At 46.5% G+C, this 64,196-nt stretch overlaps 3 protein-coding genes across 5 annotated transcripts; 1 reads left to right on the forward strand and 2 right to left on the reverse strand.

Annotated features, from left to right (window-relative positions):
- Positions 1–2,507: 2,507 nt before the first annotated feature.
- LOC120049534 (beta-enolase) lies at positions 2,508–15,520 on the reverse strand. Of its 2 annotated transcripts, none has more exons than XM_038995781.1 (8): positions 15,414–15,520; positions 6,884–6,973; positions 6,706–6,801; positions 4,976–5,104; positions 4,222–4,355; positions 3,125–3,347; positions 2,730–2,927; positions 2,508–2,656 (listed from the first exon to the last, which is right to left on the reverse strand). In XM_038995781.1, exons 2-8 carry the CDS (start codon positions 6,966–6,968, stop codon positions 2,523–2,525), a joined length of 999 nt encoding a protein of 332 aa, XP_038851709.1. In that variant the 5' UTR covers positions 6,969–6,973; positions 15,414–15,520; the 3' UTR covers positions 2,508–2,522. The 2 variants fall into 2 exon arrangements, with proteins under 2 accessions (XP_038851709.1, XP_038851710.1); XM_038995782.1 differs by having other exon boundaries at positions 6,884–6,969; positions 15,414–15,470.
- Positions 15,521–25,866: 10,346 nt separating this feature from the next.
- On the reverse strand, positions 25,867–33,198 carry pfn1 (profilin 1). 2 transcript variants are annotated; one of them, XM_038995784.1, is made up of 4 exons: positions 33,110–33,198; positions 32,719–32,894; positions 27,776–27,971; positions 25,867–26,187 (listed from the first exon to the last, which is right to left on the reverse strand). In XM_038995784.1, the coding sequence occupies exons 2-4, from the start codon at positions 32,854–32,856 to the stop codon at positions 26,090–26,092; spliced, it is 432 nt and encodes a 143-aa protein (XP_038851712.1). In that variant the 5' UTR covers positions 32,857–32,894; positions 33,110–33,198; the 3' UTR covers positions 25,867–26,089. The 2 variants fall into 2 exon arrangements, with proteins under 2 accessions (XP_038851712.1, XP_038851711.1); XM_038995783.1 differs by having other exon boundaries at positions 27,701–27,971.
- Positions 33,199–40,114: 6,916 nt separating this feature from the next.
- On the forward strand, positions 40,115–42,917 carry LOC120049438 (extensin-2-like). Its single transcript, XM_038995705.1, has 2 exons — positions 40,115–40,650; positions 40,805–42,917. The coding sequence occupies exons 1-2, from the start codon at positions 40,115–40,117 to the stop codon at positions 42,915–42,917; spliced, it is 2,649 nt and encodes an 882-aa protein (XP_038851633.1).
- The last annotated feature ends 21,279 nt before the right edge of the window (positions 42,918–64,196 follow it).

Here is a 64,196-nt window from a genome sequence, read left to right on the forward strand (position 1 = left end):
TAGCAGTGGTAATGTTTCGCTGCATGGTGCTGAAAATAAAACTCTGTCGTTGGGACAGCTTTATGTCGGCCCTAACAGTTTGTGGGCACCGTTTGTCACCGTTACAGTGCAATTAATGCATAGTTTAGTGTTGTGTAGTGGCTTTGCTGGCATGCATCAAAAAAAAAAAATGGTTTGCTCACCAAGATTTTCATGCGAAAATTGCCACTTCGGCCAGCTATCTAAACTTGTAGTAAGCATGGTCGAATTACCGACCGGGGTGAGGCCCATTGATCAGTTAATATATTAGAAACTGCAAACATTTGCCTAAACCCTTTGCCAAAGTGTGTAGAACTGCAGGAACTGTGATGTAAAACAGAACATGTTTCTCTCCGCCCCATTGCAACATGTGTAGAACTGTTTTGTATTGGCTGTCACCATGGGTTACGCTAAAATGTTAGACCCCTACAGATATAGGGACACACAGAGTTAGACCCCTATAGATATAGGGACACACAGAGTTAGACCCCTATAGATATAGGGACACACAGAGTTAGACCCCTATAGATATAGGGACACACAGTGTTAGACCCCTATAGATATAGGAACACAGAGTTAGACCCCTATAGATATAGGAACACACAGAGTTAAACCCCTATAGATACAGAGTTAGACCCCTATAGATATAGGGACACACAGCGTTAAACCCCTATAGATACAGAGTTAGACCCCTATAGATATAGGAACACACAGAGTTAAACCCCTATAGATACAGAGTTAGACCCCTATAGATATAGGAACACACAGAGTTAAACCCCTATAGATACAGAGTTAGACCCCTATAGATATAGGGACACACAGAGTTAGACCCCTATAGATATAGGAACACACAGAGTTAGACCCCTATAGATACAGAGTTAGACCCCTATAGATATAGGGACACACAGAGTTAGACCCCTATAGATACAGAGTTAGACCCCTATAGATATAGGAACACACAGAGTTAGACCCCTATAGATATAGGAACACAGAGTTAGACCCCTATAGATATAGGAACACACAGAGTTAGACCCCTATAGATATAGGAACACACAGAGTTAGACCCCTATAGATATAGGAACACAGAGTTAGACCCCTATAGATATAGGAACACACGGAGTTAAACCCCTATAGATACAGAGTTAGACCCCTATAGATATAGGGACACACAGAGTTAAACCCCTATAGATACAGAGTTAGACCCCTATAGATATAGGAACACAGAGTTAGACCCCTATAGATATAGGAACACATGGAGTTAAACCCCTATAGATACAGAGTTAGACCCCTATAGATATAGGAACACACGGAGTTAAACCCCTATAGATACAGAGTTAGACCCCTATAGATATAGGGACACACAGAGTTAAACCCCTATAGATACAGAGTTAGACCCCTATAGATATAGGAACACACAGAGTTAGACCCCTATAGATATAGGAACACACAGAGTTAAACCCCTATAGATACAGAGTTAGACCCCTATAGATATAGGAACACACAGAGTTAGACCCCTATAGATACAGAGTTAGACCCCTATAGATATAGGAACACACAGAGTTAGACCCCTATAGATATAGGAACACACAGAGTTAAACCCCTATAGATACAGAGTTAGACCCCTATAGATATAGGAACACACAGAGTTAGACCCCTATAGATACAGAGTTAGACCCCTATAGATATAGGAACACACAGAGTTAGACCCCTATAGATATAGGAACACACAGAGTTAAACCCCTATAGATACAGAGTTAGACCCCTATAGATATAGGAACACACAGAGTTAGACCCCTATAGATATAGGAACACACAGAGTTAGACCCCTATAGATATAGGAACACACAGAGTTAAACCCCTATAGATATAGGAACACACAGAGTTAGACCCCTATAGATATAGGAACACACAGAGTTAGACCCCTATAGATACAGAGTTAGACCCCTATAGATATAGGAACACACAGAGTTAGACCCCTATAGATACAGAGTTAGACCCCTATAGATATAGGAACACACAGAGTTAAACCCCTATAGATACAGAGTTAGACCCCTATAGATATAGGAACACACAGAGTTAGACCCCTATAGATATAGGAACACACAGAGTTAGACCCCTATAGATACAGAGTTAGACCCCTATAGATATAGGAACACACAGAGTTAAACCCCTATAGATACAGAGTTAGACCCCTATAGATATAGGAACACACAGAGTTAGACCCCTATAGATATAGGAACACACAGAGTTAGACCCCTATAGATACAGGAACACACAGAGTTAGACCCCTATAGATACAGAGTTAGACCCCTATAGATACAGGAACACACAGAGTTAGACCCCTATAGATACAGAGTTAGACCCCTATAGATATAGGAACACACAGAGTTAAACCCCTATAGATACAGAGTTAGACCCCTATAGATATAGGAACACACAGAGTTAGACCCCTATAGATATAGGAACACAGAGTTAGACCCCTATAGATACAGGAACACACAGAGTTAGACCCCTATAGATATAGGAAGAGCTGAAGATAAACAAACAATGACTGGACCCACCTGGATGTCGACGGCGGCGGTGAACTTTGACCATGCAGCCCAATCATCCTGATCGAAGGGATCCTCAATTGACTGGACTGGAGAGGAGCGAAGGAGTTAGCGAGGAAGGGTGTATATACAGTGTGTGTGTGCCTGTGTTTCTCTACATACCGGGATATCCCTTGATGAAGCTCTTGTACAGATCTCCCAGCTGATCCCCGGTGATGTACCTGGCAGGGTCGTCAGGTGACTTGAAGTCCAGGTCGTACTTTCCTGCCTTGTAGAACTCCGAGGCAGCCACGTCCATGCCGATGATGATCTTGTCTGGGTAACCGGCCTTCTCAATGGCTGACTTCAGGAGCTCCAGAGCTGGAGGGAGAAGAAAGGGTTAAAGTATCACACACCTCCGCCAGGGGGCCCTTTATAATAGTCCCTGTGGTGCAGCTCCACAAGGGTGCCCTATAGTAATAGTCCCTGTGGTGCAGGTCCACAAGAGAAAGGATGCCACCACGTATAGTAATAGTCCCTGTGGTGCAGGTCCACAAGGGTGCCCTATAAGCTCTTACCCTCGTTGTTCTCCAGGATGTTGGGTGCGAAGCCGCCCTCATCACCTACGTTGGTGGCATCCTTTCCGTACTTGGCCTTGATCACGTTCTTCAGGTTGTGGTAAACCTCAGCTCCGATCCTCATGGCCTCGTGGAAGTTAGCCGCTCCGATGGGCAGGATCATGAATTCCTGCATGGCCAGCTTGTTACCAGCATGGCTACCACCGTTGATCACGTTGAAGGCCTGGAGAGAGGGCAGGCAAGCAGACATATTTTCTTTAGGAAATGTCATTTCTAGTTTGATATGCTACCCATTTTATTTATTTTTCATTTCCAAAGCTGACAATATACTGTACATCAAGTATAAAGGTAGTAAATATGAAGGCATATGTACTCACGGGGCAGGGGAAAGAGTCAAAAGGTTTAAGGTTTACTCACGGGGCAGGGGAAAGAGTCAAAAGGTTAAAGGTTTACTCACGGGGCAGGGGAAAGAGTCAAAAGGTTTAAGGTTTACTCACGGGGCAGGGGAAAGAGTCAAAAGGTTAAAGGTTTACTCACGGGGCAGGGGAAAGAGTCAAAAGGTTAAAGGTTTACTCACGGGGCAGGGGAAAGAGTCAAAAGGTTAAAGGTTTACTCACGGGGCAGGGGAAAGAGTCAAAAGGTTTAAGGTTTACTCACGGGGCAGGGGAAAGAGTCAAAAGGTTAAAGGTTTACTCACGGGGCAGGGGAAAGAGTCAAAAGGTTTAAGGTTTACTCACGGGGCAGGGGAAAGAGTCAAAAGGTTTAAGGTTTACTCACGGGGCAGGGGAAAGAGTTAAAAGGTTAAAGGTGTACTCACGGGGCAGGGGAAAGAGTCAAAAGGTTTAAGGTTTACTCACGGGGCAGGGGAAAGAGTCAAAAGGTTTAAGGTTTACTCACGGGGCAGGGGAAAGAGTCAAAAGGTTAAAGGTTTACTCACGGGGCAGGGGAAAGAGTCAAAAGGTTTAAGGTTTACTCACGGGGCAGGGGAAAGAGTCAAAAGGTTTAAGGTTTACTCACGGGGCAGGGGAAAGAGTCAAAAGGTTTAAGGTTTACTCACGGGGCAGGGGAAAGAGTCAAAAGGTTAAAGGTTTACTCACGGGGCAGGGCAGGATGACGTCCTTGTGTCCGGCCAGGTCAGCGATGTGACGGTACAGGGGCACTCCCTTCTCTGCTGCTCCTGCCTTGCAGACCGCCAGAGACACACCCAGGATGGCATTGGCTCCAAACTTAGCTACAGGAGGGGGAGAGGCATGAGGCAGGGGGTGTGAGGGAGGCAAGAGGGAGGGGGAGGCAGGAAAGAGAGGGGGGCAGGAAGAGGCAGGAGGGTGAGGGGGCAGGTGGGAGGGGAGCAGGAAGAGGCAGGAAGGAGAGGGGGGGTAGGAAAGAGAGGGGAGCAGGAAGAGGCAGGAGGATGGGGGGGCAGGTGGGAGGGGGGCAGGAAGAGGCAGAAGGGTGAGGGGGCAGGAAGAGGCAGGAGGATGAGGGGGCAGGTGGGAGGGGGGCAGGAAGAGGCAGGAAGGACAGGGGGGGCAGGAAAGAGAGGGGGGCAGGAAGAGAAAGGAGGGTGAGGGGGCAGGTGGAAGGGGAGGAGACTGTGTGAATATGCATACTGCTAAGAGTTTACTTTGACAGTGTAAAGCCTCATTTAATTTGAACAACAGGATGCATTATCAAAAGCCCGCTCCCGTCTGCACGGACTCTACGCGTCAGCAGGACACTTTTCCTAGGAGATGGGTGGACGCAGACAAGGAATCCTGTGCTGATGGGACGTTCGATAGAAGCAGAAGGTTTAAATTGGGCTTAAGTACTCGAAATTTGAATGTCAATTAAGACAAAGGAGAAGAGACATACACTTGTTCTCAGTTCCGTCCAACTCCAGCATGAATTTGTCAATCTTCTCCTGGTCAACAACACTGAACTTCTTCTCAATCAGTTTGGCAGCGATGTCCTTGTTTACATGATCCACAGCCTTAATGGTACCTTTAAAGATATTAAAGAGATAGAACACACTGTTAGAGCACAGAGAAACCGATCAGTCCACTGCCTTAACGGTACCTTAAAAGATTTTAAAGATGATTAGATATTAAATAGATAGAACACATTGTTAGATCACAGAGAAACCGATCAGTCCACTCCAGGGATGATCAAACCTGACTCTATAGTCCAGTACCTCTAGTCCAGTACCTCCAGTCCAGTACCTCTAGTCCAGTACTTCTACTCTATAGTCCAGTACCTCTACTCTATAGTCCAGTACCTCTAGTCTATAGTCCAGTACCTCTACTCTATAGTCCAGTACCTCTACTCTATAGTCCAGTACCTCTACTCTATAGTCCAGTACCTCTACTCTATAGTCCAGTACCTCTAGTCCAGTACCTCTACTCTACAGTCCAGTACCTCTACCCTCTAGTCCAGTACCTCTACCCTCTAGTCCAGTACCTCTACCCTCTAGTCCAGTACCTCTACTCTATAGTCCAGTACCTCTACTCTATAGTCCAGTACCTCTAGTCTATAGTCCAGTACCTCTAGTCTACAGTCCAGTACCTCTAGTCTACAGTCCAGTACCTCTAGTCTACAGTCCAGTACCTAAAAACCAGCCCCGTCGCGGGCCACAATGTCTTGCTCCCAGACAAACTAAACAACTTCTTTGCTCGCTTTGAGGACAATACAGGTACCTCTAGTCCAGTACCTCTACCCTCTAGTCTAGTACCTCTACCCTCTAGTCTAGTACCTCTACCCTCTAGTCTAGTACCTCTACCCTCTAGTCCAGTACCTCTACCCTATAGTCCAGTACCTCTACCCTCTAGTCTAGTACCTCTACCCTCTAGTCCAGTACCTCTACCCTCTAGTCTAGTACCTCTACCCTCTAGTCCAGTACCTCTACCCTCTAGTCCAGTACCTCTAGTCCAGTACCTCTAGTCTAGTACCTCTACCCTCTAGTCTAGTACCTCTACCCTCTAGTCCAGTACCTCTACCCTCTAGTCCAGTACCTCTACCCTCTAGTCTAGTACCTCTACCCTCTAGTCTACTACCTCTACCCTCTAATCCAGTACCTCTACCCTCTAGTCCAGTACCTCTACCCTCTAGTCCAGTACCTCTACCCTCTAGTCCAGTACCTCTACCCTCTAGTCTAGTACCGCACCAGGTGACTGCAATTAACTAGCAGGTAGAAATTAAAATCAGAAGTGGAACTGGACTTATGGTCTAGATTTGAGTATCTCTCATCCAGATCAACAGATCCCAGAGACTTAGATCAGACCAGGTCAACAGATCCCAGAGACTTAGATCAGACCAGGTCAACAGATCCCAGAGAGGTAGCTCAGACCAGGTCAACAGATCCCAGAGACTTAGATCAGACCAGATCAACAGATCCCAGAGACTTAGATCAGACCAGGTCAACAGATCCCAGAGAGGTAGATCAGACCAGGTCAACAGATCCCAGAGACTTAGATCAGACCAGGTCAACAGATCCCAGCGAGGTAGATCAGACCAGATCAACAGATCCCAGAGAGGCAGATCAGATCAACAGATCCCAGAGAGCTAGATCAGACCAGTTCAACAGATCCCAGAGAGACATAACTCACCTTTTCCCAGATAGCGTGACTTGTCTCCATCTCTCAGCTCCAGAGCCTCATGGACACCAGTAGAGGCACCGCTGGGCACGGCTGCCCTGAAACGGCCTGAACACACAGAGAGGTTAAACTGCTGGGTCGGTGAACAACATTGTGGTACAGTATGTTTTTATGTAAACATTGTGTGCACCTTTGGCGGTGTAGAGGTCCACCTCCACGGTGGGGTTTCCTCTGGAGTCGAGGATCTCTCGGGCATGGATCTTAGTGATAGACATCCTGACTAGAGAGGAGCGATAGAAAGAGATGAGGGGGAGAGAGTGAGAGAAAGATAGGAGGGGACAGGGGGAAGGGAGAGAGATAGGAGGGGACAGAGGGAATGAGAGAGAGATAGGAGGGGACAGGGGGAAGGGAGAGAGATAGGAGGGGACAGAGGGAATGAGAGAGAGATAGGAGGGGACAGGGGGAAGGGAGAGAGATAGGAGGGGACAGGGGGAAGGGAGAGAGATAGGAGGGGACAGGGGAAAGGGAGAGAGATAGGAGGGGACAGGGGAAAGGGAGAGAGATAGGAGGGGACAGGGGGAAGGGAGAGAGATAGGAGGGGACAGGGGGAAGGGAGAGAGATAGGAGGGGACAGAGGGAAGGAGAGAGAGATAGGAGGGGACAGGGGGAAGGAGAGATAGAGAGAGATAGGAGGGGACAGGGGGAAGGAGAGATAGAGAGAGATAGGAGGGGACAGAGGGAAGGAGAGATAGAGAGAGATAGGAGGGGACAGAGGGAAGGAGAGATAGAGAGAGATAGTAGGGGACAGGGGGAAGGAGAGATAGGAGGGGACAGGGAGAAGGAGAGATATAGGAGGGAACAGGGGGGAGGAGAGAGAGAGAGAGAGATAGGAAGGGACAGGGGGAAGGAGAGAGAAAGAGAGATAGGAGGGGACAGGGGGAAGGAGAGAGAAGAGAGATAGGAGGGGACAGGGGGAAGGAGAGAGAAGAGAGATAGGAGGGAACGGGAAAAAATGAATAATCAACTATTATATTGACCTTCAGATTTACTCTGTTGCTGTCAGCCAATCAAAATTCAGGTCAGTCTCCACTCTCCTAGCAATCTGTACTGTAGTCGGTATGTACACCTCTGTGTGTGACCACTGTGTGTGTGTGACCTGACTTAGCCACTGTGTAGGTAGCTTAGCCACTGTGTAGGTAGCTTAGCTACTGTGTGGGTAGCTTAGCCACTGTGTAGGTAGCTTAGCCACTGTGTGGGTAGCTTAGCCACTGTGTAGGTAGCTTAGCCACTGTGTGGGTAGCTTAGCCACTGTGTAGGTAGCTTAGCCACTGTGTAGGTATCTTAGCCACTGTGTAGGTAGCTTAGCCACTGTGTGGGTAGCTTAGCCACTGTGTGTGTGTGACCTGACTTAGCCACTGTGTGGGTAGCTTAGCCACTGTGTGTGTGTGACCTGACTTAGCCACTGTGTGGGTAGCTTAGCCACTGTGTGGGTAGCTTAGCTACTGTGTGGGTAGCTTAGCCACTGTGTAGGTAGCTTAGCCACTGTGTAGGTAGCTTAGCCACTGTGTAGGTAGCTTAGCCACTGTGTGGGTAGCTTAGCCACTGTGTAGGTAGCTTAGCCACTGTGTGGGTAGCTTAGCCACTGTGTGGGTTGCTTAGCCACTGTGTGGGTAGCTTAGCTACTGTGTGGGTAGCTTAGCCACTGTGTGGGTAGCTGAGCTACTGTGTAGGTAGCTTAGCCACTGTGTGGGTAGCTTAGCCACTGTGTAGGTAGCTTAGCCACTGTGTAGGTAGCTTAGCCACTGTGTAGGTAGCTTAGCCACTGTGTGTGTGTGACCTGACTTAGCCACTGTGTAGGTAGCTTAGCTACTGTGTAGGTAGCTTAGCCACTGTGTAGGTAGCTTAGCCACTGTGTGGGTAGCTTAGCCACTGTGTGTGTGTGACCTGACTTAGCCACTGTGTAGGTAGCTTAGCCACTGTGTAGGTAGCTTAGCCACTGTGTAGGTAGCTTAGCCACTGTGTGGGTAGCTTAGCCACTGTGTAGGTAGCTTAGCCACTGTGTAGGTAGCTTAGCCACTGTGTAGGTAGCTTAGCCACTGTGTAGGTAGCTTAGCCACTGTGTGTGTGGGACCTGACTTAGCAACTGTGTAGGTAGCTTAGCCACTGTGTAGGTATCTTAGCCACTGTGTAGGTAGCTTAGCCACTGTGTGGGTAGCTTAGCCACTATGTGGGTAGCTTAGCCACTGTGTAGGTAGCTTAGCCACTGTGTAGGTAGCTTAGCTACTGTGTGGGTAGCTTAGCCACTGTGTAGGTAGCTTAGCCACTGTGTGGGTAGCTTAGCCACTGTGTAGGTAGCTTAGCCACTGTGTAGGTAGCTTAGCCACTGTGTGGGTAGCTTAGCCACTGTGTAGGTAGCTTAGCCACTGTGTATGTAGCTTAGCCACTGTGTGGGTAGCTTAGCCACTGTGTAGGTAGCTTAGCCACTGTGTGGGTAGCTTAGCCACTGTGTGGGTTGCTTAGCCACTGTGTGGGTAGCTTAGCCACTGTGTGGGTAGCTTAGGGTAGCTTAGCCACTGTGTGGGTAGCTGAGCCACTGTGTGGGTAGCTTAGCCACTGTGTGGGTAGCTTAGCCACTGTGTGGGTAGCTTAGCCACTGTGTAGGTAGCTTAGCCACTGTGTAGGTAGCTTAGCCACTGTGTGTGTGTGACCTGACTTAGCCACTGTGTAGGTAGCTTAGCCACTGTGTGGGTAGCTTAGCCACTGTGTGGGTAGCTTAGCTACTGTGTGGGTAGCTTAGCCACTGTGTGGATTGCTTAGCTACTGTGTGGGTAGCTTAGCCACTGTGTGGGTAGCTTAGCTACTGTGTGGGTAGCTTAGCCACTGTGTGGGTTGCTTAGCTACTGTGTGGGTAGCTTAGCTACTGTGTGGGTAGCTTAGCCACTGTGTGGGTTGCTTAGCCACTGTGTGAGTAGCTTAGCCACTGTGTGGGTTGCTTAGCCACTGTGTGGGTTGCTTAGCTACTGTGTGGGTAGCTTAGCTACTGTGTGGGTAGCTTAGCCACTGTGTAGGTAGCTTAACCACTGTGTGGGTAGCTTAGCTACTGTGTGGGTAGCTTAGCCACTGTGTGGATTGCTTAGCTACTGTGTGGGTAGCTTAGCCACTGTGTGGGTAGCTTAGCTACTGTGTGGGTAGCTTAGCCACTGTGTGGGTTGCTTAGCTACTGTGTGGGTAGCTTAGCTACTGTGTGGGTAGCTTAGCCACTGTGTGGGTTGCTTAGCCACTGTGTGAGTAGCTTAGCCACTGTGTGGGTTGCTTAGCCACTGTGTGGGTTGCTTAGCTACTGTGTGGGTAGCTTAGCTACTGTGTGGGTAGCTTAGCCACTGTGTGGGTTGCTTAGCCACTGTGTGGGTTGCTTAGCCACTGTGTGAGTAGCTTAGCCACTGTGTGGGTTGCTTAGCCACTGTGTGGGTTGCTTAGCCACTGTGTGAGTAGCTTAGCCACTGTGTGGGTTGCTTAGCCACTGTGTGGGTTGCTTAGCCACTGTGTGAGTAGCTTAGCCACTGTGTGGGTTGCTTAGCCACTGTGTGGGTTGCTTAGCCACTGTGTGAGTAGCTTAGCCACTGTGTAGGTAGCTTAGCCACTGTGTGGGTAGCTTCATGTCTGCATCACAGTGGAATCTGTCCCACTCTCCACACTGTGCTTCCTCCTACAAGCATCACACACAGCTAGCCTATCAGAGAGCAGTGAGGTCACAGGAGTATGGTTACCTGGTTACGTAGGTTAGTGTAGTATAGTTACCTGGTTACGTGCAGTGTGTGTGTGTGTGTGTGTGTGTGTGTGTGTGTGTGTGTGTGTGTGTGTGTGTGTGTGTGTGTGTGTGTGTGTGTGTGTGTGTATACGTGCTGAGCTAGATGTGTTGTTAGCAGTGTGTGTGTGTGTGTGTGTGTGTGTGTGTGTGTGTGTGTGTGTGTGTGTGTGTGTGTGTGTGTGTGTATACGTGCTGAGCTAGATGTGTTGTTAGCAGTGTGTGTGTGTGTGTGTGTGTGTGTGTGTGTGTGTGTGTGTGTGTGTACGTGCTGAGCTATGTGTGTTGTTAGCAGTGTGTGTGTGTGTGTGTGTGTGTGTGTGTGTGTGTGTGTGTGTGTGTGTGTGTGTGTGTGTATACGTGCTGAGCTATGTGTGTTGTTAGCAGTGTGTGTGTGTGTGTGTGTGTGTGTGTGTGTGTGTGTGTGTGTGTGTGTGTGTGTGTGTGTGTGTGTGTGTGTGTGTATACGTGCTGAGCTATGTGTGTTGTTAGCAGTGTGTGTGTGTGTGTGTGTGTGTGTGTGTGTGTGTGTGTGTGTGTGTGTGTGTGTGTGTGTGTGTGTGTGTGTGTATACGTGCTGAGCTATGTGTGTTGTTAGCAGTGTGTGTGAAGAGGTCTAGAGCCTGTTGAATCTCTAACCTTTTAATTTGACCTTTCTGTAGATTCACTAGAGGCTTCAGTGTGACCTTTCACTCGATGTTATTGTTGGCCATGGCATTACTGTATTACAGTACGCAATACAGTGTGTCTATTAATACACACACACCGGCCCTCCCCCACACACTCAACATTCAGAACATTTGAGATTACATTTCCTATCTGGTTCTTGAGTTATCTTTTATGTCTGTCTAACTCTCTCCCTGAGACTCAGACTCTGCCTCTCTCCCTGAGACTCAGACTCTGCCTCTCTCCCTGAGACTCAGACTCTGCCTCTCTCCCTGAGACCCGCCTCTCTCCCTGAGACTCAGACTCTGCCTCTCTCCCTGAGACTCCGCCTCTCTCCCTGAGACTCAGACTCTGCCTCTCTCCCTGAGACTCTGCCTCTCTCCCTGAGACTCAGACTCTGCCTCCTTCCCTGAGACTCTGCCTCTCTCCCTGAGACTCTGCCTCTCTCCCTGAGACTCTGCCTCTCTCCCTGAGACTCTGCCTCTCTCCCTGAGACTCTGCCTCTCTCCCTGAGACTCTGCCTCCCTCCCCGAGACTCTGCCTCCCTCCCCGAGACTCTGCCTCTCTCCCCGAGACTGCCTCTCTCCCTGAGACTCTGCCTCTCTCCCTGAGACTCTGCCTCCCTCCCTGAGACTCTGCCTCTCTCCCTGAGACTCTGCCTCCCTCCCTGAGACTCTGCCTCTCTCCCTGAGACTCTGCCTCTCTCCCTGAGACTCTGCCTCTCTCCCTGAGACTCTGCCTCCCTCCCTGAGACTCTGCCTCCCTCCCTGAGACTCTGCCTCCCTCCCCGAGACTCTGCCTCCCTCCCTGAGACTCTGCCTCTCTCCCTGAGACTCTGCCTCCCTCCCTGAGACTCTGCCTCCCTCCCTGAGACTCTGCCTCTCTCCCTGAGACTCTGCCTCTCTCCCTGAGACTCTGCCTCTCTCCCTGAGACTCTGCCACATCAACATTAAAACCCACATCCCAAATCTCTTCTAAATGTACCTGATCTTCATTCATTCTACACACAAACCTGCTGCACGACACACCATTCACCCTGTTGCTTTGAGAGGACTGGATTGCTAGTAGAGACTGTACTACACTCTAAAAACAAAAGTGCAACCTGGAACCAAAATAGGTTCTTTGGCTGTTCCCATAGGAGAAACTAGGGCTGTGTTCTTTGGCTGTTCCCATAGGAGAAACTAGGGCTGTGTTCTTTGGCTGTTCCCATAGGAGAAACTAGGGCTGTGTTCTTTGGCTGTTCCCATAGGAGAAACTAGGGCTGTGTTCTTTGGCTGTTTTCATAGGAGAAACTAGGGCACCCTCATAGATATCATCCGAACCAACTTGCCCTCCAAATAGACCTCTGCTGTTTTCAACCAAGATCTTAGCGATCACTGCCTCATTGCCTGCATCCGTAATGGGTCAGTGGTCAAACGACCTCCACTCATCACTGTCAAACGCTCCCTGAAACAATTCAGCGAGCAGGCCTTTCTAATCGACCTGGCCCGGGATCCTGGAAGGATATTGACCTCATCCCGTCAGTAGAGGATGCCTGGTTATTCTTTAAAAGTGCCTTCCTCACCTTAAATAAACATGCTCCATTCATTAAAAAAAAACCAGGAAAAGATATAGCTCTTGGTTCTCTCCAGACCTGACTGCCCTCGACCAAGACAAAAACATCCTGTGGCGTTCTGCATTAGCATCGAATAGCCCCCGCGATATGCAACTTTTCAGGGAAGTTAGGAACCAACATACACAGGCAGTTAGGAAAGCTAAGGCTAGTTTTTTCAAGCAGAAATTTGCATCCTGTAGCACAAACTCAAATAAGTTCTGGGACACTGTAAAGTCCATGGAGAATAAGAGCATCTCCTCCCAGCTGCCCACTGTACTGAGGCTTGGAAACACTGTCAACACCGATAAATCCACTATAATTGAGAATTTCAATAAGCATTTTTCTACTGGCCATGCTTTCCACCTGGCTACCCCTACCCCGATCAACAGCCCTGCACCCCCCACAGCAACTCACCCAAGCCTCCCCCATTTCTCCTTCACCCAAATCCAGATAGCTGATGTCCTGAAAGAGCGGCAAAATCTGGACCCCTACAAATCAGCCGGGCTAGACAATCTGGACCCTCTCTTTCTAAAATTATCTGCCGAAATTGTTGCATCCCCTATTACCAGCCTGTTCAACCTCTCTTTTGTATCGTCTGAGATCCCTAAAGACTGGAAAGCTGCCGCGGTCATCCCCCTCTTCAAAGGGGGAGACACTCTAGACCCAAACTGTTACAGACCTATATCTATCCTACCCTGTTTTTCTAAGGTCTTTGAAAGCCAAGTCAACAAACAGATTACCGACCATCAGGCGTCATGATTATTATTTTTATTTTTTTGCTACTGCTACTAAAAAAAATCTTGGTCGACCAGCAGCCTATTGACCAGTAGACTAAATGGGGTCAGCCCTCTGAGAAACTAAATGGGGTCAGCCCTAGGAGAAACTAAATGGGGTCAGCCCTCGGAGAACCTAAATGGGGTCAGCCCTAGGAGAAACTAAATGGGGTCAGCCCTAGGAGAAACTAAATGGGGTCAGCCCTCGGAGAAACTAAATGGGGTCAGCCCTCGGAGAAACTAAATGGGGTCAGCCCTAGGAGAAACTAAATGGGGTCAGCCCTAGGAGAAACTAAATGGGGTCAGCCCTAGGAGAAACTAAATGGGGTCAGCTCTAGGAGAAACTAAATGGGGTCAGCCCTCGGAGAAACTAAATGGGGTCAGCCCTCGGAGAAACTAAATGGGGTCAGCCCTAGGAGAAACTAAATGGGGTCAGCCCCAGGAGAAACTAAATGGGGTCAGCCCTAGGAGAAACTAAATGGGGTCAGCCCTCGGAGAACCTAAATGGGGTCAGCCCTAGGAGAAACTAAATGGGGTCAGCCCTAGGAGAAACTAAATGGGGTCAGCCCTAGGAGAAACTAAACCCCTTTTGGTTCTACATGGAACACTAAAGAGTTCTACCTGGAACCAAAAAGGGTTCTCCTATGGGGACAGCTGCGGAACACTTTGGAGTACTTTTTTCTAAGAGTGTAGAGATGCAAGAGAGGCTGAAACAACAACATGCATGTCCTGCACACAAAGACAGCACACTGGTCTCTCTCACTCTCCCTGTTAGATGACAGCACACTGGTCTCTCTCACTCTCCCTGTTAGATGACAGCACACTGGTCTCTCTCACTCTCCCTGTTAGATGACAGCACACTGGTCTCTCTCACTCTCCCTGTTAGATGACAGCACACTGGTCTCTCTCACTCTCCCTGTTAGATGACAGCAGGCAACAGTCGCTAAAGGCTCAGCTGCCCAATAACTCCACCCAACACCAACTGTGACCTGCGAGGAATCAAAGCGAGTGCGTGCTTGGTAACTGCCTGGATACAGAATGTTTGAATAGATTAGATGGTCAGGAGGAAGTATAACGTCACACAGAAATATCAAAAGAGCATCACAGTGACGCAACTGAACCGGCTCGGTGCCCGACAGTGATTGTGAGACGGACTTTGGCCGGCACTTTATCGGGAGATTGTGTAACAGTGTCCTGCTCCTCCTCCGATGCTATAGGCTACATCCTGCAAACTATCTCTCTTTGTTAGATGTAGTGTAGGCCTGGACTACGATCAAATGCGCTGCAAATGTGGAAGTGAATTAAAGTCATCCCGCTACAATATTTAATTGCATGCTGGTCATAAATGTATATGCCTAAATCAATATTCAGGCTTTACTATACAGGCTGTAGTATAGGTCAGATCCATCTGCAGAGAGTAGCAGTCAAGTTAATAATTTGAGTTTATTCTAGGCCTGCTTACAACACATGAACTATTAGAGTCCTCAGCTGAAGGTCATCACGTCGTCATTCGTCTACAAACACACAGGAGGAGGTTTGTGTACAAAAACTGAAAAGATGAAAAACGAATTCAATCGCAGACGCATGAGAACTAGGCTACACTGTATGTTTCTAACAGTTGCAATGTCTAAGAACATATCCGATGGCTTCAATCCCAAACGCTAAAATGAAAATGAATGTATTCATTGTAGACCTGTTTATAAAGTTTATCAGGTTTATCAGTCATAGAACATAAGCAAACAAAGTTACAAGGCTAGAGTTGAGAATGCCAAAGCAAAAGAAACATTAAATTGACAACTACACAAGTTGGTCTTTCCTGTAAATGTTTCTGAAGTTTCTATGTGTATGCAGAGCGAATCGAATAACCCAGAAAGCATGGTACCTGAGGGGGGTTGATGCGGCTGGCTGGCTGTCCGACTGTCCTTCTGGAAAGTGACACCCCTGTCCCCCCGCCGGTGCTATATAGACCGCCACTAGCGGCCTGCCGCCCCCATATAAGGACAAGGGCTTAGGGACGGAAGGGAAATTATCAGACACATTCGGAAATGCAGAAACTGAAAAGACGGTAAGATCTGTGTCTGATTTAATGTGTCGAATACATACGTTTCCCTCCAAATTATTCATCAATATATAATATGTTTCTTAGTTTCCCTCCAAATTATTTATCAATATATAAGATGTTTCTTAGTTTCCCTCCAAATTATTCATCAATATATAAGATGTTTCTTAGTTTCCCTCCAAATTATTCATCAATATATAAGATGTTTCTTAGTTTCCCTCCAAATTATTCATCAATATATAATATGTTTCTTAGTTTCCCTCCAAATTATTCATCAATATATAATATGTTTCTTAGTTTCCCTCCAAATTATTCATCAATATATAAGATGTTTCTTAGTTTCCCTCCAAATTATTCATCAATATATAAGATGTTTCTTAGTTTCCCTCCAAATTATTCATCAATATATAAGATGTTTCTTAGTTTCCCTCCAAATTATTCATCAATATATAATATGTTTCTTACTTTCTCTCCAAATTATGAATCAATATATAATATGTTTTCTAGTTTCTCTCTCCAAATGATTCAACAGTATGTAAGAGGATTTGAAGAGCATCACATAATAATTCAGATTACTTTGGAGTTTTTTTCTTCAAATTAAAACATGTAGGCCTACTGTTGACTTACAGGGGGGTTCCTATGAACACATGAATATGACTGAGACATGGTTACAGCTCTACTTTAGGACTGGATACAGCTCTACTTTAGGACTGGATACAGCTATACTTTAGGACTGGATACAGCTCTACTTTAGGACTGGATACAGCTCTACTTTAGGACTGAGACATGGATACAGCTCTACTTTAGGACTGGATACAGCTCTACTTTAGGACTGGATACAGCTCTACTTTAGGACTGAGATATGGTTACAGCTCTACTTTAGGACTGGATACAGCTCTACATTAGGACTGGATACAGCTCTACTTTAGGACTGGATACAGCTCTACTTTAGGACTGGATACAGCTCTACTTTAGGACTGGATACAGCTCTACTTTAGGACTGGATACAGCTCTACATTAGGACTGGTTACAGCTCTACTTTAGGACTGAGACATGGATACAGCTCTACTTTAGGACTGGATACAGCTCTACTTTAGGACTGGATACAGCTCTACTTTAGGACTGGATACAGCTCTACTTTAGGACTGGATACAGCTCTACTTTAGGACTGGATACAGCTCTAATTTAGGACTGGATACAGCTCTAATTTAGGACTGGATACAGCTCTACTTTAGGACTGGATACAGCTCTACTTTAGGACTGAGATATGGTTACAGCTCTACTTTAGGACTGGATACAGCTCTACTTTAGGACTGGATACAGCTCTACTTTAGGACTGGATACAGCTCTACTTTAGGACTGGATACAGCTCTACTTTAGGACTGGATACAGCTCTACTTTAGGACTGGATACAGCTCTAATTTAGGACTGGATACAGCTCTACTTTAGGACTGAGATATGGTTACAGCTCTACTTTAGGACTGGATACAGCTCTACATTAGGACTGGATACAGCTCTACTTTAGGACTGGATACAGCTCTACTTTAGGACTGGATACAGCTCTACATTAGGACTGGTTACAGCTCTACTTTAGGACTGAGACATGGATACAGCTCTACTTTAGGACTGGATACAGCTCTACTTTAGGACTGGATACAGCTCTACATTAGGACTGGATACAGCTCTACTTTAGGACTGGATACAGCTCTACTTTAGGACTGGATACAGCTCTACTTTAGGACTGGATACAGCTCTACTTTAGGACTGGATACAGCTCTACTTTAGGACTGGATACAGCTCTACTTTAGGACTGAGACATGGATACAGCTCTACTTTAGGACTGGATACAGCTCTACTTTAGGACTGGATACAGCTCTACTTTAGGACTGGATACAGCTCTACTTTAGGACTGGATACAGCTCTACTTTAGGACTGGATACAGCTCTACTTTAGGACTGGATACAGCTCTAATTTAGGACTGGATACAGCTCTACTTTAGGACTGAGATATGGTTACAGCTCTACTTTAGGACTGGATACAGCTCTACATTAGGACTGGATACAGCTCTACTTTAGGACTGGATACAGCTCTACTTTAGGACTGGATACAGCTCTACATTAGGACTGGTTACAGCTCTACTTTAGGACTGAGACATGGATACAGCTCTACTTTAGGACTGGATACAGCTCTACTTTAGGACTGGATACAGCTCTACATTAGGACTGGATACAGCTCTACTTTAGGACTGGATACAGCTCTACTTTAGGACTGAGACATGGATACAGCTCTACTTTAGGACTGGATACAGCTCTACTTTAGGACTGGATACAGCTCTACTTTAGGACTGGATACAGCTCTACTTTAGGACTGAGACATGGATACAGCTCTACTTTAGGACTGAGACATGGTTACAGCTCTACTTTAGGACTGGATACAGCTCTACATTAGGACTGGATATAGCTCTACTTTAGGACTGAGATATGGTTACAGCTCTACTTTAGGACTGGATACAGCTCTACATTAGGACTGGATACAGCTCTACTTTAGGACTGGATACAGCTCTACTTTAGGACTGGATACAGCTCTACTTTAGGACTGAGACATGGATACAGCTCTACTTTAGGACTGGATACAGCTCTACTTTAGGACTGGATACAGCTCTACTTTAGGACTGGATACAGCTCTACTTTAGGACTGGATACAGCTCTACTTTAGGACTGGATACAGCTCTACTTTAGGACTGGATACAGCTCTAATTTAGGACTGGATACAGCTCTACTTTAGGACTGAGATATGGTTACAGCTCTACTTTAGGACTGGATACAGCTCTACATTAGGACTGGATACAGCTCTACTTTAGGACTGGATACAGCTCTACTTTAGGACTGGATACAGCTCTACATTAGGACTGGTTACAGCTCTACTTTAGGACTGAGACATGGATACAGCTCTACTTTAGGACTGGATACAGCTCTACTTTAGGACTGGATACAGCTCTACATTAGGACTGGATACAGCTCTACTTTAGGACTGGATACAGCTCTACTTTAGGACTGGATACAGCTCTACTTTAGGACTGGATACAGCTCTACTTTAGGACTGAGACATGGATACAGCTCTACTTTAGGACTGAGACATGGTTACAGCTCTACTTTAGGACTGGATACAGCTCTACATTAGGACTGGATATAGCTCTACTTTAGGACTGGATACAGCTCTACTTTAGGACTGGATACAGCTCTACTTTAGGACTGAGACATGGATACAGCTCTACTTTAGGACTGGATACAGCTCTACTTTAGGACTGGATACAGCTCTACTTTAGGACTGGATACAGCTCTACTTTAGGACTGAGACATGGATACAACTCTACTTTAGGACTGGATACAGCTCTACTTTAGGACTGGATACAGCTCTACTTTAGGACTGGATACAGCTCTACTTTAGGACTGGATACAGCTCTACTTTAGGACTGGATACAGCTCTAATTTAGGACTGGATACAGCTCTACTTTAGGACTGGATACAGCTCTACTTTAGGACTGGATAGACCTTTTTAAGATTACGAGCGTTTTCAAGTGCAAAGTTGATAACTATGGTTTTGGTGATCAGCACAGAGATTTAGCAATGTTCCTCTGAAGGTTCTAACAGGGAACTTAGACTTCAGATGCTTCTGGAAAACCGGTTAGTGTAATCAATCCAATCACTGATATTGATCAATGAGTTGAGTTGGGGAGGTGATGTGGTGCTTGGTTTGAACTAAACCCTGCACAAGGCCTTACTGCAGCTCTTCAGGAGCAGGGAGACTTACTATTAGGGTACAGGAGCCCACACTAGTCAGGTAGTGATAGTGTAGTGCAGTGCTTCCTAAACTGTGGGTCGAGGCACGGGTCCCAGAAAGCCGTGGGATTACATTTGTTTGTGTATTGAAAAAAATGTGGAGATGGAAAAAATGGATGGAAAAACGTTTTGTTTAAACTTAAATGATAAAACCCAAATAGAAGTATGTAGAAAAGCTAATGGACCTATATATTTTTTAATAATAGCCTATAATCTTGGAGAATTTACAATAAACTAAATTAAAGCTAGACAATCAGGCCCCCATTGATGTTTTTATAATGTTACAGCATTAGAACACTGCATTAGAACACTGCGTTAGAACACTGCGTTATAACGCGACGTCAGAACGCGACATTAGAACACGGCACTATAACACTGTATTAGAACACGCCATTAGAACACGGCATTAGAACACGGCATTAGAACACGGCATTAGAACACTGTATTAGAACACAGCACTAGAACACTGCATTAGAACACTGCATTAGAACACGGCATTAGAACACTGCATTAGAACACGGCATTAGAACACTGTATTAGAACACTATTAGAACACTGCATTAGAACACTGTATTAGAACACGGCATTAGAACACTGTATTAGAACACTGTATTAGAACACGGCGTTAGAACACAGCATTAGAACACGGCATTAGAACACTGCACTAGAACACGCCATTAGAACACTGCATTAGAACACTGCATTAGAACACTGTATTAGAACACTATTAGAACACTGCACTAGAACATTGTATTAGAACACGGCATTAGAACCCTGTATTAGAACACGGCATTAGAACACTGTATTAGAACACGGCATTAGAACACTTTATTAGAACACGGCATTAGAACACTGTATTAGAACACGGCATTAGAATACTGTATTAGAAGACTGCGTTAGAACACGGCATTAGAACACTGCATTAGAACACTGCATTAGAACACTATTAGAACACTGCATTAGAACACTGTATTAGAACACTATTAGAACACTGCACTAGAACATTGTATTAGAACACGGCATTAGAACACTGTATTAGAACACTGTATTAGAACACTGCATTAGAACACTGCATTAGAACACTGCATTAGAACACTGCATTAGAACACTGTATTAGAACACTGCATTAGAACACTGCATTAGAACACTGCATTAGCCATGGCAATGTGTAGAATTGCAGAAGATTAGCTTCTGACCGCTGCCAAGATGATATTTTTTGACTTATTCTTTGGTCTGTGTCTGTTTTTTCACCGCTCAACCCTTATGGTGGGTCGCAACTCAAAAGACACCTCAGTTGGTGGGTCACGAAGCAAAAATGTTTGGCTCTCAGGCCACCTTTAAGAGGCACATGGTCAACAGTGCAGTAGGCCTACACTGAATCCATGCCTTAAAGCAATGTAGTTATAGACTGAATCACTTTTCCAATAACCATTCATTCATTCTCTCCTCATGTCAGACGCTCCCTAGCTCTCCAGCTAAGGTGTAAAGGTCAAGGTTCAGCTAAAGGTGAAATGTGAGCCGCTCTGGGTTCACAGTAAAAGGCCAGCGACCCGACAAACACACAATCATGTACCCTTTTCACTGTACGTGGTGCGCGAAAGGCCAGTGCACCAACACACACACACACTCTCTCTCTCTCTTACCCTTTGCCAGTCCCCTCAGCAGCACCCCTACCCTTTACTACTGGGTACAAAAATATATTTAACCCTCCTACTCTCCTTGTGACCAGATAGTTAGATACTTTACAGAGAGATACGTAGTTAGACAGAGAGAGTTTTAATGGGTACAGACAGATACTTCAGAGATACGTAGTTAGTTACAGACAGAGAGAGTTTTAATGGGTACAGACAGATACTTCAGAGATACGTAGTTAGTTACAGACAGAGAGGGTGTAAATGGGTACATAGAGATACGTAGTTAGTTACAAACAGAGAGTGTTAATGGGTACAGACAGATACTTCATAGAGATACGTAGTTAGACAGAGAGTGTGTTAATGGGTACATAGAGATACTTCATAGAGATACATAGTTAGACAGAGAGTGTGTTAATGGGTACATAGAGATACTTCATAGAGATACATAGTTAGACAGAGAGTGTGTTAATGGGTACATAGAGATACTTCATAGAGATACATAGTTAGACAGAGTGTTAATGGGTACAGACAGATACTTCAGAGATACGTAGTTAGTTACAGACAGAGAGGGTGTAAATGGGTACATAGAGATACGTAGTTAGTTACAGACAGAGAGGGTGTAAATGGGTACATAGAGATACTTCATAGAGATACATAGTTAGACAGAGTGTTAATGGGTACATAGAGATACTTCATAGAGATACGTAGTTAGTTACAGACAGAGAGAGTGTTAATGGGTACATAGAGATACTTCATAGCGATACGTAGTTAGTTACAGACAGAGGGTGTAAATGGGTACATAGAGATACGTAGCTAGTTACAGACAGAGAGTGTTAATGGGTACATAGAGATACTTCATAGCGATACGTAGTTAGTTACAGACAGAGGGTGTTAATGGGTACATAGAGATACTTCATAGCGATACGTAGTTAGTTACAAACAGAGAGTGTTAATGGGTACAGACAGATACTTCATAGAGATACGTAGTTAGTTACAAACAGAGAGTGTTAATGGGTACAGACAGATACTTCATAGAGATACGTAGTTAGACAGAGAGTGTGTTAATGGGTACAGACAGATACTTCATAGAGATACGTAGTTAGTTACAGACAGAGAGAGTGTTAATGGGTACATAGAGATACTTCATAGAGATACATAGTTAGACAGAGAGAGTGTTAATGGGTACATAGAGATACTTCATAGAGATACGTAGTTAGTTACAGACAGAGAGAGTGTTAATGGGGACAATAAATTGCAATGTCCGTACTGTGAGGCGCCTAAGACAGCGCTACAGGGAGACAGGACGGACAGCTGATCGTCCTCGCAGTGGCAGATCACATGTAACAACACCTGCACAGGATTGGTACATCCGAACATCACACCTGCGGGACAGGTACAGGATGGCAACAACAACTGCCCGAGTTACACCAGGAACGCACAATCCCTCCATCAGTGCTGACTGTCCACAATAGGCTGAGAGAGGCTGGACTGAGGGCTTGTAGGCCTGTTGTAAGGAAGGGCCTCACCAGACATCACCGAGAACAACGTCGCCTATGGGCACAAACCCTCCATCGCTGGACTAGACAGGACTGGCAAAAAGTGCTCTTCACTGACGAGTGGCGGTTTTGTCTCACCGGGGGTGATGGTCGGATTCGCGTTTATCGTCGAAGGAATGAGTGTTACACCGAGGCCTGTACTCTGGAGCGGGATCGAGGTGGAGGTGGAGGGTCCATCATGGTCTGGGGCGGTGTGTCACAGCATCATCGGACTGAGCTTGTCATTGCAGGCAATCTCAATGCTGTGCGTTACAGGGAAGACATCCTCCTCCCTCATGTGGTACCCTTCCTGCAGTCTCATCCTGACATGACCCTCCAGCATGACAATGCCACCAGCCATACTGCTCGTTCTGTGTGTGATTTCCTGCAAGACAGGAATGTCAGTGTTCTGCCATGGCCAGCGAAGAGCCCAGATCTCAATCCCATTGAGCACGTCTGGGACCTGTTGGATCGGAGGGTGAGGGCTAGGGCCATTCCCCACAGAAATGTCCGGGAACTTGCAGGTGCCTTGGTGGAAGAGTGGGGTAACATCTCACAGCAAGAACTGGCAAATCTGGTGCAGTACATGAGATGCACTGCAGTACTTAATGCAGCTGGTGGCCACACCAGATACTGACTGTTACTTTTGATTTTGACCCCCCCCTTTGTTCAGAGACACATTATTCCATTTCTGTTAGTCACATGTCTGTGGAACTTGTTCAGTTTATGTCTCAGTTGTTGAATCTTGTTATGTTCATACAAATATTTACACATGTTAAGTTTGTTGAAAATAAACGCAGTTGACAGTGAGGACGTTTCTTTTTATGCTAAGTTTAGATTTACGTAGTTAGTTACAGACAGAGTGTGAATGGGTACACACAGATACTTCATAGAGATACAGTACATTCAGAAAGTATTCAGACCCCTTGACTTTTTCCACATTTTGTTACTTTACAGCCTTATTCTAAAATGGATTAAATTAATGTTTTTCCTCATCAATCAACAAACAATACATCATAATGACATCACAATACCCCATAATGACAAAGCAAAAACAAGTTTAGAAATATTTGCAAATATATTAAAAATAAAAAACACGTACTTTATTTACATAATTATTCAGACCCTTTATTATGAGACTCGAAATTGAGCTCAGGTGCATTCTGTTTACATTGAACATCCTTGAGATGTTTCTACAACTTGATTGGAGTCCACCTGTGGTAAATTCAATTGATTGGACAGGATTTGGAAAGGCACACACCTGTCTATATAAGGTCCCACAGTTGACAGTTTATGTCAGAGCAAAAACCAAGCCGTGAGGTCGAAGAAATTGTCCGTAGAGCTCCGAGACAGGATTGTGTTGAGGCACAGATCTGGGGAAGGGTACCAAAAAAAAATTCTGCGGCATTGAAGGTCCCCAAGTACACTGGACACAGTGGCCTCCATCATTCTTAAATGGAAGTAGTTTGGAACCACCAATACTTTTCCTAGAGCTGGCCGCTTGGCTAAACGGAGCAATCATGGAGAAGGGCCTTGGTCAGGGAGGTGACCAAGAACCCGATGGTCACTCTGACAGAGCTCCAGAGTTCCTCTGTGGAGATGAGAGAACCTTCCAGAAGGACAACCATCTCTGCAGCACTCCACCAATCAGGCCATAATGGTAGAGTGGCCAGACAGAAGCCACTCCTCAGTAAAAAGGCACATGACAGCTCGCTTGGAGTTTGCCAAAAGGCACCAAAAGACTCTCAGACCATGAGAAACAAGATTCTCTGACCTGAATGCCAAGCGTCACGTCTGGAGGAAACAAGGCAGCATCCCTACGGTGAAGCATGGGGGTGGCAGCATCCCTACGGTGAAGCATGGTGGTGGCAGCATCCCTACGGTGAAGCATGGTGGTGGCAGCATCCCTACGGTGAAGCATGGTGGTGGCAGCATCCCTACAGTGAAGCATGGGGGTGGCAGCATCCCTACAGTGAAGCATGGTGGTGGCAGCATCCCTACAGTGAAGCATGGTGGTGGCAGCATCCCTACAGTGAAGCATGGTGGTGGCAGCATCCCTACGGTGAAGCATGGTGGTGGCAGCATCCCTACGGTGAAGCATGGTGGTGGCAGCATCCCTAAGGTGAATCATGGTGGTGGCAGCATCCCTACGGTGAAGCATGGTGGTGGTAGCATCCCTACGGTGAAGCATGGTGGTGGCAGCATCCCTACAGTGAAGCATGGTGGTGGCAGCATCCCTACAGTGAAGCATGGTGGTGGCAGCATCCCTACAGTGAAGCATGGTGGTGGCAGCATCCCTACAGTGAAGCATGGTGGTGGCAGCATCCCTACGGTGAAGCATGGTGGTGGCAGCATCCCTACAGTGAAGCATGGTGGTGGCAGCATCCCTACAGTGAAGCATGGGGGTGGCAGCATCCCTACAGTGAAGCATGGGGGTGGCAGCATCCCTACAGTGAAGCATGGGGGTGGCAGCATCCCTACAGTGAAGCATGGGGGTGGCAGCATCATGCTGTGGGGATGTTTCAGCTGCAGGGACTGGGAGACTAGTCAGGATCGAGGCAAAGAAGAACGGAGCAAAGTAGAGAGAGATCCTTGATGAAAACTTGCTCCAGAGGGCTCAGGACCTCAGACTGGGATGAAGGTTCACCTTCCAACAGGACAACAACCCTAAGCACACAGCCAAGACAATGCAGGAGTGGCTTTGGGACAAGTCTCTGAATGGCCTTGGGTGGCCCCGCCAGAGGCCTGGACTTGAACCCGATCGAACATCTCTGGAGAGACCTGAAAATAACTGTGCCGCAACGCTCCCCATCCAACCTGACAGATCTTGAGAGGATCTGCAGAGAAGAATGGGAGAAACTCCCCAAATACAGGTGTGCCAAGCTTGTAGCGTCAAACCCAGGAAGACTTGAGGCGATAATCACTGCCAAAGCTGCTTCAACAAAGTACAGAGTAAAGGGTCTGAATACTTATGTAAATGTGATCTTTTTTACATTTTCTTTAATACATTCACAAAATTTTGGAGTGTAGACAGATGAGGGGGGAAAACAATTTCATCAATTTTAAAATAAGGCTGAAATGTAAAAAAATCTGGAAAAGTCAAGAGGTCTGGTCCTCAGGTTGAACACTGCAGCGTGACCTGGTTGTACATATGGATATAGAAAAAGAGAGCACACACACACTTACCATTAACATTCTAGTCATTTAACTAAATATCACAGTAAGTACATTCTCCTCAATAAATAATTAAATCAGCAGTCAAAATAAATATTTTCTTAGAATAAATCTGTTTATTTCATTTGCCACTGATAATTTCACATGTTTGATCATTTGCATATCATCATCATCAAAAACAACAAGGCACTGAGGCTGCTGGGTAACGTTTCCACGAGGCACAGACGAGCTTCCCCCAATCCTAACCATTAGTGGGGGAATGCTAAACTGAACCAAGATCAGCATCTAAGGGGGGTGTCGGGGTCAGGGGTCAAGCGTTAGAAGCCACTCTTCCTCAGGTACTGCATCATGTCGGAGGCCTTTATGTTGATCTTTCCACCTGGAATGTCCTTCATCCCTTTAACAATGATCAGAGCTGATAGAGGGAGGACAGAGGGATAGAAAGAGAGAGGGAGAGACAGACAGAGAGAGAGAGAGAGAGATGACAGAGGGAGAGAAAGGGAGAGAGAGGGAGAGACACTCCTTTAGAACATAGTACCTTTTTCCATATGAACAAATATTCTCAGGGTGGTGTACCTAATAAGCTGGCCAGGGTGGTGTACCTAATAAGCTGGCCAGGGTGGTGTACCTAATAAGCTGGCCAGGGTGGTGTACCTAATAAGCTGGCCAGGGTGGTGTACCTAATAAGCTGGCCAGGGTGGTGTACCTAATAAGCTGGCCAGGGTGGTGTACCTAATAAGCTGGCCAGGGTGGTGTACCTAATAAGCTGGCCAGGGTGGTGTACCTAATAAGCTGGCCAGGGTGGTGTACCTAATAAGCTGGCCAGGGTGGTGTACCTAATAAACTGGCCAGGGTGGTGTACCTAATAAGCTGGCCAGGGTGGTGTACCTAATAAGCTGGCCAGGGTGGTGTACCTAATAAGCTGGCCAGGGTGGTGTACCTAATAAGCTGGCCAGGGTGGTGTACCTAATAAGCTGGCCAGGGTGGTGTACCTAATAAACTGGCCAGGGTGGTGTACCTAATAAGCTGGCCAGGGTGGTGTACCTAATAAGCTGGCCAGGGTGGTGTACCTAATAAGCTGGCCAGGGTGGTGTACCTAATAAGCGGGCCAGGGTGGTGTACCTAATAAACGGGCCAGGGTGGTGTACCTAATAAACGGGCCAGGGTGGTGTACCTAATAAACGGGCCAGGGTGGTGTACCTAATAAACTGGCCAGGGTGGTGTACCTAATAAACTGGCCAGGGTGGTGTACCTAATAAACTGGCCAGGGTGGTGTACCTAATAAACTGGCCAGGGTGGTGTACCTAATAAGCTGGCCAGGGTGGTGTACCTAATAAGCTGGCCAGGGTGGTGTACCTAATAAACGGGCCAGGGTGGTGTACCTAATAAACGGGCCAGGGTGGTGTACCTAATAAACGGGCCAGGGTGGTGTACCTAATAAACGGGCCAGGGTGGTGTACCTAATAAACTGGCCAGGGTGGTGTACCTAATAAACTGGCCAGGGTGGTGTACCTAATAAACTGGCCAGGGTGGTGTACCTAATAAACTGGCCAGGGTGGTGTACCTAATAAGCTGGCCAGGGTGGTGTACCTAATAAGCTGGCCAGGGTGGTGTACCTAATAAACGGGCCAGGGTGGTGTACCTAATAAACGGGCCAGGGTGGTGTACCTAATAAACGGGCCAGGGTGGTGTACCTAATAAACGGGCCAGGGTGGTGTACCTAATAAACGGGCCAGGGTGGTGTACCTAATAAACTGGCCAGGGTGGTGTACCTAATAAACTGGCCAGGGTGGTGTACCTAATAAACTGGCCAGGGTGGTGTACCTAATAAACTGGCCAGGGTGGTGTACCTAATAAACTGGCCAGGGTGGTGTACCTAATAAACTGGCCAGGGTGGTGTACCTAATAAACTGGCCAGGGTGGTGTACCTAATAAACAGTATAATCCAATACAGGACAACATCAGATGATGTACAGAAGAGTGAGTGAGGGGGGGGTTCGTACTCTGGCCACTCTTAGCGATGGTGAGGCTGTAGGAGTTGGTATCAGTAGCAGTGGGTCTCATCTTAACATCTAAAGTGTTGTCCCCCTCAGTGTGGAGATTATCTCTCAGGACAGTACACTTGTTCCCACTGAGATGAAGACCACTGGCGAAGAGAGGAGAACGATCCAATGACATCATCGCCTTGATCTCTGCAGCCTGGGGGAGGAGGATCAATACTTTGTCATACAACACACAGGCCATGCTGTACATCAGAGTTCTCAACAAATAATGTAGGAGTTGCTGCACAACTTGGAGGACTGGCTGCATCCCTCATACATTCATATATTTGAATGGTCTATAGACATTCAGTATACACATTACACATGGTAAAAAAGTTAGAGGGAGACAGGGTCCTAGGGAACCAAAGCAGTGCACCTTGTGCCTTAGCACTACACAGCTGAGTTTCCTAATCAACTCATCATCAAGCTATGCAGAAGCTCACTCATTTCACTAACAACCAGTCAGTCAGTCACATTCAATGCACATTGCCACTGCTACTCCTCGGTCTCTGTTGCCGTCACCACCCAGCATTGCCACCTAGTGGTAGTAGAGTTATTCTACAGCTGGAGACCCACCCTGTTCCCGGACATCTACCCTGTTCCCGGACATCTACCCTGTTCCCGGACATCTACCCTGTTCCCGGACATCTACCCTGTTCCCTGTTCCCAGAGATCTGATCTACCCTGTTCCCAGAGACCTACCCTGTTCCCAGAGACCTACCCTGTTCCCAGAGACCTACCCTGTTCCCAGAGATCTACCCTGCTGTACTGTAGTGTTAGTCCAACCATAACCTAACGAACCTGATTCAGCTAGACAAGGGTTGTTTCCCTGCTTAGATGTTGCTGACACATTCAAGATCTTACGCCTGGAAAGGTATTTTACCCATCAGCTAACCACATAATATGTTACAGCAATCTGGTGTCTGACTGCACTGTCGATGACATGGCACAACCATTGGTTGATGAATGCAAAGTCTGAGTAAGGGAACACAACCAAGGTCTGGGTCGGCTAATAGAGGTCTGGGTCGGCTAATAGAGGTCTGGGTCGGCTAATAGAGGTCTGGGTCGGCTAATAGAGGTCTGGGTCGGCTAATAAGTAGAATCAGATGTACTAAATTAGGGTTGGAGTTAAAACCTCCAGGAGGGTTGGTCCAGGAACAGGGTTGGGCAGCCCTGAGCTAGATGCACTACAAACTCAACTCACTAGTGTGCGTGGGCACAGCAAACAGCCTCACGGACTCCTTAACCTAAAGCCTCACGGACCCCATTACCTACAGCCTACCTCACGGACCCCATTACCTACAGCCTACCTCACGGACCCCATTACCTACAGCCTACCTTATGGACCCCATTACCTACAGCCTACCTTATGGACCCCATTACCTACAGCCTACCTTATGGACCCCATTACCTACAGCCTACCTTATGGACCCCATTACCTACAGCCTACCTTATGGACCCCATTACCTACAGCCTACCTTATGGACCCCATTACCTACAGCCTACCTTATGGACCCCATTACCTACAGCCTACCTTATGGACCCCATTACCTACAGCCTACCTTATGGACCCCATTACCTACAGCCTACCTTATGGACCCCATTACCTACAGCCTACCTTATGGACCCTGGTCAAAATGACTAAATAGGAAATATGGTGGCATTTTGGTACATTAACTAGCGGCATTTACATAATCTATGTAACGAGAAACATATCTAGTGGATGATTGCAGTATTTCTTATGATACAGTATATATGAACATTTAGAAATTACACACACACTCAGAGGAGAGAGAAAGACAGGAAAAAGAGAGAGACAGGAAAAAGAGAAAGTACATGCTCAAACAGGTTCCTGCATTTTTAATAGAAGGATTCAAACTTTTCACTCCCATCAAGCTCTTCTCTCTACCCCACCCCCTCATCTTTCTCTCTATCCCCCTCATCTTTCTCTCTACAACTCCCCCTTCTCCCTCGCTCTCCCCCTCCCCCCCAAATTGTCCCAGATTTCCAGGAATTCCAACACTTCTAGTCCAGTCATGCCCACCATGAACCTCCAACCTAGACCACACCCGATACACACACACTAAATATCTGTAAAGGTTTAGCTATAGCTAAGTAAGCCTTGTCCCAGCCAGAACTGCCCATAAGCCTTGTCCCAGCCAGAACTACCCATAAACCTTGTCCCAGCCAGAACTGCCCATAAGCCTTGTCCCAGCCAGAACTGCCCATAAGCCTTGTCCCAGCCAGAACTGCCCATAAGCCTTGTCCCAGCCAGAACTGCCCATAAGCCTTGTCCCAGCCAGAACTGCCCATAAGCCTTGTCCCAGCCAGAACTGCCCATAAGGCAGCAGTCCATTTCCTGTTTCTGTAGAGAGACAGCTTGATGTACAGTACACCCCCTGGACAGGACACTAGTCTATGGCAGTGCCTTACCACTAATCTACCTCCCTAACAGAACTGGGACAAAAATCCATATCAGGATAAATTGTCTGAATTGATGCGTTAAGGACAAACAGAAGGAGAAGTTTAAAACCTTCATGTGAAGCAGTTTGTTATTCTCCTTTAAACTAGTTGGACCGTCATCAACTGCCCCCTTAACAGCCATGTTAGCTAACTTATTCCATTTCAAACTTCTCATTTCTCTACTACAGGCTACTTATCATAATGAACGATGTCAGCAAAACGCCTGGAAACGTGGTCGGTATTGGCAGTGTCGATCATTTAACTGGGAATGGAACCCCCAACCTACCAGTATTTAACCACAATGCACCTGAGTTAGCTATAGACCATCTATCTCCAGTCATACTGCACTTCTCCACCACTAAGAGACAGTATTTAACCACAATGCACCTGAGTTAGCTATAGTCCACCAATCTCCAGTCATACTGCACTTCTCCACTAAGAGACAGTATTTAACCACAATGCACCTGAGTTACCTATAGACCATCTATCTCCAGTCATACTGCACTTCTCCACCACTAAGAGACAGTATTTCACCACTATGTTACTACTAACAGCCTAGAGATCCCCTTCAGCACTCTTAGGAAGTGGTCACAAACAACACACATACGCGCGCAAGCATGTACACTCACACAGACACGCGCACATGCACACACAACAGAGAGATTGAGAGAAGAGGTGGCAAGAGAGCGAGAGAGAAAGAAAAACAAAATGGAGAGAGTGAGAAAGAAGATGCAAGTCCTGACAGGGGAAAGAGAGGAGAACTCTGCACAAGTACTGACTTGTCCACAAAACACACGATGCTGTCTTCAGAGTTCAACTGACTTCCTGAAAATGTAACCACGAGAGAGAGACAGAGAAGAGAGAGAGAGAGAAGGGGGGGGAAGAGAGAGAGAGAGAAGGGGGGGGAAGAGAGAGAGAGAGAAGGGGGGGGAAGAGAGAGAGAGAGAAGGGGGGGGAAGAGAGAGAGAGAGAAGGGGGGGGAAGAGAGAGAGAGAGAAGGGGGGGGAAGAGAGAGAGAGAGAAGGGGGGGAAGAGAGAGAGAGAGAAGGGGGGGGAAGAGAGAGAGAGAGAAGGGGGGGGAAGAGAGAGAGAGAGAAGGGGGGAAGAGAGAGAGAGAGAAGGGGGGGAAGAGAGAAGGGGGAGACTTGCCTGCTTCAGAGAAACTGTCAAAGAAACTATGTGGACATTAAAGATGATTCTCTTCTACCAAAAGGTCTCCCTCTCTCCTCTTGGGTAATCTGCATGCCTACTGTTTGCTCAATCAGTTGTGTGTGTGTGTGTGTGTGTGTGTGTGTGTTGTGGAGAAAGACTGCAGGTTTGTTTACAAACACCACACCCACCACCCTGAGCTTTCCAAACCATGAAAATGTCTGTGACACACACACACACTGGCCATTCTCAGCAAACACATCTTCATGCTCCTCATGTGACTGGCTGTAGGTGTGTGTGTGGCAGACGTCCTCGATGGGGGAAGTGGCTCACAGAAGACGCTCTCTTCACTTCCTATATGTTGCGGTGTGTGTGTCTCAAGTTGCTGTGTGCAACATGACCAAATAAGGAGCTGAGAATCAAACTGAAAACACGGAACTAGCTCAGACACCATTCTGCAGTATGAATAGTTAAATAAAGCTGTGAACACAGAACTAGCTCAGACACCATTCTGCAGTATGAATAGTTAAATAAAGCTGTGAACACAGAACTAGCTCAGACACCATTCTGCAGTATGAATAGTTAAATAAAGCTGTGAACACAGAACTAGCTCAGACACCATTCTGCAGTATGAATAGTTAAATAAAGCTGTGAACACAGAACTAGCTCAGACACCATTCTGCAGTATGAATAGTTAAATAAAGCTGTGAACACAGAACTAGCTCAGACACCATTCTGCAGTATGAATAGTTAAATAAAGCTGTGAACACAGAACTAGCTCAGACACCATTCTGCAGTATGAATAGTTAAATAATGCCAAGGTCTCATTTGAACACGTTTACCAGAAGTCAGGAGAGTCCTCACAATACAAGGTCACAGAGAGTAATAACTTGACAAAATATTCTCTACTGTTTATAGAGTACCAGCTATTGTCTAACATGTTTATCCTACTAGTTTATAGAGTACCAGAACCAACTGCGTGTTGATGTGACAGTGTGAAAATTGCCCAAGCTCATGCCCCCTCTCTCCCTCCAATTTAATTCAAGGGCTTTATTGGCATGGGAAACACACCTTAACATTGTCAAAGCAATGCAATTCTCTCTCCACCCCTCCCTGTGAGTTGGCTACTCCCTGGTTGGCCAACTACAGAAAAACACACCTCTGATGTCAGAGCCGCCAGGAAATATCAAACCCCCAAACTAGTAAACCATTAAACCAACAGTCACGTCAACAGCCACCCCAATTAAACACCTATGACTAAGTACACCATACATGTTAGCGAGCCTACTTACCGTCACACCAGCCAGCTGACCTCCAGGTGTTGCTGCCCAGACCGACTCCTTCCCCGCCTCAGACCCACAGATCGCTGCCTCTTCCACGAAGGGAGGGGTTCCTGCCATCAGGTTGGTTATATAGCCATCCCACGCCATGGTTCTACAGCACTGATTTGACTATAAACACCTATAGACTAGGGGGAGACGGAGAGGAGAGGTGGGGTGGATGAGGAGGAGACGGAGAGGAGAGGTGGGGTGGACGAGGGGGAGACGAACCAACAGTCTCAACATTCAACATTCCGAGGCTACTGCATTAAATCTGCACAGTGTGAGTAAAAGGTAGAATGTAACACAAATCACCAAGGAGAACAAATAGTCATAAAGACGTATAGAACTATAAAGCTCTTACCTGAGCGGCTCGCAGGGACCGGGGAGTGACGCGGGAGGAAGAGCAGGCACGCGATTATATATACGGTGTCGCGCCCACCCCTCCGGACTTCCTCATTCAGACAGGGAGAAGCCGGGACGCGTTCAGTTCACTCAACGTTTCATTCCGTTATGTAGAGTACTGAAGGCCCCTTTTCCCCCAAAAACATTTCTTCAACAGTCTCGTAGGCTGCAGCAAAATTCGTACAGCAGCACTCTAGACCAGTCCCCTCCGGGTCACCTTAATTACAACGATTTTCAACCGGTCGTTCGGAACAACTGGTCGTTCAGTACAGCACTATTACCATTTTAATTAAACGTTGCGCACCGTTGTTTCCTGATGAACGGGTCAGCGGACTCTCAGAAGCACACGGGGATTTACATAGGGCGCCATTGTATCGTGCTGCTGCAAACAATGTCCTGGCATTCTCTTGAGGAAGTTTTTGCTCTCTTGGTTTTGGCAATTTAACAGCATTAGAAGTGTTAATATTATGACGACACCAATTACAAACTAGTCTACACTTTTCCTCCAAAGCAGCTCTGTTTCCGTTTCATACGCCCATTTTTTTTTTGTTAAATTGTCGGTTATTTATATTTTATTCCAACTAAAACGTTTCCAATATTTATTTTAGAATGGTCATGGATAAAGTTGACAGACTGTTCTCTTTCTGCATATGCACAGCATTCCACACAGTCCTACACACACCTCTGGGATTCTCAGACCTGTCCCAGCAGAACTCACTGTGTGTGTGTGTGTGTGTGTGTGTGTGTGTGTGTGTGTGTGTGTGTGTGTGTGTGTGTGTGTGTGTGTGTGTGTGTGTGTGTGTGTGTGTGTGTGTGTGTGTGTGTGTGTGTGTGTGTGTGATGGCTCAGAACTGCCCCTTGGTCAGTCTCCTATATCCAGGTGTTATTGTTTGAAGGGGTGTGTGTATCGTGGGTAAAGCGCGCGCACACACACTCACACACACACTCGCAGACACACACACACACACACACCTGTAAGAACCACATCCTGTAACCTTATAGAAGAGAGAGAAGGAGAAAGAGAGGGGGAGAAAGGGTAGGGAGGAGTACTTGAGAAAGCAAGATGGAGGGGAGAAAGAAGAGATGAGATGACAGAGAGAAGGAGGACTAGAACTGACAAGCAGAAAGAGACATGCTTTAGGAGAATCAGAAGAGTCAGGAAGTGGTGAATCAGCTGGCAGAGCGTGGCTCCTGCCAGGATAGTGGGTTCCCAGGAACGTTCATGCCAACATGTATTCACCCCTACTGTAAGTCACTTTGGATAAAAGCTAAATGGCATACAGTATATAGAAGTATCCTAACCTGTCTTCTAATCAGGGAGAGAAGGACTGATGTGTCCTAACCTGTCTTCTAATCAGGGGAGAGAAGGACTGGTACATACTAGTGTCCTAACCTGTCTTCTAATCAGGGGAGAGAAGGACTGATGTGTCCTAACCTGTCTTCTAATCAGGGGAGAGAAGGACTGATGTGTCCTAACCTGTCTTCTAATCAGGGAGAGAAGGACTGATGTGTCCTAACCTGTCTTCTAATCAGGGGAGAGAAGGACTGAGGTATCTTAACCTGTCTTCTAATCAGGGGAGAGAAGGACTGATGTATCCTAACCTGTCTTCTAATCAGGGGAGAGAAGGACTGATGTGTCCTAACCTGTCTTCTAATCAGGGGAGAGAAGGACTGGTACATACTAGTGTCCTAACCTGTCTTCTAATCAGGGGAGAGAAGGACTGATGTGTCCTAACCTGTCTTCTAATCAGGGGAGAGAAGGACTGATGTGTCCTAACCTGTCTTCTAATCAGGGAGAGAAGGACTGATGTGTCCTAACCTGTCTTCTAATCAGGGGAGAGAAGGACTGAGGTATCTTAACCTGTCTTCTAATCAGGGGAGAGAAGGACTGATGTATCCTAACCTGTCTTCTAATCAGGGGAGAGAAGGACTGATGTGTCCTAACCTGTCTTCTAATCAGGGGAGAGAAGGACTGGTACATACTAGTGTCCTAACCTGTCTTCTAATCAGGGGAGAGAAGGACTGATGTGTCCTAACCTGTCTTCTAATCAGGGGAGAGAAGGACTGATGTGTCCTAACCTGTCTTCTAATCAGGGAGAGAAGGACTGATGTGTCCTAACCTGTCTTCTAATCAGGGGAGAGAAGGACTGGTACATACTAGTGTCCTAACCTGTCTTCTAATCAGGGGAGAGAAGGACTGATGTGTCCTAACCTGTCTTCTAATCAGGGGAGAGAAGGACTGGTACATACTAGTGTCCTAACCTGTCTTCTAATCAGGGGAGAGAAGGACTGATGTGTCCTAACCTGTCTTCTAATCAGGGGAGAGAAGGACTGATGTGTCCTAACCTGTCTTCTAATCAGGGAGAGAAGGACTGATGTGTCCTAACCTGTCTTCTAATCAGGGGAGAGAAGGACTGAGGTATCTTAACCTGTCTTCTAATCAGGGGAGAGAAGGACTGATGTATCCTAACCTGTCTTCTAATCAGGGGAGAGAAGGACTGATGTGTCCTAACCTGTCTTCTAATCAGGGGAGAGAAGGACTGGTACATACTAGTGTCCTAACCTGTCTTCTAATCAGGGGAGAGAAGGACTGATGTGTCCTAACCTGTCTTCTAATCAGGGGAGAGAAGGACTGATGTGTCCTAACCTGTCTTCTAATCAGGGAGAGAAGGACTGATGTGTCCTAACCTGTCTTCTAATCAGGGGAGAGAAGGACTGGTACATACTAGTGTCCTAACCTGTCTTCTAATCAGGGGAGAGAAGGACTGATGTGTCCTAACCTGTCTTCTAATCAGGGGAGAGAAGGACTGGTACATACTAGTATCCTAACCTGTCTTCTAATCAGGGGAGAGAAGGACTGATGTGTCCTAACCTGTCTTCTAATCAGGGAGAGAAGGACTGATGTGTCCTAACCTGTCTTCTAATCAGGGAGAGAAGGACTGATGTGTCCTAACCTGTCTTCTAATCAGGGGAGAGAAGGACTGAGGTATCTTAACCTGTCTTCTAATCAGGGGAGAGAAGGACTGATGTATCCTAACCTGTCTTCTAATCAGGGGAGAGAAGGACTGATGTGTCCTAACCTGTCTTCTAATCAGGGGAGAGAAGGACTGGTACATACTAGTGTCCTAACCTGTCTTCTAATCAGGGGAGAGAAGGACTGATGTGTCCTAACCTGTCTTCTAATCAGGGGAGAGAAGGACTGATGTGTCCTAACCTGTCTTCTAATCAGGGAGAGAAGGACTGATGTGTCCTAACCTGTCTTCTAATCAGGGGAGAGAAGGACTGGTACATACTAGTGTCCTAACCTGTCTTCTAATCAGGGGAGAGAAGGACTGATGTGTCCTAACCTGTCTTCTAATCAGGGGAGAGAAGGACTGGTACATACTAGTATCCTAACCTGTCTTCTAATCAGGGGAGAGAAGGACTGATGTGTCCTAACCTGTCTTCTAATCAGGGAGCGAAGGACTGATGTGTCCTAACCTGTCTTCTAATCAGGGGAGAGAAGGACTGGTACATACTAGTGTCCTAACCTGTCTTCTAATCAGGGGAGAGAAGGACTGATGTGTCCTAACCTGTCTTCTAATCAGGGGAGAGAAGGACTGGTACATACTAGTGTCCTAACCTGTCTTCTAATCAGGGGAGAGAAGGACTGATGTGTCCTAACCTGTCTTCTAATCAGGGGAGAGAAGGACTGAGGCATCCTAACCTGTCTTCTAATCAGGGGAGAGAAGGACTGATGTGTCCTAACCTGTCTTCTAATCAGTGGAGAGAAGACTGATGTGTCCTAACCTGTCTTCTAATCAGGGAGAGAAGGACTGATGTGTCCTAACCTGTCTTCTAATCAGGGAGAGAAGGACTGATGTGTCCTAACCTCTCTTCTAATCAGGGGAGAGAAGGACTGGTACATACTAGTGTCCTAACCTGTCTTCTAATCAGGGGTGAGAAGGACTGATGTGTCCTAACCTGTCTTCTAATCAGAGGAGAGAAGGACTGGTACATACTAGTGTCCTAACCTGTCTTCTAATCAGGGGAGAGAAGGACTGATGTGTCCTAACCTGTCTTCTAATCAGGGGAGAGAAGGACTGATGTGTCCTAACCTGTCTTCTAATCAGGGGAGAGAAGGACTGATAAATACTAGTGTCCTAACCTGTCTTCTAATCAGGGGAGAGAAGGACTGATGTGTCCTAACCTGTCTTCTAATCAGTAGAGAGAAGGACTGATGTGTCCTAACCTGTCTTCTAATCAGGGGAGAGAAGGACTGATGTGTCCTAACCTGTCTTCTAATCAGGGGAGAGAAGGACTGGTACATACTAGTGTCCTAACCTGTCTTCTAATCAGGGGAGAGAAGAACTGATGTGTCCTAACCTGTCTTCTAATCAGGGGAGAGAAGGACTGAGGTGTCCTAACCTGTCTTCTAATCAGGGGAGAGAAGGACTGATGTGTCCTAACCTGTCTTCTAATCAGGGGAGAGAAGGACTGATGTGTCCTAACCTGTCTTCTAATCAGGGGAGAGAAGGACTGATGTGTCCTAACCTGTCTTCTAATCAGGGGAGAGAAAGACTGATGTGTCCTAACCTGTCTTCTAATCAGGGAGAGAAGGACTGATGTGTCCTAACCTGTCTTCTAATCAGGGGAGAGAAGGACTGATGTGTCCTAACCTGTCTTCTAATCAGGGGAGAGAAGGACTGGTACATACTAGTGTCCTAACCTGTCTTCTAATCAGGGGAGAGAAGGACTGATGTGTCCTAACCTGTCTTCTAATCAGGGGAGAGAAGGACCGGTACATACCAGTGTCCTAACCTGTCTTCTAATCAGGGGAGAGAAGGACTGAGGCATCCCAACCTGTCTTCTTATCAGGGGAGAGAAGGACTGAGGTATCTTAACCTGTCTTCTAATCAGGGAGAGAGTAGCATTGCACACAGTATCAGGGGCGTGTTACTGCAAGTCTAATTACACACACAGCTACAGAATCCAACCCTTCAGGCATACCTTGTACACAACATGTACAGACACGCACTCTCTGGACTCTCTCCATCTCTCCCCTTCTTCTCTCTCCATCTCTCCTCTTCTTCTCATCTCTCTCCCTTTCTCCATCTCTACTCTTCTTCTCATCTCTCTCCCTTTCTCCATCTCTCCCCTTCTTCTTCTCTCTCCATCTCTCCTCTTCTTCTCTCCCCTTCTTATTCTCTCTCTCCATCTCTCCTCTTCTTCTCATCTCTCTCCCTTTCTCCATCTCTACTCTTCTTCTCATCTCTCTCCCTTTCTCCATCTCTCCTCTTCTTCTTCTCTCTCCATCTCTCCTCTTCTTCTCTCCCCTTCTTATTCTCTCTCTCCATCTCTCCTCTTCTTCTCATCTCTCTCCCTTTCTCCATCTCTCCTCTTCTTCTTCTCTCTCCATCTCTCCTCTTCTTCTTCTCTCTCCATCTCTCCCCTTCTTCTTCTCTCTCCATCTCTCCTCTTCTTCTCTCCCCTTCTTATTCTCTCTCTCCATCTCTCCTCTTCTTCTCATCTGTCTCCCTTTCTCAATCTCTCCTCTTCTTCTTCTCTCTCCATCTCTCCCCTTCTTCTTCTCTCTCCATCTCTCCTCTTCTTCTCTCCCCTTCTTATTCTCTCTCTCCATCTCTCCTCTTCTTCTCATCTCTCTCCCTTTCTCCATCTCTCCTCTTCTTCTTCTCTCTCCATCTCTCCTCTTCTTCTCTCTCCATCTCTCCCCTTCTCTCTCCATCTCTCCCCTTCTCCTCTCTCTCGCCATCTCTTCCCTTCTTCTCTCTCTCCCCTTCTTCTCTCTCTCCATCTCTCCCCTTCTTATTCTCTCTCTCCTTCTGTCCCCTTCTTGTCTCTCTCCTTTTCTAACACACACACACACACACACATTCTGGGAGGCAGTGATGGAGCATGTAGACACACACACACACACACACACACACACACACACACACACACACACACACACACACACACACACACACACACACACACACACACACACACACACACACACACACACACACACACACACTTCTGTGTAAGCATTCACCTGAAGATTACATATAGACTAGCCAGTGAAAGGGCTGAACTATGGGGAATGAGAAGTTGATCAGTAAACACACACAGACTTCCTGTAGCTAACGATACTCCGGCTTCCTGACTCATTTTGAGAGAATGAAGACGAGAGATGAGAGGAAGTGGTCACAAACATCACACACACGCACACGCAACCTTTAACTAGAGGAGTTCTTAACCTCTTCTAACCATAGCTGTCAGTGTCTGATTGGTGCTAGTCTGTCTCCTTATTTGGCAAAACAGGAAGAGAGAGAGAAAGAGAGCAAGCGAGATAAAGAGAGAGGAAAATGTAAAAGAAGATGGAATGGTAAAATGTATAGATTGACAAGTAGCTTCTGGACATGGGATGTTTGGTCTGCAGGCAGACTGTATGACATGTCTATTAGTCTCTATTAGTCTCTATTAGTCTCTATCAGTCTCTATTAGTCTCTATTAGTCTCTATCAGTCTCTATTAGTCTGTATCAGTCTCTATTAGTCTCTATCAGTCTATATTAGTCTCTATTAGTCTCTATCAGTCTCTATCAGTCTCTATTAGTTTCTATTAGTCTCTATCATCTATATTAGTCTCTATTAGTCTCTATTAGTCTCTATTAGTCTCTATCAGTCTCTATTAGTCTCTATTAGTCTCTATCAATCTCTATTAGTCTCTATTAGTCTCTATCAATATCTATTAGTCTCTATTAGTCTCTATCAGTCTCTATTAGTCTCTATTAGTCCTTATTAGTCTCTATCAGTCTCTATTAGTCTCTATTAGTCTCTATCAGTCTCTATTAGTCTCTATCAGTCTCTATTAGTCTCTATTAGTCTCTATCAGTCTCTATTAGTCTCTATCAGTCTCTATTAGTCTCTATCAGTCTCTATTAGTCTCCTGAGAAGAAGAGAAAGAATAGCTGCCTGTACATGTTGTTTGAAGTACAGCTCATTGAAGTACAGCCCACTGAAGTACAGCCCATTGAAGTACAGCCCATTGAAGTACAGCCCACTGAAGTACAACCCATTGAAGTACAGCCCACTGAAGTACAACCCATTGAAGTACAGCTCATTGAAGTACAGCCCATTGAAGTACAGCCCATTGAAGTACAGCCCATTGAAGTACAGCCCATTGAAGTACAGCCCATTGAAGTACAGCCCACTGAAGTACAGCCATTGAAGTACAGCCCATTGAAGTACAGCCCATTGAAGTACAGCCCACTAAAGTACAACCCATTGAAGTACAGCCCATTGAAGTACAGCCCACTGAAGTACAGCCCATTGAAGTACAGCCCATTGAAGTACAGCCCACTGAAGTACAACCCATTGAAGTACAGCCCACTGAAGTACAACCCATTGAAGTACAGCCCATTGAAGTACAGCCCATTGAAGTACAGCCCATTGAAGTACAGCCCATTGAAGTACAGCCCATTGAAGTACAGCCCACTGAAGTACAGCCCACTGAAGTACAGCCATTGAAGTACAGCCCATTGAAGTACAGCCCACTGAAGTACAGCCATTGAAGTACAGCCCATTGAAGTACAGCCCATTGAAGTACAGCTCATTGAAGTACAGCCCATTGAAGTACAGTCCACTAAAGTACAACCCATTGAAGTACAGCTCATTGAAGTACAGCCCATTGAAGTACAGCCCACTGAAGTACAATCCTTTGAAGTACAGCCCACTGAAGTACAGCCCACTGAAGTACAGCCCATTGAAGTACAGCCCATTGAAGTACAGCCCATTGAAGTACAGCCCACTGAAGTACAACCCATTGAAGTACAGCCCACTGAAGTACAACCCATTGAAGTACAGCCCATTGAAGTACAGCCCACTGAAGTACAGCCCACTGAAGTACAACCCACTGAAGTACAACCCATTGAAGTACAGCCCACTGAAGTACAGCCTACTGAAGTACAGCCCATTGAAGTACAGCCCATTGAAGTACAGCCCACTGAAGTACAGCCCACTGAAGTACAGCCCATTGAAGTACAGCCCACTGAAGTACAGCCCACTGAAGTACAACCCATTGAAGTACAGCCCACTGAAGTACAATCCATTGAAGTACAGCCCATTAAGGTACAGCCCATTGAAGTACAGCCCACTGAAGTACAGCCCATTGAAGTACAGCCCATTGAAGTACAGCCCATTGAAGTACAGCCCACTGAAGTACAGCCCACTGAAGTACAGCCCACTGAAGTACAGCCCATTGAAGTACAGCCCACTGAAGTACAGCCCATTGAAGTACGGCCCACTGAAGTACAGCCCATTGAAGTACAGCCCATTGAAGTACAGCCCCCTGAAGTACAGCCCATTGAAGTACAGCCCACTGAAGTACAGCCCACTGAAGTACAGCCCATTGAAGTACAGCCCATTGAAGTACAGCCCACTGAAGTACAGCCCATTGAAGTACAGCCCATTGAAGTACAGCCCATTGAAGTACAGCCCACTGAAGTACAACCCATTGAAGTACAGCCCACTGAAGTACAATCCATTGAAGTACAGCCCATTGAAGTACAGCCCACTGAAGTACAGCCCACTGAAGTACAGCCCACTGAAGTACAGCCCATTGAAGTACAGCCCACTGAAGTACAATCCACTGAAGTACAATCCATTGAAGTACAGCCCATTGAAGTACAGCCCATTGAAGTACAGCCCATTGAAGTACAGCCCATTGAAGTACAATCCACTGAAGTACAATCCATTGAAGTACAGCCCATTGAAGTACAGCCCATTGAAGTACAGCCCATTGAAGTACAGCCCATTGAAGTACAGCCCACTGAAGTACAGCCCACTGAAGTACAGCCCATTGAAGTACAGCCCACTGAAGTACAATCCACTGAAGTACAATCCATTGAAGTACAGCCCATTGAAGTACAGCCCATTGAAGTACAGCCCACTGAAGTATAGCCCACTGAAGTACAGCCCATTGAAGTACAGCCCATTGAAGTACAGCCCACTGAAGTACAGCCCACTGAAGTACAGCCCATTGAAGTACAGCCCACTGAAGTACAGCCCACTGAAGTACAGCCCATTGAAGTACAGCCCACTGAAGTACAGCCCATTGAAGTACAGCCCATTGAAGTACAACCCATTGAAGTACAGCCCACTGAAGTACAGCCCACTGAAGTACAGCCCATTGAAGTACAGCCCACTGAAGTACAGCCCACTGAAGTACAGCCCATTGAAGTACAGCCCACTGAAGTACAGCCCATTGAAGTACAGCCCATTGAAGTACAGCCCATTGAAGTACAGCCCACTGAAGTACAGCCCATTGAAGTACAGCCCATTGAAGTACAGCCCATTGAAGTACAGCCCACTGAAGTACAGCCCACTGAAGTACAGCCCATTGAAGTACAGCCCATTGAAGTACGGCCCACTGAAGTACAGCCCATTGAAGTACAGCCCATTGAAGTACAGCCCATTGAAGTACAACCCATTGAAGTACAACCCATTGAAGTACAGCCCATTGAAGTACAGCCCACTGAAGTACAGCCCACTGAAGTACAGCCCATTGAAGTACAGCCCATTGAAGTACAGCCCATTGAAGTACAGCCCACTGAAGTACAGCCCACTGAAGTACAGCCCACTGAAGTACAGCCCATTGAAGTACGGCCCACTGAAGTACAACCCATTGAAGTACAGCCCATTGAAGTACAGCCCATTGAAGTACAGCCCATTGAAGTACAGCCCACTGAAGTACAGCCCACTGAAGTACAGCCCACTACTGTAGAAGGTCAAAGTTGTGGACAACCATGAAAGGGTGAAGTTAAGCCTTGTGGAGCTCATGAGAAAATTAGAAGCATCAAAAATAGGTATAGTTGAGAAATCAAATCAAAGTTTATTTGTCACGTGCGCCGAATACAACAGCTGTAGACCTCACAGTGAAATGCTTACCTACAGGCTCTAACCAATAGTGCAAAAAAGGTATTAGGTAAACAAGAGGTAGGTAAAGAAATGAAAACAACAGTAAAAAGACAGGCTATATACAGTAGAGAGGCTATATACAGTAGAGAGGCTATATACAGTAGAGAGGCTATATACAGTAAAGAGGCTATATACAGTAGAGAGGCTATATACAGTAGAGAGGCTATATACAGTAGAGAGGCTATATACAGTAGAGAGGCTGTATACAGTAGAGGCTATATACAGTAGAGAGGCTATATACAGTAGCGAGGCTATATACAGTAGAGAGGCTACATACAGTAGAGAGGCTATATACAGTAGAGAGGCTATATACAGTAGAGAGGCTATATACAGTAGAGAGGCTATATACAGTAGAGAGGCTATATACAGTAGCGAGGCTATAAACAGTAGAGAGGCTATATACAGTAGAGAGGTTATATACAGTAGCGAGGCTATAAACAGTAGAGAGGCTATATACAGTAGAGAGGCTATATACAGTAGCGAGGCTATATACAGTAGAGAGGCTATATACAGTAGAGAGGCTATATACAGTAGAGAGGCTATATACAGTAGAGAGGCTATATACAGTAGCGAGGCTATAAACAGTAGAGAGGCTATATACAGTAGAGAGGCTATATACAGTAGCGAGGCTATATACAGTAGAGAGGCTATATACAGTAGCGAGGCTATATACAGTAGAGAGGCTATATACAGTAGAGAGGCTATATACAGTAGCGAGGCTATATACAGTAGAGAGGCTATATACAGTAGTGAGGCTATATACAGTAGAGAGGCTATATACAGTAGAGAGGCTATATACAGTAGAGAGGCTACATACAGTAGCGAGGCTATATACAGTAGAGAGGCTATATACAGTAGAGAGGCTATATACAGTAGAGAGGCTATATACAGTAGCGAGGCTATAAACAGTAGAGAGGCTATATACAGTAGAGAGGTTATATACACTAGCGAGGCTATAAACAGTAGAGAGGCTATATACAGTAGAGAGGCTATATACAGTAGAGAGGCTACATACAGTAGAGAGGCTATATACAGTAGAGAGGCTATATACAGTAGAGAGGCTATATACAGTAGAGAGGCTATATACAGTAGAGGCTATATACAGTAGAGAGGCTATATACAGTAGCGAGGCTACATACAGTAGAGAGGCTATATACAGTAGGGAGGCTATATACAGTAGGGAGGCTGTATACAGTAGAGGCTATATACAGTAGAGAGGCTATATACAGTAGAGAGGCTATATACAGTAGAGGCTATATACAGTAGAGAGGTTATATACAGTAGAGAGGTTATATACAGTAGCGAGGCTATATACAGTAGAGAGGCTATATACAGTAGGGAGGCTATATACAGTAGCGAGGCTATAAACAGTAGAGAGGCTATATACAGTAGAGAGGCTATAACAGTAGAGAGGCTACATACAGTTGAGAGGCTATATACAGTAGCGAGGCTATATACAGGCACTGGTTAGTCAGGCTGATTGAGGTAGTATGTACACGTAGATATGGTTAAAGTGACTATGCATATATCATAAACAGAGAGTAGCAGTAGCGTAAAAGAGGGGTTGGCGGGTGGTGGGACACAATGAAGATAGTCCGGGTAGCCATTTGATTACCTGTTCAGGAGTCTTATGGCTTGGGGGTAAAAACTGTTGAGAAGCTTTTTTTCCTAGACTTGGCACTCCGGTACCGCTGTCTTGAAGGAGTTTCCACACATTCTTGTTGGTTGCTTTTCCTTCACTCTGTTGTCCAACTCATCCTAAACCATCTCAATTGGGTTAAGGTTGGTTGATTGTGGAGACCAGGTCATCTGATGCAGCACTTCATCACTCTCCTTGGTCAAATAGCCCTTACACAGCCTGGAGGTGTGTTGGGTCATTGTCCTGTTGTAAAACAAATGATAGCTCCACTAAGCCCAAACTAGATGGGATGGCGTATCGCTGCAGAATGCTGTGGTAACCACGCTGGTTAAGTGTGCCCTGAATTTGAAATAAATCACAGACAGTGTCACCAGCAAAGCATCACCACACCATCACACCTCCTCCTCCATGCTTCACGGTGGGAACCACACATAGACATCATTCGTTCACATACTCTGCGTCTCACAAAGACATGGCGGTTGGAACCAAAAATCTCAAATTTGGACTCTTCAGACCCAAGGACAGATTTCAACCGGTCTAATGTCCATTGCTTGTGTTTCTTGGCCCAAGCAAGTCTCGTCTTCTCATTGGTGTCCATCAGTAGTGGTTTCTTTGCAGCAATTCGACCATGAAGGCCTGATTCACGCAGTCTCCTCTGAACAGTTGATGTTGAGATGTCTGTTACTTTAACTCTGTGAAGCATTTATTTGGGCTGCAATCTGAGGCTGGTAACTCAAATGAACTTATCCTGTGCAGCAGAGGTAACTCTGGGTCTTCCTTTCCTGTGGTGGTCCTCATGAGAGCCAGTTTCATCATAGCGCTTGATGGTTTTTGCGACTGCACTTGAAGAAACTGTCAAAGTTCTTGAAATTTTACGGATTGACTGACCATCATGTCTTAAAGTCATGATAGACTGTCGTTTCTCTTTGCTTATTTGAGGTGTTCTTGCCATAATATGGACTTGGTCTTTTACCAAATAGGGCTATCTTCTGTATACCACCCCTACCTTGTCACAACACAACAGATTGGCTCAAACACATTAAGATGGAAATAAATTCTGCAAATTAATTTTTAACAAGGCACACCTCTTAATTGAAATGCACCCCAGGTGACCTCCTGAAGCTGGTTGGGAGAATGCAAACCGTGTGCAAAGCTGTCATCAAGGCAAAGGGTGGCTACTTTGAAGAATCTAAAATCTAAAATATATGTTGATTTGTTTAACACTTTTTTGGTTACTAGATGATTCCATATGTGTTATTTCATAGTTTTGATGTCTTCACAATTATTCTACAATGTAGAAAATAGTAAAAATAAAGAAATACCCTTGAATGAGCAGGTGTGTCCAAACTTTTGACTGGTAGTGTATTTATGCAGGTCTCATCTAAAAAACTGACCCTTGTCTCAGTATGAAATATGACAGTCTGTCAAAATAAAGGTTTAAGTTGAATAATAATACGGTTGTTATTTTATGCAAATGTATATATAGTTATAAATTTGAAAGAATTTCAAGTTAGGATAACCTGAACATATAAAAATTGGTTTGGTGTGTCTAGCTTGGGACAGTTCAAGAGTTACTGTTGGTGAGTACATTTTTCAAATGTATGCAAAGGTATATAGTTATAGTTGATAAAGATTTGAAGAGAAATTGAAGTTAAGATAGCTGGAACATGTGAAAGTTGGTTTGATGCCTCTTGCTTGAATCATCACAATGGCGCCAACAGAGATGGTTGCCTCGCTTCGAGTTCTTAGGAAACTATGCAGTATTTTGACTTTTTTTATGTATTATTTCTTACATTGTTACCCCAGGAAATCTTAAGTCTTGTTAGATACAGCCGGGAAGAACTATTGGATATAAGAGCAACGTCAACTTACCAACACTACGACCAGGAATACAACTTTCCCGAAGCAGATCCTCTCTTTGGTCCTCCACCCAGGACAATGGATCGGATCCCAGCAGCTGACCGAAAACAACTGCGACGCAGAAGGAGCAGATAGAGTGGTCTTCTGGTCAGGCTTCGTAAACGGGCACTTCGCTCACCGCTCCCGAGCATACTACTCGCCAATGTCCAGTCTCTTGACAACAAGGTAGACAAAATTCGAGCAAGGGTTGCCTTCCAGAGAGACATCAGAGACTGTAATATTCTCTGTTTCACAGAAACATGTCTCAGCCACTGGGCTTCTCCATGCATCGCACCGACAGAGATAAACTCCTCTCTGGGAAGAGGAAGAGCGGGGGTGTATGCTTTATGAATAATGACTCATGGTGTAATCATAACAACATACAGGAACTCAAATCCTTCTGCTCACCCAACCTAGAATTCCTTACAACCAAATGCCGGCCATTTTACCTACCAAGAGAATTCTCGTCAGTTATAGTCACAGCTGTGTACATTCCCCCTCAAGTGAACACCAAGACGGCCCACAAGGAACTTCACTGGACTCTATGTAAACTGGAAACTATATACCCAGAGGCTGCATTTATTGAAGCTGGGGATTTTATCAAAGCAAATTTGAGATCAATGCTACTCTAACTTCCGTGATGCATTCAAAGCCCTCCCCCGCCCTCCCTTTGGCAAATCCGACCACGACGCCATCTTGCTCGTCCCGGCTTATAAGCAGAAACTCAAACAGGATGTACCAGTGACGAGAACCATTCAACGCTGGAGTGACCAATCGGAAGCCACGCTCCAACATTGTTTTGATAACGCGGGCTGGAATATGTTCCAGTCAGCCTCAGAGAACAACATTGATCTATACGCTGACTCAGTGAGTGGGTTTATAACGAAGTGCATTAGAGATGTTGTACCCAATGTGACTATTTAAACCTACCCTAACCACAAACCGTGGATGGATGGAAGCATTCGCACAAAACTGAAAGCGCTAACCACCGCATTTAACCATGGAAAGAGGTCTGGGAATATGGCCGAATATAAACAGTGTAGTTATTCCCTCCGCAAGGCAATCAAACAAATTAAACACCTTCTTTGCCCGCTTTGAGGATAAGACATTGCCACCGTCGCGGCTCTCTAACAAAGTCTGCGGCCCTTCCCTCTCCTTCTCAGTGGCCGACGTGAGTAAAACATTTAAACATGTTAACCCTCGCAGTGCTGATGGCCCGGACGTCATCCCTAGCCGCGTCCTCAGAGCATGCGCAGACCAGCTGGCTGGTGTGTTTACGGACATATTTAATCGCTCCCTATCCCAGTCTGTTGTCCCCAGATGCTTCAAGATGGCTACCATTGTTCCTGTACCCAAGAAGGCAAAGATAACTGAACTAAATGACTACCGCCTCGTAGCACTCACTTCTGTCATCATGAAGTGCTTTGAGGCCAGTCAAGGATCATATCACCGCCACCTTACCGGCCACCCTAGACCCACTTCAGTTTGCATACCACCCCAACAGGTCCACAGATGACGCAATCGCCATCACACTGCACACTGCCTTATCCCATCTGGACAAAAAGAATACCTATGCAAGAATGCTGTTCATTGACTACAGCTCAGCATTTAACACCATAGTATCCTCCAAACTCATCATCAAGCTGGAGGCCCTGGGTCTCAACCCCTCCCTGTACAACTGGGTCCTGGACTTCCTGACGGGCCGCCCCCAGGTGGTGAAGGTAGGAAACAACATCTCCACTTCACTGACCCTCAACACTGGGGCCCCACAAGGGTCCGTGCTCAGCCCTCTCCTGTACTCCCTTGTTCACCCACAACTGCGTGGCCATGCACTCCTCCAACTCAATCATCAAGTTGGCAGACGACACAACAGTAGTGGGCTTGATCACCAACAACGACGAGACAGCCTACAGGGAGGAGGTGAGGGCCCTCGGAGTGTGGTGTCAGGAAAATAACCTCACACTCAATGTCAACAAAACAAAGGAGATGATCGTGGACTTCAGGAAACAGCTGAGGGAGCACCCCCAATCCACATCGAAGGGTCAGCAGTGGAGAAGGTGGAAAGTAGTTTTAAGTCCTGGACATTACAGACAAACTGAATTGGTCCACCCACACAGACAGTCTGGTGAAGGAGGCGCAACAGCGCCTCTTCAACCTCAGGAGGCTGAAGGAATTTGGCTTGTCACCAAAAAGACTCACAAACTTTTACAGATGCACAATCGAGAGCATCCTGTCGGGCTGTATCACAGCCTGGTACGGCAACTGCACCGCCCTCAACCGCAAGGCGCTCCAGAGGGTGGTGCGGTCTGCACAACGCATCACCGGGGGCAAACTACCTGCCCTCCATGACACCTACAGCCCCCGATGTCCCAGGAAGGCCAAAAAGATCATCAAGGACATCAACCACCCGAGCCACGGCCTGTTCACCCCTCTATCATCCAGAAGGGGAGGTCAGTACAGGTGCATCAAAGCTGGGACCGAGAGACTGAAAAACAGCTTCTATCTCAAGGCCATCAGAGTGTTAAACAGCTATCACTAGCTCAGAGAGGCTGCTGCCTACATTGAGACCCAATCACTGGCCACTTTAATAAACGGATCACTAGTCACTTTAAACAATGTGTCACGAATCCCGCTTCCTGAGTCTGTTTTTGCCTGTGTTCTGTCCTGGAGTGTTTTTCCGGTGTCCTGGAACGCACCCTGTCTGGTTGCCGGGCGACGTAGCTAGTTGGGAGATCTCTGATTAACCGCACCTGTATCCCATCAGCTATCTGCACACCTGGTCCTGATCATCACCCCTCCACTTCATAAGCTCTGACCTGACATCCATTCCCTGCCGGATCGTTAGCCATGAACAGTATGTTGTGCCAGCGTATCAGCCTCCAGTTTTTGATAGAGTTTGTTTTGTTGTTTTGTACGTCTTGCTTGCCTTGAACTTACCTCCGTTTGTTCTGTCTACAGTCATTCACCCGGAAGACTCACCCCATCCCTGCCTGGTCGTCGGTGGCTTCTGTTACTCCCTTGGATCTGCCTATTCACTCCCATCAACTCACCTCCGCTGCCCGCTCCGCCACCTGGATCATTCTACCTCTACGTTTAAACTTGTAAATAAATACTCACCTTCGTCCTACTCTCCTTGTCCTGGTCTGCTTCTGGGTTCTACTTTAGAAAACCGTGACACAATGCCACTTTAATAATGTCTACATATCTTACATTACTCATATCACATGTACAGTGGGGCAAAAAAGTATTTAGTCAGCCACCAATTGTGCAAGTTCTCCCACTTAGAAAGATGAGACAGGCCTGTAATTTTCATCATAGGTACACTTCAACTATGACAGACAAAATGAGAAAAAAAAATCACATTGTAGGATTTTTAATGAATTTATTTGCAAATTATGGTGGAAAATAAGTATTTGGTCAATAACAAAAGTTTCTCAATACTTTTATATACCCTTTGTTGGCAATGACAGAGGTCAAACGTTTTCTGTAAGTCTTCACAAGTTTTTCACACACTGTTGCTGGTATTTTGGCCCATTCCTCCATGCAGATCTCCTCTAGAGCAGTGATGTTTTGGGGCTGTTGCTGGGCAACACGGACTTTCAACTCCCTCCAAAGATTTTCTATGGGGTTGAGATCTGGAGACTGGCTAGGCCACTCCAGGACCTTGAAATGCTTCTTCACTCCTTCGTTGCCCGGGCGGTGTGTTTGGGATCATTGTCATGCTGAAAGACCCAGCCATGTTTCATCTTCAATGCCCTTGCTGAGGGCATTGAAATCTCACGATACATGGCCCCATTCATTCTTTCCTTTACACGGATCAGTCGTCCTGGTCCCTTTGCAGAAAAACAGCCCCAAAGCATGATGTTTCCACCCCCATGCTTCACAGTAGGTATGGTGTTCTTTGGATGCAACTCAGCATTCTTTGTCCTCCAAACACGACGAGTTGAGTTTTTACCAAAAAGTTATATTTTGGTTTCATCTGACCATATGACATTTTCCCAATCTTCTTCTGGATCATCCAAATGCTCTCTAGCAAACTTCAGACGGGCCTGGACATGTACTGGCTTAAGCAGGGGGACACGTCTGGCACTGCAGGATTTGAGTCCCTGGCGGCGTAGTGTGTTACTGATGGTAGGCTTTGTTACTTTGGTCCCAGCTCTCTGCAGGTCATTCACTAGGTCCCCCCGTGTGGTTCTGGGATTTTTGCTCACTGTTCTTGTGATCATTTTGACCCCACGGGGTGAGATCTTGCGTGGAGCCCCAGATCGAGGGAGATTATCAGTGGTCTTGTATGTCTTCCATTTCCTAATAATTGCTCCCACAGTTGATTTCTTCAAACCAAGCTGCTTACCTATTGCAGATTCAGTCTTCCCAGCCTGGTGCAGGTCTACAATTTTGTTTCTGGTGTCCTTTGACAGCTCTTTGGTCTTGGCCATAGTGGAGTTTGGAGTGTGACTGTTTGAGGTTGTGGACAGGTGTCTTTTATACTGATAACAAGTTCAAACAGGTGCCATTAATACAGGTAACGAGTGGAGGACAGAGGAGCCTCTTAAAGAAGTTACAGGTCTGTGAGAGCCAGAAATCTTGCTTGTTTGTAGGTGACCAAATACTTATTTTCCACCATAATTTGCAAATAAATTCATAAAAAATCCTACAATGTGATTTTCTGGTTGAAGTGGTTCATAGTTGAAGTGTACCTATGATGAAAATTTCAGGCCTCTCTCATCTTTCTAAGTGGGAGAACTTGCACAATTGGTGGCTGACTAAATACTTTTTTCCCCCCACTGTATATACTGTATTTTATACCATCTATTGCACCTTGCCTATGCCGCTTGGCCATCGCTCATCCATATATTTATATGTACATATTCTCATGCACATTTATATAGTTACAGTTGATACAAGTTTTAAAGAATTTGAAGATAGGAGAACCTGAACATGAGACAGTTGGTTTGGCGTCTCTAGCTTGAACGGTTCAAGAGTTACTGTTGGGGAGTTATTTCATGCTATTTTATGCTAATTCAAATGGTTTATAGTTCATAAATCTTTTAGAACATGTGAAGTTAGGATAGCCTGAACGTTTTAAACTTGGTCCTGTAGCTTAATGATAATTCAAATGGCTTATAGTTCATAAAGCTTTTATTCATCCTTTAATTAAACCCCCTATACTCCGTTGAGACCCCTCTTTCAAATTCACTGTGATCTCTTATTCTATCCATGGCAGCCAAAATAATGGACAACTGGCCATTTTTATACATGACCCTAAGGATGCTGGGATGTTCATTGCTTAATGAACTCAGGAACCACACCTGTGTGGAAGCACCTGGTTTCAATCTACTTTGTTTGCCTCATTTCGTCAAGGGTTTCCTTTATTTTGGCAGTTACCTTTAAATAGATATGTAGATAGATACACTACATAGACAAAAGTATCTGGACACGTGCTTATCAAACATCTCATTCCAAAATCATGGTCATTAATATGGAGTTGGTCCCCCTTTGCTGCTATAACAGCCTCCACTCTTCTGGGAAGGCTTTCCACTAGATGTTGGAACATTGCTGCTGTAACAGCCTCCACTCTTCTGGGAAGGCTTTCCACTAGATGTTGGAACATTGCTGTTATAACAGCCTCCACTCTTCTGGGAAGGCTTTCCACTAGATGTTGGAACATTGCTGCCATAACAGCCTACGCTCTTCTGGGAAGGCTTTCCACTAGATGTTGGAACATTGCTGTTATAACAGCCTCCACTCTTCTGGGAAGGCTTTCCACTAGATGTTGGAACATTGCTGCCATAACAGCCTACACTCTTCTGGGAAGGCTTTCCACTAGATGTTGGAACATTGCTGCTATAACAGCCTCCACTCTTCTGGGAAGGATTTCCACTAGATGTTGGAACATTGCTGCCATAACAGCCTCCACTCTTCTGGGAAGGCTTTCCACTAGATGTTGGAACATTGCTGCTATAGCAGCCTCCACTCTTCTGGGAAGGCTTTCCACTAGATGTTGGAACATTGCTGCCATAACAGCCTACGCTCTTCTGGGAAGGCTTTCCACTAGATGTTGGAACATTGCTGTTATAACAGCCTCCACTCTTCTGGGAAGGCTTTCCACTAGATGTTGGAACATTGCTGCCATAACAGCCTCCACTCTTCTGGGAAGGCTTTCCACTAGATGTTGGAACATTGCTGCTATAACAGCCTCCACTCTTCTGGGAAGGCTTTCCCCTAGATGTTGGAACATTGCTGCCATAACAGCCTCCACTCTTCTGGGAAGGCTTTCCACTAGATGTTGGAACATTGCTGCTATAGCAGCCTCCACTCTTCTGGGAAGGCTTTCCACTAGATGTTGGAACATTGCTGCTACAACAGCCTCCACTCTTCTGGGAAGGCTTTCCACTAGATGTTGGAACATTGCTGCTATAACAGCCTCCACTCTTCTGGGAAGGCTTTCCACTAGATGTTGGAACATTGCTGCGGGGACTTACTTCCATTCAGCAACAAGAGCATTAGTGAGGTCGGGCACTGATGTTGGGCGTTTAGGTCTGGCTCGCAATCGGTGTTCCAATTCATCCCAAAGGTGTTTGATAAGGTTGAGGTCAGGGCTCTTTGCAGGCCACTCAAGTTCTTCCACACCGAGCTCTACAAACCATTTCTGTATTGTCATGCTGAAACAGAAAAGGGCCTTCTCCAAACTGTTGCCACAAAGTTGGAAGCACAGAATCGTCTAGAATGTCATTGTATGCTTTGGTGTTAAGATTTCCCTTCACTGGAACTAAGGAGCCGGAAGCATTAAAAACAGCCCCAGACTATTCCTCCACCAAACTTTACAGTTGGCACTATGCATTCGGGCAGGTAGTTTTCTCCTGGCATCTGCTAAACCCAGATTTCACTGCTCCAGAGTGCAATGGCGGCGAGCTTTACACAACTCCAGCCGACACTTGGCATTGTGTATGGTGATCTAGGTTTGTGTGCGGCTGCTCGGCCAACAGTTCCTGTGCTGATGTGAGTGTTCGGCGGTCCCGTTCTGTCAGCTTGTCTGGTCTACCAATTCTCGGCTGAGCCGTTGTTTTTCTTAGACGTTTCCACTTCACAATAACAGCACTTACAGATGACCAGGGCAGCTCTAGCAGGGCAGCTCTAGCAGGGCAGCTCTAGCAGGGCAGCTCTACCAGGGCAGCTCTAGCAGGGCAGCTCTACCAGGGCAGCTCTAGCAGGGCAGCTCTAGCAGGGCAGCTCTAGCAGGGCAGCTCTACCAGGGCAGCTCTAGCAGGGCAGCTCTAGCAGGGCAGCTCTAGCAGGGCAGCTCTACCAGGGCAGAAACTTGACAAACTGACCTGTTGGAAAGGTGGCATCTTATGATATCACTACTGCCAATGTTTGTCCACATACTTTTGTATAGTGCATCTGTTTTTTTGCAGTAGTTGTGGTCAGTAGTTGTGGTCAGTAGTTGTGTTGCAGGTTCTTTGGGCCCTACAGTATGGCCATGGTCAGTAGTTGTGTTGCAGGTTCTTTGGGCCCTACAGTATGGCCATGGTCAGTAGTTGCGGTCAGTAGTTGTGGTCAGTAGTTGTGGTCAGTAGTTGTGTTGCAGGTTCTTTGGGCCCTACAGTATGGCCATGGTCAGTAGTTGTGTTGCAGGTTCTTTGGGCCCTACAGTATGGCCATGGTCAGTAGTTGTGGTCAGTAGTTGTGGTCAGTAGTTGTGGTCAGTAGTTGTGGTCAGTAGTTGTGGTCAGTAGTTGTGGTCAGTAGTTGTGTTGCAGGTTCTTTGGGCCCTACAGTATGGCCATGGTCAGTAGTTGTGGTCAGTAGTTGTGTTGCAGGTTCTTTGGGCCCTACAGTATGGCCATGGTCAGTAGTTGTGGTCAGTAGTTGTGGTCAGTAGTTGTGGTCAGTAGTTGTGGTCAGTAGTTGTGTTGCAGGTTCTTTGGGCCCTACAGTATGGCCATGGTAAGTAGTTGTGGTCAGTAGTTGTGGTAAGGAGTTGCGGTCAGTAGTTGTGGTCAGTAGTTGTGGTCAGTAGTTGTGTTGCAGGTTCTTTGGGCCCTACAGTATGGCCATGGTCAGTAGTTGTGGTCAGTAGTTGTGGTCAGTAGTTGTGGTCAGTAGTTGTGTTGCAGGTTCTTTGGGCCCTACAGTATGGCCATGGTCAGTAGTTGTGGTCGGTAGTTGTGGTCAGTAGTTGCGGTCAGTAGTTGTGGTCAGTAGTTGTGGTCAGTAGTTGTGGTCAGTAGTTGTGGTCAGTAGTTGTGGTCAGTAGTTGTGGTCAGTAGTTGTGGTCAGTAGTTGTGGTCAGTAGTTGTGGTCAGTAGTTGTGGTCAGTAGTTGTGGTCAGTAGTTGTGGTCAGTAGTTGTGGTCAGTAGTTGTGTTGCAGGTTCTTTGGGCCCTACAGTATGGCCATGGTCAGTAGTTGTGGTCAGTAGTTGTGGTCAGTAGTTGTAAACCTCATTTAGATATATTATTGAATAACGTGGCGATTGAGCAAGTTTAAGAGACTAAACTGCTGGGTGTGACCCTAGATAGCTGTTACAGTCAAAACATAGACTCAATGGGAAGAGGTCTGTCCGTGACAGGGTGCTGCTTTGCCTTCTTGACATCAGTCGACCAGACAAAGGACACATTTTAAAGAGGAAGTGTCACGTTCTGACCATAGTTCTTGTGTGTTTTGCTTGTTTTAGTGTTGGTCAGGACGCGAGCTGGGTGGGCATTCTATGTTGTGTGTCTAGTTTGTCTGTTTCTATGTTTGGCCTAATATGGTTCTCAATCAGAGGCAGATGTTTTGTGTTGTCTCTGATTGGGAATCATATATAGGTGGCTTGTTTTGTGTTGGGGTTTGTGGGTGGTTGTTTCTTGTCTCTGTGTTTTCTCTGCACCAGATAGGGCTGTTTCGGTTTGCCACATTTTGTAATTGTTAAGTGTTCACTGTTTATCATTATTAAATATGTTGAGCACCAACTACGCTGCGTCTTGGTCCGATCCCTGCTACACCTCCTCTTCTCTTGACGAGAAGGAAGGCTGCCGTTACAGGAAGGTTGAAAAATATTTTGAAGAATGTTAAAGAAGAAGGTTAAAGAAATGTTAAAGAAGGAGAATGTTAAAAAATAAGAATGTTTAAGAAAAATGTTAAAGAAGAAGGTTGAGGAAGAAACATTTAAAAAATAAAGTTGAAGAAGAATGTTCAAGATTTAAATGGGGGCTCTTTCTTGGCCCCACAATAATAATGTGATTTGTGCTTTGCCTTCAGCATAAGAGTATGTATTCGGTGTACACACGACTGAGTACAGTAACACATACAGACAGGCACAGTATGTCAACCAATCAACCAATTAATCAGGTCATTCTTTGGAACTGTTTACAACTTGATGAAATAAACAAAAACAAAACCTTGCTTAAGAAATACTGTTTTTTTAATCTGCTTGTTTGTTTGTCAACATCAAGGTTTTAGTCATCTGTTAACATGGTTACTAAACCATCCCATTGTGTGTCACGGTAACCAGCAGGTCTGTGTGTTTCATAGGGTAAAATATTATTCTAATTAACTATCGTTACCGCTACCAACCGCTAATCAGCTTTATCCTCTTAAAATCATGTAGTCATGACAACATTGCTGTGAGACTGTGTGCTGTACCAAGTATCAGTGCGGGGGGGGGGGGGGGGGGGGGGGTTAAATGGTACATTCTGAGTTCTGCAGTATAAAGGGTGGAAGTTAACGGGGAGTTGGAGGAGTTAAAGGTCCCTCGACACGATGTGTGTGTGTAGTGTATAGTGTGTAGTGTGTAGTGTATAGTGTATAGTGTGTAGTGTATAGTGTGTAGTGTGTAGTGTGTAGTGTATAGTGTGTAGTGTGTAGTGTATAGTGTGTAGTGTGTAGTGTATAGTGTATAGTGTGTAGTGTATAGTGTGTAGTGTATAGTGTGTAGTGTGTAGTGTGTAGTGTGTAGTGTGTAGTGTATATAGTGTATAGTGTGTAGTGTATAGTGTATAGTGTGTAGTGTATAGTGTATAGTGTGTAGTGTATAGTGTATAGTGTATAGTGTGTAGTGTATAGTGTATAGTGTATAGTGTATAGTGTGTAGTGTGTAGTGTATAGTGTGTAGTGTGTAGTGTAAAGTGTGTAGTGTGTAGTGTATATAGTGTATAGTGTGTAGTGTATAGTGTATAGTGTGTAGTGTGTAGTGTGTAGTGTGTAGTGTGTAGTGTAAAGTGTGTAGTGTGTAGTGTATATAGTGTGTAGTGTATAGTGTATAGTGTGTAGTGTATAGTGTATAGTGTGTAGTGTGTAGTGTGTAGTGTATAGTGTATAGTGTGTAGTGTATAGTGTATAGTGTGTAGTGTGTAGTGTATAGTGTGTAGTGTATAGTGTATAGTGTATAGTGTGTAGTGTATAGTGTATAGTGTGTAGTGTATAGTGTATAGTGTGTAGTGTGTAGTGTATAGTGTGTAGTGTATAGTGTATAGTGTATAGTGTGTAGTGTATAGTGTATAGTGTATAGTGTATAGTGTATAGTGTGTAGTGTATAGTGTGTAGTGTGTAGTGTATAGTGTGTAGTGTGTAGTGTATAGTGTATAGTGTGTAGTGTATAGTGTATAGTGTGTAGTGTGTAGTGTATAGTGTGTAGTGTATAGTGTATAGTGTGTAGTGTATAGTGTGTAGTGTGTAGTGTATAGTGTGTAGTGTGTAGTGTGTAGTGTATAGTGTATAGTGTATAGTGTGTAGTGTGCGTCTGTGTGTATAGTGTATAGTGTGTGATTGTGTGTATAGTGTATAGTGTATAGTGTGTAGTGTATATAGTGTATAGTGTATAGTGTATAGTGTATAGTGTGTAGTGTATAGTGTATAGTGTGTAGTGTATAGTGTGTAGTGTGTAGTGTATCTCCAGTCTCTAATCCAGGAAGTAGACTTTATAAGCCTTGTTCATCTGTTCCAGGAAGATGAATGTGAGGACGGTGTGAGGTCCCAATCTGGCATAGTATGGAGTGAAACCCTTCCACAGAGAGAAGAATCCTTCATTACGGATCACCCTGGTCAGGACGTCCTGTAGGGAGAGACAGAGAGAAACCATTCATTACAGATCACCCTGGTCAGGACGTCCTGTACGGAGAGACAGAGAGAAACCATTCATTACAGATCACCCTGGTCAGGACGTCCTGTACGGAGAGACAGAGAGAAACCATTCATTACAGATCACCCTGGTCAGGACGTCCTGTACGGAGAGACAGAGAGAAACCATTCATTACAGATCACCCTGGTCAGGACGTCCTGTACGGAGAGACAGAGAGAAACCATTCATTACAGATCACCCTGGTCAGGACGTCCTGTACGGAGAGACAGAGAGAAACCATTCATTACGGATCACCCTGGTCAGGACGTCCTGTAGGGAGAGACAGAGAGACACCCTTCATTACAGATCACCCTCGCCAACACGTCCTGTAGGGAGAGACAGAGAGAAACCATTCATTACGGATCACCCTGGTCAGGACGTCCTGTAGGGGGAGACAGAGAGACACCCTTCATTACAGATCACCCTGGTCAGGACGTCCTGTAGGGGGAGACAGAGAGAAACCCTTCATTACAGATCACCCTGGTCAGGACGTCCTGTACGGAGAGACAGAGAGACACCCTTAATTACAGATCACCTTGGTCAGGACGTCCTGTACGGAGAGACAGAGAGAAACCATTCATTACGGATCACCCTGGTCAGGACGTCCTGTACGGAGCGACAGAGAGACACCCTTAATTACGGATCACCCTGGTCAGGACGTCCTGTAGGGAGAGACAGAGAGAAACCATTCATTACAGATCACCCTGGTCAGGACGTCCTGTAGGGAGAGACAGAGAGACACCCTTAATTACAGATCACCCTGGTCAGGATGTCCTGTACGGAGAGACAGAGAGAAACCATTCATTACAGATCACCCTGGTCAGGACGTCCTGTAGGGAGAGACAGAGAGAAACCATTCATTACAGATCACCCTGGTCAGGACGTCCTGTACGGAGAGACAGAGAGAAACCATTCATTACAGATCACCCTGGTCAGGACGTCCTGTAGGGAGAGACAGAGAGAAACCATTCATTACGGATCACCCTGGTCAGGACGTCCTGTAGGGAGAGACAGAGAGACACCCTTCATTACGGATCACCCTCGCCAACACGTCCTGTAGGGAGAGACAGAGAGAAACCATTCATTACGGATCACCCTGGTCAGGACGTCCTGTAGGGAGAGACAGAGAGACACCCTTCATTACAGATCACCCTGGTCAGGACGTCCTGTAGGGGGAGACAGAGAGACACCCTTCATTACGGATCACCCTGGTCAGGACGTCCTGTACGGAGAGACAGAGAGACACCCTTAATTACAGATCACCCTGGTCAGGACGTCCTGTACGGAGAGACAGAGAGAAACCATTCATTACGGATCACCCTGGTCAGGACGTCCTGTACGGAGCGACAGAGAGACACCCTTCATTACAGATCACCCTGGTCAGGACGTCCTGTACGGAGAGACAGAGAGAAACCATTCATTACAGATCACCCTGGTCAGGACGTCCTGTAGGGAGAGACAGAGAGACACCCTTCATTACAGATCACCCTGGTCAGGACGTCCTGTAGGGGGAGACAGAGAGACACCCTTCATTACAGATCACCCTGGTCAGGACGTCCTGTAGGGAGAGACAGAGAGACACCCTTCATTACAGATCACCCTGGTCAGGACGTCCTGTAGGGGGAGACAGAGAGACACCCTTCATTACGGATCACCCTGGTCAGGACGTCCTGTATGTGTAGGGGCTGTCTAGAGGATATGAATCCAGCCCACGTGATGTGTAGGGGCTGTCTACAGGATATGAGTCCAGCCCACGTGATGTGTAGGGGCTGTCTACAGGATATGAATCCAGCCCACGTGATGTGTAGGGGCTGTCTACAGGATATGAATCCAGCCCACGTGATGTGTAGGGGCTGTCTACAGGATATGAATCCAGCCCACGTGATGTGTAGGGGCTGTCTACAGGATATGAATCCAGCCCACGTGATGTGTAGGGGCTGTCTACAGGATATGAATCCAGCCCACGTGATGTGTAGGGGCTGTCTAGAGGATATGAATCCAGCCCACGTGATGTGTAGGGGCTGTCTAGAGGATATGAATCCAGACCACGTGATGTGTAGGGGCTGTCTACAGGATATGAATCCAGCCCACGTGATGTGTAGGGGCTGTCTACAGGATATGAATCCAGCCCACGTGATGTGTTGGGGCTGTCTACAGGATATGAATCCAGCCCACGTGATGTGTTGGGGCTGTCTACAGGATATGAATCCAGCCCACGTGATGTGTAGGGGCTGTCTACAGGATATGAATCCAGCCCACGTGATGTGTAGGGGCTGTCTACAGGATATGAATCCAGCCCACGTGATGTGTAGGGGCTGTCTACAGGATATGAATCCAGCCCACGTGATGTGTAGGGGCTGTCTACAGGATATGAGTCCAGCCCACGTGATGTGTAGGGGCTGTCTACAGGATATGAATCCAGCCCACGTGATGTGTAGGGGCTGTCTACAGGATATGAATCCAGCCCACCTGATGTGTAGGGGCTGTCTACAGGATATGAATCCAGCCCACGTGATGTGTAGGGGCTGTCTACAGGATATGAATCCAGCCCACGTGATGTGTAGGGGCTGTCTACAGGATATGAATCCAGCCCACGTGATGTGTAGGGGCTGTCTACAGGATATGAATCCAGCCCACGTGATGTGTAGGGGCTGTCTACAGGATATGAATCCAGCCCACGTGATGTGTAGGGGCTGTCTACAGGATATGAATCCAGACCACGTGATGTGTAGGGGCTGTCTACAGGATATGAATCCAGCCCACGTGATGTGTAGGGGCTGTCTACAGGATATGAATCCAGCCCACGTGATGTGTAGGGGCTGTCTACAGGATATGAATCCAGCCCACGTGATGTGTAGGGGCTGTCTACAGGATATGAATCCAGCCCACGTGATGTGTAGGGGCTGTCTACAGGATATGAATCCAGCCCACGTGATGTGTAGGGGCTGTCTACAGGATATGAGTCCAGCCCACGTGACATCCCCACCATCACACATACTCACCAGGCCGTTTTTGAACTCAGGTTTTCCATCGATCTCTCATGTTCTGAATCCTGGTCTTGACGATGTCGACGGGCATGGATTCTGCCGTGGTTACCAACCCGCTAATCATACTGGCACAGAAATGGAGGAAGATGCCGTCCACAAAATACCCTGCAGAGAGTGAGATAGTTTAAACTTTCCCCCAAGCAGACGTAGGTTCCAGAAGGTGCTAGACCATTTGGATAGAATGGTGTGTTTTAGAATAGATATGACCGTCTGTGAGATAGAAGAGGGAACACAACACAGTTTACTACCCTTCACTCATTCACATGGATTAAAATGGATTACGGGGGAAATATCCAACAATGAGAGAGGGGACAACAGGAGAAAGATAAACGGAATGTGCTAGCCAATAGGAGAGAGAGAGGGGGGGGGGATTAAGGGAATGTGCTAGCCAATAGGAGAGAGAGAGGGGGACGAAGGGAATGTGCTAGCCAATAGGAGAGAGGGGGGATGAAGGGAATGTGCTAGCCAATAGGAGAGAGGGGGGGGACGAAGGGAATGTGCTAGCCAATAGGAGAGAGGGGGGATGAAGGGAATGTGCTAGCCAATAGGAGAGAGGGGGGATTAAGGGAATGTGCTAGCCAATAGGAGAGAGAGGGGGGATGAAGGGAATGTGATAGCCAATAGGAGAGAGAGGGGGGATGAAGGGAATGTGCTAGCCAATAGGAGAGAGGGGGGGATGAAGGGAATGTGCTAGCCAATAGGAGAGAGGGGGGGGATGAAGGGAATGTGCTAGCCAATAGGAGAGAGAGGGGGGATGAAGGGAATGTGCTAGCCAATAGGAGAGAGGGGGGATGAAGGGAATGTGCTAGCCAATAGGAGAGAGGGGGGATGAAGGGAATGTGCTAGCCAATAGGAGAGAGAGGGGGGATTAAGGGAATGTGCTAGCCAATAGGAGAGAGGGGGGATTAAGGGAATGTGCTAGCCAATAGGAGAGAGAGGGGATTAAGGGAATGTGCTAGCCAACAGGAGAGAGGGGGGATTAAGGGAATGTGCTAGCCAATAGGAGAGAGGGGGGATGAAGGGAATGTGCTAGCCAATAGGAGAGAGGGGGGATTAAGGGAATGTGCTAGCCAATAGGAGAGAGAGGGGATTAAGGGACTGTGCTAGCCAATAGGAGAGAGAGGGGATTAAGGGAATGTGCTAGCCAATAGGAGAGAGGGGGGATTAAGGGAATGTGCTAGCCAATAGGAGAGAGGGGGGATTAAGGGAATGTGCTAGCCAATAGGAGAGAGGGGGGATGAAGGGAATGTGCTAGCCAATAGGAGAGAGGGGGGATGAAGGGAATGTGCTAGCCAATAGGAGAGAGGGGGGATGAAGGGAATGTGCTAGCCAATAGGAGAGAGGGGGGATTAAGGGAATGTGCTAGCCAATAGGAGAGAGACAAGGGGGATGAAGGGAATGTGCTAGCCAACAGGAGAGAGAGAGGGGGGGATTAAGGGAATGTGCTAGCCAATAGGAGAGAGAGGGGGATGAAGGAATGTGCTAGCCAATAGGAGAGAGAGGGGGATGAAGGAATGTGCTAGCCAATAGGAGAGGGGGGATGAAGGAATGTGCTAGCCAATAGGAGAGAGGGGGGATGAAGGGAATGTGCTAGCCAATAGGAGAGGGGGGATTAAGGGAATGTGCTAGCCAATAGGAGAGAGAGAGGGGGGATGAAGGGAATGTGCTAGCCAATAGGAGAGAGAGGGGGGATGAAGGGAATGTGCTAGCCAATAGGAGAGAGGGGGGATTAAGGGAATGTGCTAGCCAATAGGAGAGAGACAGGGGGGATGAAGGAATGTGCTAGCCAATAGGAGAGAGAGGGGGGATGAAGGGAATGTGCTAGCCAATAGGAGAGAGGGGGGATTAGGGAATGTGCTAGCCAATAGGAGAGAGAGGGGGGATGAAGGGAATGTGCTAGCCAATAGGAGAGAGAGGGGGGTTGAAGGGGATGTGCTAGCCAATAGGAAGAGAGGGGGTATGAAGGGAATGTGCTAGCCAATAGGAGAGAGGGGGGATGAGGAAGTGCTAGCAATAGGAGAGAGGGGGGGATTAAGGGAATGTGCTAGCCAATAGGAGAGAGGGGGATTAAGGGAATGTGCTAGCCAATAGGAGAGAGGGGGATTAAGGGAATGTGCTAGCCAATAGGAGAGAGGGGGATTAAGGGAATGTGCTGTAGCCAATGAGAGAGAGAGAGGGGATGAAGTGAATGTGCTAGCCAATAGGAGAGAGAGAGGGGGATGAAGGGAATGTGCTAGCCAATAGGAGAGAGAGAGGGGGGGTGAGTGAATGTGCTAGCCAATAGAGAGGAGAGGGGGAGAAAGGGAATGTGCTAGCCAATAGGAGAGAGACGGGGGGATGAAGGGAATGTGCAGCCATAGGAGAGAGGGGGGATGAAGGGAATGTGCTTAGCCATAGGAAGAGGGGGATTAAGGGAATGTGCTAGCCAATAGGAGAGAGAGGGGGATGAAGGGAATGCTAGCCAATAGAAGAGAGAGGAGGGGTGAAGGGAATGTGCTAGCCAATAGGAGAGAGAGGGGGATGAATAGGAATAGGAGAGATGGGGGATAAGGGAATGTGCTAGCCAATAGGAGAGAGGGGGGATAAGGGAATGTGCTAGCCAATAGAAGAGAGGGGGATGAAGGAATGTGCTAGCCAATAGGAGAGAGAGAGGGGGGATTGAAAGGGAATGTGCTAGCCAATAGGAGAGAGGGGGGATGAAGGGAATGTGCTAGCCAATAGGAGAGAGGGGGGATGAAGGGAATGTGCTAGCCAATAGGAGAGAGGGGGGATTAAGGGAATGTGCTAGCCAATAGGGAGAGGGGGATTAAGGAATGTGCTAGCCAATAGGAGAGAGGGGGATTAGGGAATGTGCTAGCCAATATGAGAGAGGGGGGATTAAGGGAATGTGCTAGCCAATAGGAGAGAGGGGATTAAGGGAATGTGCTAGCCAATGGAAGAGAGAGAAGGGGGTGAAGGGAATGTGCTAGCCAATAGGAGAGAGGAGGGGGGACGAAGGGAATGTGCTAGCCAATAGGAGAGAGAGAGGGGGGGTGAGTGAAGGGTGTCTAGCCAATAGGAGAGCGAAGGGGGACGAAGGGAATGTGCTAGCCAATAGGAGAGAGACAGGGGGGATGAAGGGAATGTGCTAGCCAATAGGAGAGAGGGGGATGAAGGGAATGTGCTAGCCAATAGGAGAGAGGGGGATTAAGGGAATGTGCTAGCCAATAGGAGAGAGAGGGGGGATGAAGGGAATGTGCTAGCCAATAGGAGAGAGAGAGAGGGGGTGAAGTGAATGTGCTAGCCAATAGGAGAGAGAGGGGGGATGAATAGGAATAGGGAGAGGGGGGATTAAGGGAATGTGCTAGCCAATAGGAGAGAGGGGGGATGAAGGGAAGTGTGCTAGCCATAGGAGAGAGAG

The sequence above is a fragment of the Salvelinus namaycush genome, chromosome 6, assembly GCF_016432855.1.
Source record: "Salvelinus namaycush isolate Seneca chromosome 6, SaNama_1.0, whole genome shotgun sequence".
NCBI lineage: Eukaryota > Metazoa > Chordata > Actinopteri > Salmoniformes > Salmonidae > Salvelinus > Salvelinus namaycush.

Bases quoted from the DNA above. Each gene is read 5' to 3' on its own strand.
- LOC120049438 (XM_038995705.1), top strand. From the start codon at position 40,115: ATGTTGTTTGAAGTACAGCTCATTGAAGTACAGCCCACTGAAGTACAG. The intron at 40,651-40,804 runs GTACAGCCATTG...ATTGAAGTACAG, and splicing joins CTGAAGTACAGCCCACTGAA to CTCATTGAAGTACAGCCCAT.
- LOC120049534 (XM_038995781.1), bottom strand. From the start codon at position 6,968: ATGTCTATCACTAAGATCCATGCCCGAGAGATCCTCGACTCCAGAGGA. The intron at 6,802-6,883 runs GTGCACACAATG...CTGTGTGTTCAG, and splicing joins GGACCTCTACACCGCCAAAG to GCCGTTTCAGGGCAGCCGTG. The intron at 3,348-4,221 runs GTGAGTAAACCT...CCCTCTCTCCAG, and splicing joins ACGTCATCCTGCCCTGCCCC to GCCTTCAACGTGATCAACGG.
- pfn1 (XM_038995783.1), bottom strand. From the start codon at position 32,856: ATGGCGTGGGATGGCTATATAACCAACCTGATGGCAGGAACCCCTCCC. The intron at 27,972-32,718 runs GTAAGTAGGCTC...CTCCTCCCCCAG, and splicing joins GTCAGCTGGCTGGTGTGACG to GCTGCAGAGATCAAGGCGAT. The intron at 26,188-27,700 runs GTACACCACCCT...TCCCTCTATCAG, and splicing joins TGGATTATACTGTTTATTAG to CTCTGATCATTGTTAAAGGG.